Source organism: Ictidomys tridecemlineatus, chromosome 11 (genome assembly GCF_052094955.1).
Source record: "Ictidomys tridecemlineatus isolate mIctTri1 chromosome 11, mIctTri1.hap1, whole genome shotgun sequence".
NCBI classification, from domain to species: Eukaryota; Metazoa; Chordata; class Mammalia; order Rodentia; family Sciuridae; genus Ictidomys; species Ictidomys tridecemlineatus.
The window spans coordinates 41,462,627-41,532,313 of NC_135487.1; the positions used below are offsets into that span (position 1 = coordinate 41,462,627).

At 51.5% G+C, this 69,687-nt stretch overlaps 2 protein-coding genes and 2 long non-coding RNA genes across 6 annotated transcripts; 3 read left to right on the forward strand and 1 right to left on the reverse strand.

Annotated features, from left to right (window-relative positions):
• Positions 1-13,605: 13,605 nt before the first annotated feature.
• On the forward strand, positions 13,606-24,352 carry LOC144368061 (uncharacterized). Its single transcript, XR_013427801.1, has 2 exons — positions 13,606-14,337; positions 19,892-24,352. It is a non-coding gene; the product is annotated as an uncharacterized LOC144368061 (long non-coding RNA).
• Positions 24,353-35,312: 10,960 nt separating this feature from the next.
• On the forward strand, positions 35,313-45,094 carry Tmem61 (transmembrane protein 61). 2 transcript variants are annotated; one of them, XM_078026332.1, is made up of 3 exons: positions 35,313-35,474; positions 38,809-39,158; positions 44,635-45,094. In XM_078026332.1, the coding sequence occupies exons 1-3, from the start codon at positions 35,460-35,462 to the stop codon at positions 44,993-44,995; spliced, it is 726 nt and encodes a 241-aa protein (XP_077882458.1). In that variant the 5' UTR covers positions 35,313-35,459; the 3' UTR covers positions 44,996-45,094. The 2 variants fall into 2 exon arrangements, with proteins under 2 accessions (XP_077882458.1, XP_077882459.1); XM_078026333.1 differs by lacking the exon at positions 44,635-45,094 and adding an exon at positions 40,405-44,517.
• Positions 45,062-49,407, reverse strand: LOC144368062 (uncharacterized). Its single transcript, XR_013427802.1, has 2 exons — positions 49,185-49,407; positions 45,062-45,229 (listed from the first exon to the last, which is right to left on the reverse strand). It is a non-coding gene; the product is annotated as an uncharacterized LOC144368062 (long non-coding RNA).
• A 1,955-nt stretch (positions 49,408-51,362) lies between these two features.
• Positions 51,363-65,809, forward strand: Bsnd (barttin CLCNK type accessory subunit beta). 2 transcript variants are annotated; one of them, XM_078026331.1, is made up of 5 exons: positions 51,363-51,464; positions 51,613-51,895; positions 57,263-57,357; positions 58,531-58,791; positions 59,652-65,809. In XM_078026331.1, the coding sequence occupies exons 2-5, from the start codon at positions 51,719-51,721 to the stop codon at positions 60,073-60,075; spliced, it is 957 nt and encodes a 318-aa protein (XP_077882457.1). In that variant the 5' UTR covers positions 51,363-51,464; positions 51,613-51,718; the 3' UTR covers positions 60,076-65,809. The 2 variants fall into 2 exon arrangements, with proteins under 2 accessions (XP_077882457.1, XP_021582544.2); XM_021726869.3 differs by having other exon boundaries at positions 51,415-51,895.
• Positions 65,810-69,687: the final 3,878 nt, after the last annotated feature.

The following is a 69,687-nucleotide window of genomic DNA, read 5'->3' on the forward strand; positions in this document are numbered from 1 at the left end:
GTTCTCTCTCTTCCCAGTGTGGAAGCTGGACCGCTAGAGCCAGCCAGCCCCTGCTTTTCAGAATTACTTTCTGTGTAGTGTGGTTTTTTTCGCTGCCTCCTTTCCTTACCTTTATTTTGCAGCTAGTTCACTCCACACAGAGGGACTCTGACGCAACAGCCTGCGTGGGACATGGAGGAGGCTCAAGGAACACTTGGCTCAACTGGGGAACAGACAAGGTTCCAGACCCAATTAGGCATCACCCTGCATCTGCTTAACCTACTTGCTCCCTAGCCAGAGTGGCCTTGATGGTGAATTTGAACTGTCAACTTGATTGGATTAAGATATGTCAATGATTAACAGAGGCTTCTGGGTGTGTCGATGAGGGTGTGTTTAGGAATGATTGGCATGTGGGACAGCCAACTGACCTGGAGACCCTCCCTAAGCGTGGGCAGCACCATCCAATAGGATGATGGCTTGAATGGAATAAAAATTGGAAGAACAAGGAAGCAGCAGCAGCAGATGCCAGTTGGGATTCTTCTTGAATGGGTTCGTTCTTGATTGCTGCTGTGATCATCTGAGGATATCAGACTCTCGCTTCTTTACTCTTCCAAAGTGGACTCTGCCAGTGATTTTCAGAAGCCTTCAGTCTCAGACTAGGATTGCACCACTGATCCTTCTTGTTCTGGGGCTTCAGCCTCTTGGACTGTGCAGCTACTAGTTCTTCCAGCTCTCCAGCCTGCAGATGGCCATTGCGGACTATCCAGCTTCTGGTTGCTGTAAGCCAATCTAATAAGTACCCTGTTTATCATTATGCTTCCTGTGGATTCTGTTCCTCTAGAGCACCTTAATACAGTAGCCTTAAAGTCTAGCTGCTATTGTCACAGAGAATTCCCATGTGCTAGTTGACAAGGAAAGACAACTGATCCTGCTCACTGGTCGGACTGGATCAAATCTTCTGAGGTTCAGCTGCTCTGTGGTGCCAAGTAACACAAGCTAACAGTGCAGGCGAGTTAATGACCATGAGAGTCTTCTATAAGGGCACTGATCCCATGAGGTCCCTACCCTTCGGACCTACTTCCCCAATTGCCTTCCAAATATCCATCTCCAAATGCCATCTGTATTATCCAGACTTCCATTACTATAATAAATACCTGAGAGAAATCAAATTATAGAGAGAAAAGGTTTATTTTGACTCATAGTTTTAGAAGTTTTAGTCTATGGCCAATTGGCCCTTTGTTTGGGGTCTATGATGGCACATCATGGCAGGAGTGTGTAGTACAGCAACATGTTCACCTCAAGGAAAGGAATAAACAAGAAAGGAAGAGGAAAAGACCCAGAGTTTCACTCTCCTCTTCAAGAGCACACCTCTAAAGACCTAAAATCTCCCGCTAGGCCACACCTCTTAAAGTTCCCACCACCTCCCAACAGCTCCACCGTGGACACCCATCCTCAAACACACGAGCCTTTGGGGAATGTTTCAGATCTGAACCACAGCACCACGCTAATGGACATGAGGGCTTTGACCTGTGAATGGGGGAGGCTGTCACAGTCTAGGACACAGCAGAGTCTGTAGGACTTCTCTAACGTCTCATCTGGCTCCCTCTTCTTGCTCATCTCCCACTCCCCTCACTCTGCATCCACAGGATTGCACCTATAAAGCTCTTGCCTCCAGTCCCTTCTGTAGGGAAGCTGGGCTAAGATAGGCCCTTAGCCCAGCAGTGGCCTGGGAAAAAGCAGCGCTAGGCACAAGGCACACAAGGGACACAGCAAGGAAGGGGCTTCCTTGGGGGCCTGAGGAGGAGATGGACAAGGCAGGGCAAGCTTCACAAAGAAGGGGAGTTTTTTTTGGGGGGAGGGTACCATGGTTTGAACTCAGGGGCACTTGACTACTGAGCCACATCCCCAGCCCTATTTTGTATTTTATTTAGCTACAGAGTCTCACTGAGTTGCTTAGTGCCTCACAGTGGCTGAGGCTGGCTTTGAACTTGTGATCCTCCTGCCTTGCTGAGGGCCATTACCAAGTAGGAATGATGCATCGAAATTTCCTTGCCAAGCGTACCCCATGCTGCTTAGAGGACATTCGATGGGACATTGCATGCATGCTTTAATAAGGCGGATCCAGGTTTAGAGCTGATCAGGTTTGAGGAAGTAACCAGCTCCTTGAGTTTAAGGCGTTGCCAGTTTAAGATAATGGGTTTTAGGGAAGTTGGAAGTTGAAGATTATTGCTGGGATTAGGGTGTTCCTGCTGCTTGTTCCCGTTGAGTTCTCGTGAGATTAAAATGGGATTTGGAGATAGCCTCGTGGAGTAGGTGAATTGGGCGGGTAGACGGGAGAACGTGTTTGCCCCTGGACCTGTGTGGGGGTGGTGTGAGAGCGGGAATAAAGAATTGCTGTTTGAACCTACAAAGCTGTGAGTGCCTCGTGATTCTGGTGCCAAGCCGAGACATTGGCTTTGGCACTGCCTAAGCCTCCTGAGCCTCTGGGATTATAGGTGTGCATCACCAAGCCTGTTCTTGACAGTTCACTCATCCCAGATGCTCTGCTCATTGTGCCTCTCCTATCTGTCCTGTTACAGTCTGCATCTGGAATGTTCCCCAAAGGCTCATGTGTTGAAGGCTTGGTCCCCAGTAGAGCCATGTTCAGAGGTGGGGCTTTCAGGAAATGATTAGATCGAGGGTGGAAAATGTAGGAGGTGGGACCTAGTTGAAGAGAGCACACCCTTGGGTGCACAGCCTTGGGGACTATATAGGGTCCCTGGCCCTATCCCCTGCCTCCTGGCCTTCTTGAGGTGAGCAGCTTTGCTTCACTACATCTTTCCAGCATGTTCTGCCTCACCACAGGCCCAGAAACAATGGAATCAGCCAACCCTGGACTGGGACCTCTGTAACCAGGAGCCAAACTGAATCTTTCTGCCTTTTAAATATTCATTGTGAGAGTGACAGAAATACGTTTAACACATGTCCTATGCCCCAGGTCCAGCTGAGTTCCCTCCACCTTCCAGAAACTTACTCCAAGCTGAGGAGGAAGGCCAAAGGAGATGGCATCAAAAGAACTGGCAAAGTACTTCATTTCCCTGGTCTAGGCTTCCCCATCCAAAACACAGCAACAATAATCATGATATCAATAATATGAATGACTTCCTGGGCTGCTGAGGAGACTCAGTGCGCTGGCGCCTGTCGCTGTGCTCCCTCCAAGGTGCAGCAGGCATGTTGGACCCTCAGCGCCTGCCTCACATGCTCTGCTGCCTGCCGGGGTCCTCCTCAGGTTTTGCAGCACAGTAGAACAGCGTGGGCTTTGCTGCAGCAGGGGAGGGCTAGAACCTCTGGGCTGCTCCTGAAGCAGACCAGGAACCCCCACCCAAAAGAACATAAGTACGCTTCTCCAAAGACCCTTACCCTAATTATGCTTCTTGTCCCCAAGATTTTATAAAGAGTGTCAACTGAATGTCAGCCAGGTTTCTGCAGGTGGCACTATGGTTTGAAGCTGCTTCTTTCTCGTTAGTGCTAGGTTTGTAGACAAAAGTTGTGAAAGAGTCTGTCTCAAAGAGAGCTTGTTGCTGTGCAAAAGATAGTATCTCTGTTTTGCTGGTAAAAACTGTAAAGCCTCTGTCTGGCCTAAGAATATGGGACAAAGAGTAACTGTGATGTACCCACCCACTGACATATAACCACTCCACTGTGTGTCTAAAGTTTAAAGAATTTCCAGACTCGGGGTCCAGAGATTGTGGCCTAAAACTGTAGCCCCTCTGGACGGCTGCCGCTAAATAAACCTGCTTCCTGAAAATTCCTCAGGTGTGCAGCTTTATCGGTCCCACATCACTCTCACGGGCTGTGTGATCTTGGGCAAATCCCCTCGCTGCTCTGTGCCTCAATGTCCTCACCTATGAGCTGGGCGAGTTGTGAGAATCAGCAAGGTGATGTGCTCAGTAAATGATGAGGCTCACTAACTGCTTCAGGCACCTCCAAGGCAGGGAAAGAGCACGTTTTGCTGATGAACAAGGCTGGTTTTGCTGTTTCTGGAAACTAAAGTGACCTTTCCCCGTAGCCCACTGTGGGTCCTTTGGGGCTTTCCAGTTTCTCTGGCTGATGCCCCTCCCAGATTCCAGTCTCCCCACCTGTCAGGGCTCACAGACCCTCAGCTAGAGTCTAGCATCACCTGGGTTGTTCCCCCTGCAGGCGTTGCAAAGGCTCCAGCAGGCTCTACCCATGACTGAGGGACATCTGGAATCCTCTGAGCTGCCCTTGCAGGCAAGGGCAGCTATAGCGGTCCCCCTTACCCATGGGGAAATGTTCCAAGATCCCCAGTGACAGACTAAAACATGATAAATCTGCATCCCATATACTATATTTTTTTTCTAGACATGCATATGCATGATAAAGTTTAACTTATAAATTAGGTTCAGCATGAGATTAACAACAATAATAAAATAATTATAATAATATATTGTAATAAAATTTATGTAAAACTTACAAATTGATTATTTCTGGAATTTTCCATTTAGTATTTTTGGTCCAAGGTCAAGTCAGGGTGTATTAGTTAGGGTTCTCTACAGGAACAGAATCTACAGGAAGTGTAATTATTTAAAAAGGATTTTTTTAGGTTGACTTACAGCGACCAGAAGCTGGATAGTCCACAATGGCCTTCTGCAGGCTGGAGAGCTGGAAGAACTAGTAGCTGCACAGTCCAGGAGGCTGAAGCCCCAGAACAAGAGGGATCAACGGTGCTACCCCTCATCTGAGACTGAAGGCTTCTGGAGAATCACTGGCAGAGTCTGCTTTGGAAGAGTGAAGAAGCGAGAGTTTGATAGCCTCAGATGATCACAGCAGCAATCAAGAACCCATCCAAGAAGAATCCAGCTTGCATCTGCTGCTGCTTCCTTGTTCTTCCAATTTTTATTCCATCCAAGCCATCATCCTATTGGATGGTGCTGCCCACACTTAGGGAGGCTCTCCAGTTCAGTTGGCTGTCCCACATGCCAATCATTCCTAATCACACCCTCACTGAGACACCCAGAAGCCTCTTAATCCTTGGCATCTCTTAATGCAATCAAGTTGACAATTCAAATTCACCATTTCACAGGGTAACTGGAAGCCTGGAAGTCGAATGGCAGAGAAACATGGACTGCAGTACTTGTCCCCAACCTCTGCTTCAACCTTCTCAGCTCCTAGCAGAGTCAGGCCTCAGGTGGCTGTGTTGGTCTGAGGCGCAGTTAGATTCAATCTAACCTATTTTATGGATGCTCATCACACTCAGACACATCCTAATTCTAAGTACTGAGTCTACAGCAAGGGTCCCAGATGCTCACCTGTGACATGTCCTAAATCCAGGTCACTGGAACTCCATCTGGGCCAGAGGAGTCTGGTGCAGGGGAGACAACAGCAACCGGAGGCTTCTGTCTCTCTGTCCGGGTCCTGTTAGTCCTGTCACCACCCTCTGCCCAAGCCTGGGTTTTTAAGTCCTACTTCAGTTGTGCTTGCAGCTGATAACTGGGTGAGGTCTGGGGTGTATGCCTACGTGTAGTCTCTTACACCACTACCTTAAATCTAAGTTCTGCAGCTGATCTAAGTTTTGCAGTTCACATTACATCATGGGCACGTTGCTTATAGTCTTTTATCCAACACACACACTAATTAATATATCAACAGTCAATAACTCTATCATATTTCTGGTACTCATATCAGGCTGCTCTCTCACTAGGTGTGGGGAGTGCGTGGTCCCCAGAAGGCCTCCTCTCTGGGACTGAGATGACGGACCCTGAACAGCACCTCAGCTTCTCTCTCCAAAGTGCCCTCACCAGCTTCTCTTTTCATTCTTTCTGTATTAGTTCTCTAATGTGTGCTAACAAATCGCTACAAATGAAACAGCTCAAAGCCAGCGAATTTATTACCTCCCAGTTCTGCAGGGCGGAATCCAACATGGCTGACCCTTCTTGCATAGGGTCTCCCAGCCCAGGTCAAAGTGCCTGTGGGCCTGGAGGCTCTGGGGAAGAATCAGCTTCCAGGCTCCTTTGGGTTATTAGCAGAATTCAACCTTGGCCTGTGAGCCCCAAAATAGTCCCCTTCCCAGTTGAGCCTGGCAAGTTGAGTCCACTCTGCCAGTCTCCTTCTCCCCCTTTCTTCTCTCCATTCCCCCAGCCACTCTGATCTTTCAGCATCCCTAATGGAGCCGATTCCATGCACTGTACACACATATGTTGTTCTTGCTCTCTCTCTCTCTCTCTCTCTCTCTCTCTTTTAAGATTTTAGTTGTCAATGGACCTTTATTTTATTTATTTGTATGTGGTGCTGAGAATCGAACCCAGTGCCTCACACATGATAGACAAGCGCTCTACCACTGAGCCACATCCGCAGCCCAGGCTGTTCTCTTGACTCTTACTCATTTTTCAGAACTCAGCTCAAAAGTCATTTTCTCAAGGAAGAATTTCCTGTAATTCCTCCACTCTGGACTCCATTCCTTGGCTATGTGCTCTTAAGGCCCCAAGCACATTTAACTGTTCAAAATGATAGGTTCATAGGATTTTTGGATTAAGGTCTGTCAACCCACAGCTTGTAAGCTCCACCGGGTAAGGACCAGCTCTGGTTTGCTCTCAGTGGGTCCTCAGTCCACGTACAGTGCTGGCACAAAGTAGGCCTAGGTCAGACTGCTATTTAATCTTCTACACAGCCATATGTTGCCATAGGGCCCAGCAGGTTGGGGATCTGAGTGACTCTCATGAATCATACACCTGCATCAGGAATTGTGGATTTGGTTGGAATTTTAGCTTGGTGTGAGCATATACAGCCTATATCTGTATAGTATCTGCGGGTACTTAACCACTGAACCACATCCCCAGCCCTTTTTATTATTTTTATTATTTTGAGACAGGGTCTCCCGAATTATCTAGGGCCTCACTAAGTTGTTGAGGCTGGTTTGGAACTTGAGATCTTCCTGCCTCAGCCTCCAGAGCCACTGGAACTACAGGTGTACACCACTGCACCAGGCTTCACTTGAATATATCATATTAATGTAATAGGAAGATGAATTTACTAGGATTTCAGCCCATTGAAAATGGTTTTTACCCCAAATCTTTCAAGCCTTCAGCTCTTGGGGTGAAAAACGAAAACTGTCGCTGAAGGACCACTAGGTGGCAGCACAGTGCAGCAAATTGAAGAGGGACCAGGAGCCCAGCTTCACCTCGGGTCCCCGGAGAGCAGCAGAGGAACACGGGGGTCTGATGCAAAAGGAGGCCTTAAACTGGGAATTCCAAGACAGTCACCTAGCTGCCTGGTGCTCCCATTATCCACCCCTACAATTGGAGTTGTCCACTCCGCTCCCTATTCATTGGCCCACCCAAGTTTGAGCAAACACCCAGCGGGCACCAGAGGCCCGGGTGAAAATGACCAGCATTGGCCTCTGCCCAGCGCGGGAAGTGCTCTGAATGGCAACTGAAGAAAGACCGAGGCCTGTGTCCTCCGATTGCATAGATTGCATAGCTCTCCTCCAACACCCACCCGCTCCAGGGGCACCTTCCCAGAAGCACACCCACAGCCGTCCTGCCTACTGTGTGCCTCGCTCCTTCTTGGGAGAAGCCACCGTCCGAAGTTTGTGAGGGGTGGGGGAAGGAGGGCTGGAGGGGTGAGGGCTGGAGGGGGGGGCTAGAGGTGGGGAGGGCTGGAGGGAGGGATAGAGGTGGGTAGGGCTGGAGATGGGGAGGGCTAGAGGTGGGGAGGGTTGGAGGTGGGGAGGGCTGGAGGGGGCGGGCACCAGACTTTGGGGACCTTGGGTTAGGGCGCATGGACTGCTTCCCGTGGGAGATATGGAGACACTGAAGGATTCTGAGACTAAGAGGCTTCTTCTTGTGGAGGAGATGGCACCGGGTTGGGAGACCTGTAGGAGGGTGGCGAGATCTGACAGTCCTGGGCTATGTAGCTGGGCCCTGGAAGCAAAATGTTAAAAAGAGACTAAAGAGAGCCGGGTGCTGTAATCCCAGTGACTCTGGAGGTGGAGGCAGGAGCATGGCAAATTAGAGGTCAGCCTCAGCAATTAAGCGAGGTCCTGGGAACTCAGTGAGACCCTGTCTTAAAATGTTAAAAGCAGGGCTGGGGATGTGGCTCAAGCGGTAGAGAGCTCGCCTGGCATGTGTGCGGCCCGGGCTCGATCCTCAGCACCACATACAAAGATGTTGTGTCCACCGAAAACTGAAAATAAATAAATAAATAAATATTTTTAAAAAACCCAAAAAAACAAAACAAACAAACAAAAAAACCCGCTAAAAGCACCAGGGCTAAGGGTGTAATTCAGCATTACAACCCCTCTGGGTTCAATCCCCAGTACCAAAGATAAAGGGAGGGAGGAAAGGAGGGAAAGAGAGAGATGCTAGAACCTTAGAACCTTTGAGGGGCTCACTGCTGTAGAGGCTACCTGAGTAAGACCGAATGGTAATTGCTCACTAGCCCTGGTGGACTCCATTCTTCCCTCTTGAAGCCCTTGCCCCACCCTGGTGCTGCCCAGGACATAGCAGAGGACTTCCCTGCCTGTCCATCAGGGCTGCCCAGGCTGAATACCGGGGGCTGAGTGAGGTCCACAGACCTAAATCCCAGGAACACAGACAAGTGTACTTACTGTGATGGCAAAGAAGCCTCATCCTGGGGCCAGATCTGACCAATCCTAAGCACACCTCCAGCTACCTGGGAGACCTTCACCTCTCTGGACCTCAGTTTCCTCTTCTGTAAAACAGAAGAAGGTGTTTAGTTCATGCCATTGTGGAGGTTGGGGCTGTCTGAACCATCCTGCCCAGCGTAGACACTAAGATACGGGGAGATTCTGACCCCCTCCTTCTCCCCAGCTCCCACCTGCTCTAGCGATACTGGTGCTGATAGGAGCCAGGAGACAACCTGGGAGTCTGTAACTCCCCGGGGTGACCTTGAACAGGCCCACAGGCCACCTCACCTCCTCATGGGCTGTGATGGAGCTTCAGAGACTTGGAGTACCCATGGACTTGGGCTTCCGTGTGGCTGTGTCTGTGGCCCTCTCCACTCTCCACCCACAATCCTAAGAGCTACTGGGGATTTTTTTTTTTAAAAAAAGAGAGAGAGAGAGAAGAGAGAGAGAGAGAATATTTTTAATATTTATTTTTCAGTTTTTGGTGGATACGACATCTTTTTTTAAATTTTTATGTGGTGCTGAGGATCGAATCCAGAACCCTACACATGCCGGGCGAGCACGTTACCGCTTGAGCCACATCCCCAGCCCAATTGAGGATTTATTTTCAAAGGTGTCTCTTTGAAGAAGCCAAGGAAAACAGAAACAAACTTCCGAATCCCATGAGCAAGGCAGTTCAGGGAAAGGCACCTACAGACTTCCCAACAACCCTAAGAATAGGTCTGTTAAAGCCCAATTTAGAAGAGGAGTCTGAGGTTTAGAGAGATCAAGGAAGGATTGCCCACAGGTAAGTGGTGGAGTCAAGATTGAAATGCACATCTGTCCTTCTGGCCCCATGCTTTTGTTTGTTCGGTTGCCTCACTCTGCTTAGAGCTACAGAACAGAACCCATGGCCTGACTGCTCGGAACTAGGGACCACTGAGTGGAGTCCTTCCATCTTTGCCTGCCTGCATTTTACTGCATGGTTAAGCAAGGCCCAGAGAGGGCAAGTGGCCTGCAGGGTCACACAGCAAGCTAATGGGGGTAGAGGCTGTTCCAAAGCTGTACTCTTCTGTCCTGATCCATTCTACTACCACAGGCTTCCATTTCTGGATCTTAAAGATGGTTGTCATTGAGGACTTTATATACAATTAGCAGTGAAAAGAGTCCTTCTCCCCCAAATCCCAGCCACAGTAACAGAGGGAAAGAGCAGGAGGGTGAAGAAGGGGACTTAGTAGGGAGTGACCAGAGAGGACCAGGCCACCTTCCTGGTTTCTGGAAGGCAGAGCTGATGGTCCTTTTAATTCTTGCCTTCTTAGTGAGAAGCTGCAGCTGACTGGGTCATGCTGAGATTTCCCACCCACTCTTCAGCCCTGTGCACAGTGGCTGTCGGAGGGGCACAACTGTCCCCACTGAGTCTGGCTGTGTGTCCAGGTGGGGTTGTGTCACATCAGAGGGAGGCACAGAGATCAGCCTGCTAGTGGCATTGTCCTTGTCCTGGGTCCCTCCCTCAGTTCTTAACAGGGCATTCCTGTGGGTCAGCCCAAGGGCTGGGGGCAGGGCCACAGAGGTGACAGGGCAGGGTGCTGTCAAGGAGCTCACCCTCCAAACAGGTTAAAAGTGCAGATCCTGACCCAAGAGGTCGGGGTGGGGTGGAGACAGAGGCTGCAGCAGCCCCCCAGGCTGCGATGCTGCTGGTGGCGGAGGTGCTTTGAGGAGTGAGGATTCGGTAGCACTCGGAGCTGAAGGTCTCCTGGGCGCTGAGCACAGGGCGTTTGAAAAGCCAGCTTCTTCACACACTCACTCGGACCTCTCCTTTAGATATCCACCGCCCTCCATCGCCCCTGCAGGCTTCTCCAGGACCTCCTCTTTGCTCATGGTTCCCCTGTGGAAGGGTGTCTCTGGTCAGTGTGCAGAGCAGGCTCAGAGGTCAAGGGCGGAGGCAGGGAGGCCAGTGAGTGGGACTTTGTAGCCGTCTAAGGCAGACATGGGGGTGTCTTGGACTCGGACAATGACAGGAGGAGAAAGAATCAGAGGAAGCCCAAGTAATTAGGTGTGAGACTGGGAACCTTTGATTCCTGGTGGGAGGGTGGTGCCGCTGCTGGGCAGGTGGAACTGGGAGGGGGATGGGAAGAGGGAAAGAGATGTGGCTCTGGCAGTTGCATGGGCCGTGACTCTACCGAGGGTCAGGCTTGGGGACAGTCAGACAGCCCAGTACAGAGCCTGACGTGATTCTTTAGTGACCGTGTGTGATATGCACGGAGGCTGAAGTTTTGGGACCTAAGAGAGATGGCATAGCAGGGGCCACCTGATGGGTAACCCAACCTGTTGTATCCAAAAGTGCCTGGGTAGCACCCCATGTCTTGGCCCTGGGCCACTAATGACAGTTCGTGAGTCCTCTGAGCTATTTAGAGTGGGTGACTGAGAGCAACCTGGCAGGCTGGGCCCTGGCCCTGGGGATGCAGCTGTGCAGAGGTTACCGGAGCCCTTCCTCTCCTGAAGCTCATGTGGCCTGGGACCCACAGGGTAAGGAGTCCTCCTCTACTGTGGAAATGCCATAATTAGACATGTGATGGCCCAACTCACCACAAGGGGGCGCTCATTGGTTTTTCTGTGGTTTTAATTTCCATTCTCAAGGACAAATTTGGGATTCTTGCTTGTCACGGAACAAATAGAACCCTTCCTTCACAAATTGCCAGGCTGACTCCACATGCTGTGGGATTTTCTGTTCCACCATGTTGCTGCTACCCCGCCGTCGCCGAGCCTGGGAAAAGCAGACTAGGTCTGAAGCCAAGATCTCCATTCAACAGCCCAGTGTAGACCTCAGCCTCCAACAGCCTCAGCATTGCACACTGGCCAGCCGCGTGGCCCTGGGCAGGTCCTTTAACCCCCTGGAACATCAGTTTTCCTCAAATGGAAAACGAGGATGCTAATCTTTCCTCCCTCCTAGGATTCTTCCAGGGAAATAAGAGGAAATAGAAGCAGGGTTATACGTTCTTATCAGAGGCCCCCAGGCCTCAGCCCTGCACAACATCCTCATGGATTCTTCTCACCATCACTTACAGAGCTCCCACTTCCAACCAGGCCCTGTGCAGGAGGAGTCTCCTTCGAGGGAGCTGGGGGTCCAGGATGTGACTGACATTCTCTAGGTCTCTCAGCCAATGTGTGGCCCATTTAGGGCTGAATCCTGAGTATCCTAACTACCTGTCAAGGTGACAGGAACTCAGAGCAGTGACTTCAGCTCTCCAAGGCAGGAAAAGTCTCCTAATAATACCTGCCCAGTACCTGTTAACACCTTGGCATTAACTTGGATGGTCACAGAGAACAGAGGCATGCCAACATAGGAGTTTACAAGGAAGCAGGGTCAGATTGCTTGCAGAGATGACTCGGTTTCCTGCAGGTCTGGGCTTTGCAAAACCATAATAGGAGGCATTGTCCAGCTGGTGACTCAAGGCCACCGGGACAGGGGACCACGTGATGTACTTCTTGAATAAGGTTCCAGGAAGGGTTTGCCTCTGTGCACCAAGTTTGGGCTGCTTTCTCTTCTTAGGAAAGAGACATCAAGTGAGCTGGGCTTTAACCTCATCTGAACCCTCTCCTAACCCTCACCCTATCCCTACCCCTAATCCTAACTCTAACCCTAATCCTAACTCTAACTCTGACCTCCGCTCTGTGCCTGTTTAGCCAGAAAATGGCTGGAAGTCAGATTTGCCTGTGGCAGCTCTTCTCAGATGCCTGTACCCAGTGGCTCTTTCTGTCTGTTTTCCACTGGCTTTGCCCACTCCAAAGTATAGCCCTGTGGTTATCATCATGCTTCCACTCAGTCTGTGTGGGTTAAAATCCTGCATCTACTGCTTGCTGGCTGGCTGGCTGTGTAAGGTTGGTGAAGTGATTTAACTTAACTATGACTTAGTTCCTCCTGTGTAAAATAGGTCGTTGCGAGAACTGAATGTTTGTCTCCGAAGTGTTCATAGCGGTGCCTGCTGTGTAATAACGACCATGCAGGGGGAAGCTAGTCTGTATTTCCTCCATCTGCCTCAGTTTCCTTCCTAGTATGGTTTTGCAAAGCCCAGACCTGCATCGAAACCGAGTTATCTCTGGAAGCAATCTAACCCTGCTTCCTTGTAAACTCCTACGTTGGCATGCAAACTGGTGCCTCTGTTCTCTGCGACCATCCAAGTTAATGCCAAGGTGTTAACAGGTACTGGAAAGATGCAATAGAGTGTGAGGGACATGCATTTTTAGGCAACATTGTGTCTAAAGTACTTCACATACATCCTTTGTGCGCTTTAAATAGCTATGCATGATAGGAACCCCTCACCTCCATCCAACTGTGCAAGGTCACTTCTGCTGTGGAGAAGTCACCAAGTCCCCAGCCCCCAGGTGGGGCTTCTCTTCTGACCTTTGTGTCTTCTGGCCCCGCTGTCTCTCCGTCCACTCCTCACTCTGATGGGCTGGTCTAGGTGTCACGAGAGTCGTCGGGAGAGCGCAGTTATAATGCTGACCTTTGTCAATACTCTACTGGAGATGTCTCGCCCTCATTGCGGTTTAAGGAAGGTCAGGTATGGGGTGGGGGTTTCCGCTTCACTGTGTTTCAGCACAGTCACTCAGGGACCCAGGGTGCTTCCATTTGGTGATCCTGACACCCTCCTCCATGTTTGAGCATCCAATAGAGGAAGGAGAGCATGGAGGCTCGTTGGGGTGAGTTATGGGTGGAGATTTGTCTATTGTGTCTGAATCCTGCCTCTGCCCAGGATGCATGAAATGCATGTTTGCTGAATTGAGGGGCTCATTGCAGGGGAGCCTGGAGGACACCTAACTCTGCTGGGGGGAGTGGAGAGAAGCGTTCACCAAAAAGAGCACATTGAGTTGGGTTTTGAAGAGTGAAGAGGAGTTCTCTGGATAAGAAGAGGGGAAGGGCATTCTTGGAAGGAGGAGCACACATGCAAAGGCACATTTAAAAGATGCCCAGCATGGACAAGAAAGGTAAGGACCCACGGTGGTAGGACCATAAATCTATGAGATATGAGGTATGGGGCAAGATGGACAAGCTGTGGAGGAGAGGCTGGAGCCGTAACCAGGGCTGGAGGTGGAAGGTGTTTGCTCCTGGTGTTCCCTCTTTCAAGTGCCAGCCCCAGAGCTCTAAGATATGGGTATCCCTTGCTTCTGTCCTTGGAAGCACTGATGTTCAGTGCCAGGGACCAAAAGGGAGTTCTCCTTCAAAGAATAGCCTGACAGTGCCAGGGACCAAAAGGGAGTTCTCCTTCAAAGAATAGCCTGACAGTTACAAGAAACAGCCCCCTAGGAGACATCTCGCCTGGGAGACACCCTGCAGCCATCCATCTCCCTGAGACATCCTGCGGCCATCTGTCTCCCTGAGACATCCTGCGCTATCTCGCCTTGTGAAGACTTCTAGCAACTGCCGATAAGAGAGCTCCCCCCATCCCCAGCCCATAAATACCCCTGTGTGAACAATAAAAGTTTGCAGCTTGATCAGAACTTTTGTCTTGCTGTCACCCTTCGTGTCTCTTGTCCCTTCATTCCTCCCCATCTAGGTTCGCTGCCCACGTTGATGTGTCCTGCCGGTCGGGGCATTTGGCGCCCAGTGTGGGGCTCGAGCCTTTGACTGAGGGGGAACGCCGTCCTCCGGGAAGACTTGGCCAAGCGGGAGCGTGAGATCGCCTCGGAGACACGACCGAGAGACAGATCCGGGAGGAGAGCGAGGACGACGCGAGGTGAGTGGCACACCATGGGACAAGCAGTTTCGTCACATGAGTTGTTTTTGTCAGGCCTCAAGGAGGCCCTCAAGACACGGGGGGCGCGTGTTAAGAAAAAGGACTTAAAATTATTCTTTTCATACGTAGGAGAATTGTGTCCGTGGTTTCCCCTTGAAGGGACCATTGATGGTAAAAGATGGCTCAGAGTAGGAGACTGTTTAAAAGATTATTATGAATCCTTTGGCCCAGAAAAGGTGCCTATTCCCACCTTTTCTTACTGGAACTTAATTAATGAACTTCTTAAAAGTTCACCCTTTGACAACGGTACCTTAAAACTTGTCAGGATTGGGGAAGAGGCTATGCAAAAGACCTCTCGTCCCCCCTCGGCATGCCCTTCAGTTAATATAGACATAGACCCTTCTCAGTCTCCCCAGGACTCGGGGAACCTTCCTGGTCCCGCTCAAAACCCCGCCCTAATAAATAAGGCTCCAACGGTTACCAACCGCCTTTATCCAGTTTTAAATCCTGGAGACACATTGACCCCTGGGGAGGAGGCTACCTTGGAGAAGGAAGCAGTTCGCTACCATTCAGAAGACCCGCCACCTCTCGGGACCCTGCCACAGCCTATAGGACTTACACATCCCCCTCCCTCATATATCCCTCCTGCCTTTTGTGCTCCGGCCCTTCAGGGGCCAACTGCCCCCTCAGACATTTTTTCTCCACTTCCCCTGCCTGATCTGGCTCCCTTGCGAGAGTCCCTCCAACATAGACGGGAACAGATCCAACTTTTAAAAGAATTAAGATCCCTTGTCTCTGAGCTCAGCTCATTAGCCTTAGGCACAAAGTCAACCCGAGCTGGCCCAAGGCGATCCGATACAAAGGCTAAGCCGCGCCCTCGGCCTGTTCTCACCTTCCCAGTCACCCGCAGTCAGACAGATAAGCCCGCCCAGGCTGAGGACAAAGAGGAGAAAGCGGAGGAAACAGATCTAGAGGAAGAAGCCGAGGAAACGGATCAAGGGGATGAAGCGGGGGGAGGGCAAGAGGAAGATCAGGACTCAGAGGATGAGGAGTTCACCCCTAGGCAGGAAGGAACCCAGAGTGCTTACAAAAAACTAAGCCTGCGCTTTCTTGAAAAACTTAAAAAGGCTTGTGCTCACTATGGACCCACTGCGCCCTACACATTGGCTTTACTAGAGAGTCACGGCGCACAATGGCTTACTCCTAATGACTGGAAATTTTTAGCCCGAGCTACCCTCAGTGCCGGAGACTTCCTGTTATGGAATGCAGATTTCAAAGAGCACTGTCGGGAAACTGCTCAAAAAAATTTAACAAAGGCCTCCTCTAAATCCTGGACTTATGTTAAGCTAGTGGGCAATGCGCCCTTTGACACTAACCCTAAACAGGCGCGTTTCCCTGCTGGACTTTTGGCGCAGATTCAGACGGCTGGCTTACAGGCTTGGAGACGCCTCCCTCAAAAGGGCTCGGCTACCACTTCCCTGGCAAAAATCCGACAAGGGCCTGACGAGCCTTATAGCGACTTTGTTGCCCGGCTTAACCTAGCCGCGGAGCGCCTGCTTGGACCAAGCGAAAGCGAAAGCCCCTTTGTAAAACATCTTGCCTTTGAAAACGCCAACCCGGCATGTCAGGATGTTCTTCGACCACATAAGGACAAAGGGGAACTTTCTGACTTTATTAGACTCTGTGCCGGGGTGGGTGCAGCCCATGCCATGGGTCTGGCCATAGGTGCTGCCTTTAACAAGGCCTTTCGCAATCCTGGCTCACGTACTTGCTTTACTTGTAAACAGCCTGGCCATTTTGCACGCGAGTGTCCGACAGGCAAGCAAAGCCTAGGGATGGTGTCTCCTCAAACCGGGGCTAAACCGCCCCCAGCCACCCCTTGCCCTAGATGTGGTAAAGGTCGTCACTGGGCCAGTGAGTGTAGATCTAAGACAAATGCCCTTGGACAGCCTACTTCTTCCCGCTTCCCGGGAAACTCCCTGCGGGGCCGGCCCCTGGCCCCGACCTCCCCCAGGACAAACCTAGGGGCAATAAGGTTTGTTCCCTCCCAAACTCCCAACCTACCTCAAAATCCTTCTCCACGATTGCCTCCCTCCAACGAGCCACCCCAGGCAGCGCAGGATTGGACCTCTGTGCCACCACCGATACAATATTAGACTCCATGCAAGGGCCCCAGATAATACCCACTGGAATTATGGGTCCCCCTCCATCTCATACGTGTGCCCTTATTCTTGGAAGGGCCTCTACTACCTTACAAGGTGTTCAGGTCTTCCCTGGCATTATTGATAATGATTTCACTGGAGAAATAAAAATACTGGCCACAGCTATTAATGGAGTTGCAGCCATCCCAACAGGAACAAGACTCGCACAATTAATACTCCTTCCCTTAGATTCAGGAGGCACTTCCACCGCCCAAACCCTACCTCGGGGCACTGCCTCCCTGGGCTCCTCTGATGCGTATTGGGTTCAGCCCATTTCTCACGATAGACCCACCCTTACCCTACTTATTGAAGGAAAGGACTTCCAAGGAATCCTAGATACTGGGGCTGATGCCACAATTATCTCTCAAAAATACTGGCCATCAGGCTGGCCCCTCACCCCATCCTTGACTGACCTTAAAGGGATAGGACAGTCAAAAAATCCTCTGGTCAGCTCTAGGGCTCTTAGCTGGACTGATAAAGAGGGTAATAAGGGAACTGTCACTCCTTTTGTCATTCCTGACCTCCCCGTTAACCTATGGGGCAGAGATATTTTGAGTCAAATGGAAGTTATTCTTGCCAGTCCCAATTCCATAGTGACTCATCAAATGCTTCGTATGAATTTTGTTCCTGGTACAGGCCTTGGGAGACTGAGACAAGGACTGGTTGAGCCCATGCAACCCATACAAAAAACAGATACAAATGGACTTGGGTATTCGGATTTTTAGTGTCGGTCCCTGACCCTCCTGTACCCCATGCAGATAAGATTATTTGGGAGACTCAGACTCCTGTGTGGGTGGATCAGTGGCCCCTTACCCAAGAAAAATTGGAGGCTGCCTCCATGTTAGTGCAGGAACAGCTGGCAGCCGGCCATGTAGAGCCCTCAACCTCACCATGGAATACTCCTATTTTTGTTATCAAGAAAAAATCAGGCAAGTGGCGCCTTTTACAAGATTTACGTGCTGTTAATAAAGTTATGCGCCCAATGGGAGCACTACAGCCAGGCATTCCCACACCAGTGGCTATTCCCAAAAACTATTGTAAAATGGTTATTGACTTAAAAGATTGCTTTTTTACCATTCCTTTACATCCTGAGGATAGACCCTATTTTGCCTTTAGTCTCCCTCGCATTAATTTTCAGGGCCCTATGCAGAGGTTTCAATGGAAGGTTCTCCCCCAAGGTATGGCTAACAGCCCTAGTCTTTGCCAAAAATATGTGGCTCAAGCAGTAGACCCTGTAAGAGAGCGATGGCCACAAACTTATATTTTACATTATATGGATGATTTGTTAATTGCTGCACCTAATAACCATGACCTTAATAATTGTTACTTGGACCTTTACAAAGCCCTCACTACCTTGGGACTACAGATAGCTCCTGATAAGGTTCAAACACAAGACCCTTATACCTATTTGGGCCTTAAACTTCAAGATAATCAGATCCAAATTCCTAAAATACAACTACGTGTGGACCAACTTCACACCCTTAATGATTTTCAAAAATTACTGGGGGATATTCAATGGCTAAGACCATATTTAAAATTACCCACTTGTGTACTTCTGCCCCTTAATGATATTTTGAGAGGTGATTCCCACCCCTCCTCCCCTCGAAAGCTTACTCCTGAGGCACGACAGGCATTAAACCAAGTCACAGAAGCCATTGCCCAACAGTTTGTTACACAAATTTCCTATAACCTGCCTCTGGTTCTGGTTATTTTACATACTCCTCATACACCCACAGGAATATTTTGGCAGCGGAATCCACATTTTAAAAATAAAGGCTGCCCCTTGCTTTGGGTCCATTTACCCACCACATCCTCCAAGGTTATTACTGTTTATCCTGCTCAGGTAGCTTCTATTATTATCAAAGGTCGTTTGCTTTCTCGACAACATTTTGGCAAAGACCCTGATAATATTTTAATTCCATATACTAAGGACCAAACCCAATTTTTACTACAGACAGGGGATGAATGGGGTATTGCCCTATCAGGCTTTTTGGGAACAATTGATAACCACCTCCCCAATGACCCCCTTTTACATTTTGCCCAATTACATCCATTTATTTTTCCCAAAATTACTCAAAAGGCTCCCATTCCCCAAGCCCTTACTGTCTTTACAGACGGCTCCAGTAACGGCCGTGCGGTCTTTGTTGTCAATAATCAGCCTACCATCTTTGATACTGTCTATCAGTCAGCACAGCTTGTGGAATTGTTTGCCATAACACAAGTTTTTATAACATTTTTCGATAAGCCTGTTAATATTTATACAGACAGTGCCTACATTGCTCATTCTGTGCCCCTGCTGGAAATTTCACCTGCCATTAAGGCTTCTTCCAATGCGGCCTTTCTGTTTCACCAGCTTCAGCAGCTAATTCAGGCCAGACAACACCCATTTTTCTTAGGACACATCAGGGCACACTCTGATCTTCCCGGCCCTCTAACACAAGGCAATGCCCAGGCTGATGCAGCAACTCGTTCCATCTTTCCAATTTTTGTTGGCTCCGTTCAAAAGGCCACGGAGTTACACAATCTTCACCATTTAAATTCCCAGAGCCTTCGATTACTTTGTAAAATTACCAGGCAGCAGGCACGAGAAATAGTAAAAGCATGTCCTGCTTGCGCTGTCTCCCTCCCCATTCAACACTTGGGAGTTAATCCCCGAGGATTGCTACCTAATCAGGTTTGGCAAATGGATGTCACTCATTTTCCTGAATTTGGAAAAACCAAATATATACACGTTTCTATAGATACCTTCAGTGGCTTTATTTTCGCATCACCACATTCCGGAGAAGCTACCAAAGATGTCCTTTCCCATCTTGTTTCAGCCTTTTCCATAATGGGTAAACCAATTCATATTAAAACAGATAATGGTCCTGCATATACCAGTGCCAAGTTTAAACAGTTTTGTGCCACCTTGCAAATTTGTCATACTACTGGAATTCCATACAACCCTCAGGGCCAAGGCATTGTGGAACGTGCCCATCTTACCTTAAAGACTTGGCTAACCCGCCTTAAGGCTTCCGCCCTTATATTTACCACTCCCAGGGATCGCCTTAACCATGCATTATTTGCCCTTAATTTTCTTACCCTAGACAGTGAAGGCCATTCGGCCGCAGACAGACACTGGCATCCCTCGTCCAGTTCTGTTCGTCCCCCTGTTATGTGGCGCGATCCCCTTACAAACAAATGGAAAGGCCCAGATCCTGTCCTCATCTGGGGACGAGGCTCAGCTTGTGTTTTGGACCAAGAGCAAGCAGCCCCAAGATGGTTACCAGAACGCCTGGTTAAACAGGTTCATGACTTACCTCCACCCAGGGACGGAGACCCTCCCCCTGAGGACAAATTTTCCTCTTTTTCAGATGCAGCCAATAATCTGTGTGAGGATCCTGCTTAAGGCACTTCTGTTGAACAGGTTTGTACACGGAGGCCTTGGCCCTCCACCTTCCAACATCAGGAAGTACCTTTTTGGCCCCCCCTGTGAATGCAGGGGAGGATTTTGGACTCAGGCTCCCACTAGTTGGACCCAGACTGCTGACTGCATGACTAAGGTGGCTTACCTCCGTGCTGAGGTTGACCATAAACTCGGAGGATTTCATAAGCCTGAATGGGTATGTGTTAACAAGCCAAAGATTATTCCCCCCAGTACAAGTAAAGCTCTCCAAAATTGTTCTGCAACTTGTACGCATACCCAGGCGATGCATGTCTCTTGTTATGTGTCAGCCTCAATTTGTGTTAACAAGCAGGGAGAACAATTTTTTGAAGCCACCCTAACCAAAACTCATGCAGCAAGGGGGACCACTATTCATTATACTCCCGTTCTCTTTGACCGGGGAGGAGAAGGCATATACACCAAGTTACAGTCAGCTGGATGCCAAGGCACTGTTGGTAAACCCTCCTGCTGGCCCATTAAGGCCCCTACAGGGGTCTCTGATGGTGGAGGACCCACTGATGCTGTCAAGCATCTTCAGATAATCAAACTTTTGAAACCACAAATCCCTGAGCTCACATATCATCCCTTAGTGCTGCCTAAATCCCAGCTCCCAGATTTAGATACCAATACATTAGATATTTTGGGAACTACCTTCTCCTTGCTTAATAATTCCAACCCCACCCTTGCTGGTGATTGCTGGCTCTGCATGACAACAGGGGCAGTCATGCCTATGGCGGTTCCTATAAATTCTATCATAGACAATTATAATACATGCCAACCCGGATTTCCTTTTAAAGTACAGCCTATAGGCACATTTACATTATGTCTTTTAGGTGCGATGCAAAATAATACCTATGATATTGATGTTGGAGTTACTTCCTTTGGAAATTGCTCAACAGTAAAAAATTATTCCTCACCCACCCCATCTCTTTGTCCCCCCAATGGCACAGTTTTTATGTGTGGAGGAAACTCAGCCTTCCCCAGGCTTCCAGCGAATTGGACCGGTGGCTGTGTTCTTGCCTTATTACTCCCTGATATAACTATTGTCCCAGGAGATGAACCTCTACCCATTCCTAGCCTAGACACCTTAGTTAAAAGACATAGGAGGGCAATACAGGCCTTACCACTCCTTGCCACCCTTGGAATTACAGCTGCTGTGGGCACAGGTACAGCTGGCTTAGGCACAGCTATACACTCTTACCGTCGTCTATCTCAGCAACTTATAGATGATGTACAAACTCTATCAGGAACCATTAAAGATATACAGGACCAAATAGACTCCCTGGCAGAAGTTGTCCTTCAAAACAGACGAGGCTTAGATTTGCTGACAGCTAACCAGGGAGGTGTTTGCTTGGCCTTAGGGGAACGATGCTGCTTTTATGCCAATAAATCAGGCATAGTACGGACTAAAATTAAGCAGCTTCAAGAAGATCTAGAAAAGAGACGAAGGGAACTATTTGAAAATCCCCTCTGGACTGGGCTTAATGGATTTTTACCCTACCTTCTTCCACTATTAGGCCCTTTGTTGGGTTTACTTTTAATAATGTCCATAGGACCCTGCATTATAAACAGGCTGGTTCAATTTATTAAAGAACAGATTAATATTTTAGCCTCTAAGCCCATACAGGTTCACTATCATCGTCTGGAGATGGAAGACCGCGCTGCCAACATTTAAAAGGATGCTATACCCTTCTCACAGGTTTATTTCTTAAGTTTACATCCCCACAGATCCTCCTTTCTTAAAAGTGTCCTTTTACCTGAACACAAACAAGACCAAACCAAAAAGTAAATTGTATGATATTTACTAATTACTGGCCAGTCATTTTGACTCTTGTTTTTTCCTTAGATTCTGTATTTTTTGAGCTCATGGACAAGTTAATGCTTTCTGATCAGTTCTATTTTTGATGAACTGTGGAGTTTTTAAACATTGCAATGAAAAAAAAAAAAAAAAAAAAAAAACACTACAAGGCCTTGTGTATGTGTTACACTCATGTTATGTGTTGTATGTCCTATGTCTGTGTGTGTGTATGTCCATATATTATGCAGTTATATGACAATTGGCAGATATACAAAGAGCGCTCAGAAAAAAAAAAAAAAAAAGGGGATCCAAATATCTTTGATTCACGTGATTCAAATGGTTCAATTTAAACTGGGTAAACAGATAGAAGTAAAGATGTCTTTAAAATTAAGCTTATAAGTTTTTCTAGGTTTTCAATAATAAAATGTTGATGTCTATAAAATAATTGCTTAAATTCAGAAATTTACAAGTATTATTTCAAAATGTGGAAAAAAAAAAAAAAAAAGTCTATATGATTAAGTTAACAAAAGGGTTTAAGCAAGTGATGAAAAAGGTCTGTGTAAATTGGTTATATGTATAAGTTTTTAAAATTATACAACTATGGTTAAATAACAACTGTTATTTCTTCAATATTGTAATGTTATTTCTTTAAGAGCTAAACTTGGTCAATATAAAATCATCAATGTAATTATGGTGCTATTAATTCATATCTTCCAGGTATAGAAGTCTGTAAGGTAGAAGCTTCAAAAGAGCATTATATCAAGCTGGTGTTCTGAAGTTATATGGTAATTTTAGGCTTAACAAAAAAAAAAAAAAAAAAAAAAAAATCTTGGAGATTTATTTATATCATTTGTGTTCTCTAACTGGATTTGTTATCAATAAGATATGTAAAGTTCCATGTTACTTTACACTGAGATACAATTTAAATGTATTTTCTAGTTAATGGGAGCCTAATCTGTGTGAAGGTTTTATTGTACAACACAAAAGTACTTTGCTACTTAAAAAAAAAAAAAAAAAAAAAAATAGGGGGGGGTAGAAGTTTTCAGCCTTTAGTTCATGTTGTAGATGTGATGTGTTAGCTAATGTTCATGTAAACTTGAGCAACAATTTATGAAAGCTTTGTAAAATGATCAGCTTCAGAACTATAGTACTTAAGATTTATAAAGAGCCCTGCCTTGCCTGAGATAAGGCTGTATGTCCCGTCTCACTACATGTGAGAGTAACTATGAAAGAAGCAGACCAGATTTCAGTACATTTAAAAGTTGTGTCCAAAAGTTGGTTCTTGTCACGATTACCAGGATCTCAAACAGGGGATTATAATATATAACTCTGCCAGAATTCAAGGTAGCTATTACATAAACTAAATATGCTTTTACCCTAGTTAATTTTAGTTTGTAGTTTGCTTATAGGTGGTCTAAGGATTGCTTGTTGCTGTTCTACAGAGATACTGATTTAAGAACACACAACCTGGGCTAATTTAAGATAAGGAGTTATCACCTACAGGATAGAGAGACATTAAAGCCCAGTACTATTAATATAAGGCTGTTAAAACTTATTTGCTGGATGTTTAAGATTAAGTTCTAAAATTAAAGTTAAATTAAAAGGGCCAAGAAAACCAATATTTGGCTCTTGCCCTCAGAGTCAGTCTGAGTCAGGGAATAAGGGACTTCTCCAAAGGGCTCTGCAACCCTAGGCCACATAACCTCCTGAACAGGGAGATTAATGAGACCAGTGGAGGACAGAAAGCCAATCAGTGCATTTGCTGTGAAGAGGAGGGTTATCAGAAAAGGGAGACATCCCTGATGCTTCCAAGGGAAGCCACATGGTCAAGCAAGGCCTGGACCCATCCTAGCGCAAATGGCACTAGCAGAACTGAGAAGCTGCTGTGAAGTTCCCAAGGATTTCCAGAGTAACTCAGCTGACTTAACAATAGGTAGAAACAAAAATCAGTTTGACTTGCTTCATCTTAAACACTTAGCAAAGACAGTCAAAGCCTAAACACTGCTATTCCTGGGCATTTTAAATGATAATAATAGTTAAATGTAACTTCCAAAAATAAGTAAACTGGAAGCTGCAAAAGAGATTCTCAGACAGGAATACCTGATAACTATCAAAAGGGATTGCCAGAATAGTTTTTAGTTTAAGGCCTTTATTTCTAACCTACACAGGTAGGCTTAATGTTTGCTAGTATGGTTATCCAGCCTTAAGTAACAGAATTAAAGATTTCTCTATTAGACATAGGCCGGTAAGGTATGGTCATATATTTTATATAAGTAAGGGGGAGATGCCAGGGACCAAAAGGGAGTTCTCCTTCAAAGAATAGCCTGACAGTGCCAGGGACCAAAAGGGAGTTCTCCTTCAAAGAATAGCCTGACAGTTACAAGAAACAGCCCCCTAGGAGACATCTCGCCTGGGAGACACCCTGCAGCCATCCATCTCCCTGAGACATCCTGCGGCCATCTGTCTCCCTGAGACATCCTGCGCTATCTCGCCTTGTGAAGACTTCTAGCAACTGCCGATAAGAGAGCTCCCCCCATCCCCAGCCCATAAATACCCCTGTGTGAACAATAAAAGTTTGCAGCTTGATCAGAACTTTTGTCTTGCTGTCACCCTTCGTGTCTCTTGTCCCTTCATTCCTCCCCATCTAGGTTCGCTGCCCACGTTGATGTGTCCTGCCGGTCGGGGCAGTTCAGGTTATTTTAGCCCAGAATGATCCAGACTGACCTTCACAGCCACCCACTATTATTTTTATTATCTAATTGATTACTGCTGGTTTGTTTAATAAGTTGACTTTTGTTTATTATATTTGTATGTAATGAACTTGCTAAATTCACTTGTAGATTCTTCTGGATTTGTTAGGTAGATAATCATGTCATGTGTAAATTATGACAGTTTTATTTCTTTCTCTTTTGATTTCTTTTCCTTGTCTTATCTCACTGGCTAGGATCTCTAATAAAATGTAATAAATTCAATAATAGCAGACACCCTTGACTCTTTCCTAATCTTAGGGAGAAATGTGCAGCATTAACCATTTAGTTAAGGTTTACTTTTGATTCTTTTGTTTTTTGATATAAGGTATTGAACCCAGGGGTGCTTAACCACTGAGCCACATCCTCAGCCCTTTTTTATATTTTACTTAGATACAGGGTCTCAGCTAAGTTACTGAGGCTGGCTTTTAACTCTTGAACCTCCTACCTCAGCCTCCAAAGTCCCTGGGATTATAGGCATCTGCCACTGCACTTGACTAGATTGATTTTTTTATCAGATTGTTTCCTTTCATTATAGTTTGTAATTTTTTTAAATCATGAATTGGTGTTATTTTATCAACTGCTTTCTCCATATCTATCAAGATAATCTTATAAACTTTCCTACTTACTCTGTTAATGAGATAATTTTGTTAGTGGTTATCAATGGAGGATAATGTCCCAGAGACATTTGGCACTATCTGGGATATTTCTGATGAACTCACGTGTGTGCACTACTGGCATCTACCGGTTAGAAATCTGGGGTGTTGGTAACATTCTACAATGCCCATGACTGTACCCCACAGCAAAGAATCAGCTAAGAATCATCAAAAGTGCCGAGGTTGAGAAGTCCTGATTTTGTTTCTGAGTGTAAAATCAACTTTGCATTTGGGAAACAAAACCAACACGGTCGTGACCCGGGGAAGCACTTGAAGCTTAGGAATAGTCACTGAAGCCATGTACGTGAATGAGGTCATCTAGGACATGCAAAAGGGTGGACATCTGGTCACCAATGGGGGTGGGAGCAGACCTCCCCCAGGCCATGTGGAAGTGTACTGGGGCTAGACTCAGTGGTAGTGCCCTTCTTTGTGGGCAGAGGAGAAGGGGAAGCCGAATCCCACGGCCTGTGTATTCTCCCCCTACACCATTTCCATTTTAGGGCCAAGGTAGCAAAGTCCTGAGTAGGTGGTGATGACCTGTGCTCAGCTGGAGAGAATGGAGGCTTGTGAGGGATGTGGGGTTATCAGGGGTGAAGACATCAGCACCGTGGGAAGGGCAGGCAGGTAGAGGGGAGAAAGAGCCAGCACGCGTGGGGCCCTCCTGTGGGGTGCCAAGAACAGAGACTGACCGAACGTATGGCAGACTGTCTTTTCATTCAGGTTAATTCAGCCCTCTGAGTCACAGTTTCCCCACCTGTGAAGCAGGAGTAGCGACAGTTCTGGGAATTATAACTAACCAACAAAATTCAGGTGTCTCTTGATTCCTCATCTCGAAGGCTTACTATGATGACTTGTGAAATTGCCACCTAAGACTCGCTGAGCTGACGTGTGCGCCAGAGGTGACTTCTAAGTTATGGGGTGCCAGGTGAGTGTGCGGTGTGCACCGCAGCCCTTTTCTGCACAGAGCACACCTCTTTCTTACCCTGTTCACGAGCTGGGTACCGTTGCTAGCAGCTTCCTCACCTGAGGAGTGAAAATGTCTTCGAGGAAATTTGAAAACCAGTGAAGAAAGTAGGTGAGCCTAAGTGCACTAGAAATGCCCTCCATAAATAGATGACGCAGAAATGACATGAGCTCATAAATGGGGTCAGGTTGGCATGAGCAAGTGTCATCAGCTGTGCCTGTGTCAGGAAGTCAGACCAACTTTGATGACAAGTAAGAAAGGTCACGAGACACACAGATGCATAGAAGTGAAAATCCAATGGCCAAAGCTGGACGAGGCGTTACACACCTGTAATCCCAGGGGCCCGGGAGGCTGGGGCAGGAAGATCTTGAGTTCAAAGCCAGCCTCAGCAACTTAGGGAGGCCCTGAACAACTCAGTGAGACCCTGTCTCTAAGTAAAATATAAAAAGAGCTGGGGATGTGGCTTCATGGTAAGCAATCCTTGGTACAATAAAATAAAATGAAATAAAATCCAGAGTGTGGCCCCCAGAGGGATAGAACTGTGAACAACAACAACAACAAAAAAAAAATGGTGTCCACTTGGATTTTTTTAAAAATTCCATCAGCTCATCCATGGCTTCACCATAGACAATGGGTCACAGACATTCACTTCCTGAGTCCTAAATGTCCAGAAGAAAGGGTGTCCACCAGTCCTTTGGGTGTGGACATGGGGTCTTCATCCCACCTCTTCCAGCCACAGGCTCTTCCTGTCTCTGCTCCACCTCTCTTTGGCAGCTGCCCTGAGGATTTTCAAATTGGCTTATCTGTGTATCTTATTATGCTGAGTGGCACTTGTATCCAACACATATTTACCAATTCAGCATAATTTCCCTTATAGTGCATGTTTGTTGAAAGAAAAGACAACATGTGTCCCATACTGCACAGTGTCGGGCGGCCGTGTCTGTAGCACCCAGTGAGGGCAACGCTTCACGATGTATGGAGATTATATACTTCATATTATGTAGAAATTCTTGGTGGTGTGTTAAATAGATGATTAGGAATATTTTAGTATTACCAGAATATTTTAGTATTACCAGTTGGGCTTTTTCAATGGGCTATGAACACAATACTCATTTTTTTAAAATTTAAAACAATGGAATATAAGCTCCTGATGGCCAAGTTTTCTCCGGCTGCCTGGGGAGCCACAATGAGTGAGGGTCTTCAATTGTTCCAAAGGACAATCTGGAAGTTTTCAGAGTATTGAGAGGAGACAGACAAATCCGGGAGCTGTAAGCTGAATGAACTAAGGGACCTAGAGCCAGAGACCCAGCATGTCAGGTGCAGGAGCCTGGGGATCCTTGGAGAGCAGGGAGGACATTGTGGCCTCACCAGGGAAGAGCCAGGCCCAGGGCTGCCTTATGGACCCGTCATCAGATGAAGCCTGAGCTCCTGCCTCTCCTGCCGGGGCCTTCCCCCTCTTAGTCTACCTGGGCCAACCTTCTCAACTACTGGTGGGAAAACTGAGGCCGCAGAGGAACAACTTGGCCAGGGTCACTGCACCGGCAGAGATGGGAGTCAAATCAGAACATCCAGACCGGTCAGCAGCCTTAGACTCCAAGTCCAGCTCCTTGTCTCACAGCTGAGAACAGCCCGGGAGGTGCTGTTCTGCCAGATTCTGGCCTTGCTGGTGCTGTATCCCGGGTTGGGCAGGCGGAGGTGCCATGACTGAGCCTAGACTGAGGGGGCAGGGTGGTGTAGGGGCAGGGGGGCGGGGGAGGGGGAGGGGGAGGTTCCTGTGGGACACAAGCAGTTGCTTGAGTGGGCCTGGCCGTGGGCTGGGTTTGGCCCAGGGGCAAAAGTTGAAGGAAATGGGCTCTTGAGGCGATTCCAGAAGAGCCTCGGATACCTGCACAGAAATCTCTGACATTGAACAAAGGGCAGGATTCTTATTGATGGGGATGGGAACGTGTGGATTCTTAAGTCTAATTCCCAAGAGAAGGAGGGAGGAGAGGAAGAGAATGAAACTCCGAAGAGAGTCTCAGAGCTTGAGAGGACCCCCACATTTTTACAGACAGGGAACCTGCCACTGAGAGAGGGCAGAGACTTGGCCAGACCCACAATGTCAGACAGGACCCAGGCCAGACCCGGCTGTTTCCTGGCCCTTTCCATTTCAACATATTAAGAATAGTTCTCCACAGTGACTGCCGGGCTGGCTGTATCTTTCTAGAATCTCTGTAAACAGAGGGAGCAGCTGGCTCTTGCCCAGAATCTGAGGCCTTTCATGTGTCGTCAAGGCTGTCTCCAGCCCTCCTCCATCTGGGCTCCTAGATTTCCTCCTCCCACAGCATGTATTTCCCCAGCTCCGGGGCTGCTGGCCACATCTCACCCCTGGGCCTTTCCAGAACAGAGGCCCCAGAATAGCCTTAGTGGACTCACTTGAGCAGAAAATGTCTTCCAAGGAAGCTGGGCCTTGAAGTTTCTAATTCCTTTCTTACTCACGAGCTGCAGTTTCCTTTTTTAGAACATGAACTCAGAGGACGCCGCTTCTTGCCTCTCCATGAATAGACTGTCTCCCAGGCACAGAATTCCAGGAATTGACGGGGCCACCAAAGACGATCTGTCGTGGGACTTTCAAGATTGGCTCAAGGGAAGAGCATGCACATCCCTTTCAGTGTGGCCAGAGCCAACCCTGAGGGTCTAAAAAATTCATCCTGGTACCTAGTCTGATGCCACTGTGGACCCAACAGGAACCTCAAGATCCCCAGCTTCACATCTATCCACACTGGCTCACTCTCTCCTTCATTAACAATTGAATGAGTTTTTTAGGGAGGGGATGCTGAGGATTGAACCTGGGGTGCCTTTACCACTCAGCCCTAGCCCCAGCCCCTACTTAATTTTTTTTTCTTTAAATTTTGAGACAGACTGGCCTTGAACCTGTGATCCTCCTGCCTCAGCTGTTGCTGGGATGTCAGGCATGTACCCCTGCAGTGGGCCCTTTACCAAGTCTTTATTGAGCACCTGCTCTGCAGCAAGCCTTCTAAGCAGTAGCTTCTTTTTAGATAATGGTAGACAAATTAGACAAAATCCCTGCTCTTGAGAAATTAATATTTTTGAGAAATTAATATTTATGAGGGCAATGGTAGGTGGAGGGTGTGGAGGTGCACACCTGTAATCCCAGCAACACAAGAGGCTGAGGCAAGAGGATCACAAGTTCAAAGCCAGCCTCAGCAACTTAGCAAAGCCCTAAGCAACTTAGCGAGACCCTGTCTCAAAATGAAAAATAAAAAGGGCTGGGATGAGGGGAGGGGGGATAGTAGGGGATAGGAAAGGTAGCAGAATACAACAATTACTAATAGGGCATTATGTAAAATTGTGGATGTGTAACCGACATGATTCTGCAATCTGCATTTGGGGTAAAATTGGGAGTTCATAACCCACTTCAATCTAATGTATGAAATATGATATGTCAAGAGCTTTGTAATGTTGTGAACAACCAATTAAAAAAAAAAAAAGAAAAAAAAAGGGCTGGGATGTGGCTCAGTGGCTAAGTACCCCTGGTACTGGGTTCAATCCCCAGTATATAAAAAAAAAAAGGTTGAAAGAGAACTTTGTGCTATTTTATACATAGCCAGAGGCAGCAGAGGACAGAGCTTTGGCTTTGGATGGACCTGGGTTTAAAACCTACTCTCTTCTATGATCTTGAGTGGCTGAACTTCTTTGAGCCTTGTTTCCTCAATCTTAATGTGAGGATAAAAATGACTACCTTATTCTCAACATAGAGAGTTATCCTCATGATCCAGCAAGTGTGCTCCAGGGTTATAGATCCAAGAGAAATGAAAACACGTCTACACAAAAGCTGGAACAGAACGTCGGCAGCTGCAGTGTCCGAGAGCCCAAAGACCGAAATAACCCAAATGCCTAGCGCCTCGGTATATTCACACCGTAAAATAGTATTCAGCAATAAAAAAGAATGCAGTCCTAATACATACTAAAACATGGATGAACCTTGAAAACATGCAACATGAAAGAAATCAGACACGGAGGACCACATATCAGGGTTCCTCTTATGTGAAATATCCAGAGAGGCAAATCCACAGAGAGGAAAATAGATTAATGGTGGCCTGGGGCTGTCAGGGAAGGAGGAATTAGGGCGTGATGGTTAAGTGGCACAAGGTTTCTTTTTGGGGGGGGGCAATGAAAAAAATTCTGAAATTGATCACGGTGGCAGACGCACAATTCTGTGAGGATACTAAAAGTCGCTGACTTCTACACTTTAAATGGTGAGTTTTATGGTGCGTTGATTATGTCTCCATAAAGCTATAAAAAGAAAAAAAAATATCCTACTGCATAGGGCTCTCTGAGGACTAAATGAGTCAGGACTACAATGTCTGGGGCATAATGTCTGACACTGGTAGGTGTTCAAGAGTGGTAGGTGTTTAATCTGTTGATAATCCTGAAACCTTAAAGGGTTTATATAAAACCTTAAAAATATGTCCATTGTCAGTGTAAGAATGAGGTGACCTCTGGCATCCAGGACTTGTCTTGAGGAGGTGGCCCTCCTTGTCCCTAGGCCTTGCCCTTTGTTTTCCTGTCAAAGTCCTCCTGGTACCATGACCCAGTTCAAGTGCCACCTCTGCAAAGCCTCCTGTTAAATATCTGGGGCATTTTCTGTAGTGCACCCTACATTCAGAGGCAAGCTTTGTCCCCATCTGGCTTTGTGAACACACTGACCATGTGTGGTGCTGTCCACGTCCAGCTCCGCGGCTCCAGTGCGAGATCCCGCGGTGAGTTCTCCAAGCACACTCTCGATACTCCTTGGCAGGGCGGTTGAGAGACAGTTCTTGTGACCTCTGTCCTCTGGTGTGTTAACCCTGTGATTACAAGATGCTACATGGCCCGAGGGATTTGTTCAATGCAATTAAGGTTACTAAGCAGCTGAGGTGCTGGGGAGCTGGGAGAGGCTGACACAATCCCAGGAGACCTATGAAGGCAGTGTTTTTTTTTCTTTGCCTGAGAGCGGAAAAGGCAGTCAGGGAGAACCAAGCATCCGGCAGGTTTGACTCACGGTTTTCCTCTGTGAGATGGAGCGAAGGACCTCAGAGCAGCCACCAAGAGCTGCTGACAGCTATGACCCTATAGATGACACCCAGAAAGAAAGGGAACCCCCCCACCCTGCCCCATGCTACAAGCACAGGAACCTGACCTCTGCCAATACCTTGAAAGAACCTGGAAATGGGTTCGTCCTCAGAACATTCAGACAAGCCAAAATCTTGACGTGGCCTTGTGAGACCTGCAGAGAACCTGGTTGAACCCACTTGAACTTCCGACCTACAGGATTCGAGTTAATAAATAGGTGTGATTTTAAATGGCTGTAACTGGGATCATTTGTTATGCAACAATGGAAAACTAATGCAACACCCAGCTGCATAGAGGAGTTCTAGCCCTATTTTACAAGTGGAGAGGCCCTGGGGAGGTGAAGTCATTTGCTCAGGATGACACAGCACAAATAGTGACAGGACTGAGCTTCAGCCGGAGCCTGGGCAAGCAGTTGGCAAACATTTTCTGTAAAGGTTCAGATAGCAAATTTCTCAGACTCGAGAAGCCTGGCTTGAGCCACCCCTTTCACAAAACTGAACGTCAGGATCCCATTGCCATTTGATGTTAAGGAAGGTGTTTTCTTCCAACCTGGGGGACATGGGCTGTGTTCCTGGCAGGGGACACAGCAGCCCACCATTGCATAGCCCATGCTGTCTACAGCATACACACATGGTGGACCTACTGTGTGCTGCTTTGAGATGGCATGGGGTGGGGAGGACCTGAGATGTCCATACCCACCCTTCAGATGTGATGGGCAGTAGGGGAACCAGATATGTAAGTAAAGAATTAGAATGTTCATGATAAAATATGTTAAATGAAAAAACAGTGTGCAGTGTGTAGTCGGATTTTTGTAAAAGATAGACATCTGGAAAGTTATATCAAATGTTACAAAGGTTAGTTGTCTGGGTGGCTGTGAGTCCTAAGTCCTCTAAGGACAGGGACCTTCCCTGGAGGCAGGAAGTAGAAAGGAGGGAAGGAAAATCTCTCCCAGAGATATCCTGATTCTTTCCTTGCTTCTCTTCCACGTACAGACTAAAAAATAATAGCAGCCAAGATTACTGAGCACTTACTATGAGCCACTGTTGCTAATCATTACATAGTCACTCATTTAATCCTCAAAAAGGCCCCCAAAGAGGCCTGTCTGATTCTAGGGCTTTTTTATCAGTGCTTTTCCAAGTGTGGCTATATTTGGGAAATGTTTTTCTTCCTTTTTAGGATTGGAACTATTCTTTATCTCTGAAGGGGCATATTGTGGTTTCTTTTGATTTATTACTAGTTTCAAATTTTTCTGAAATGTCCAGCTATTTCCTTTCATTGGAAAAAATAGAAAGACAGCACGTGATTTTGTTTGTCTACGTGCTCAGGGCCATGATGGAAGGATCTGTAAAGTCTGGTGCAGTCGAGCCCGGAAGAGGTACCAGAGCATTCTGTTTTGAGGAGAAGTCACCCAGAGAAGGTGACCTGTGACCTGAGTTTCAGGGGCAGTGCATGAACTTACCAGGTGAAGCTGGTGAGAAGGACCTTTGTGGCCAAGGTGTGGCATTGTTACTTGGGACAGAAAGAACAGTGAATTCAGGAGTGACGTGGGGTGGAGAGTATAGGAAATGAGGCTGGGAAATGACCAGGGTCTTTGTCATAGGCACATGGATGCTTAGGAGCTGGGGTCATTATTCTAAGGCAATGGGGAGTCATTGAAAGGTGAAGGCAGGTGAGGGACTGATTGGGACACCAGTGAGGAAGCTCAAAGTGGGTGTATCATGAAGGGCAGGCAGCTTGGAGATAGAGAGCAGGTGAGGGGCAGTAGCAGCAGCCCAGGCTACAGCTGAGAGGGGAAGCAAATAGCGCATAGGTGTCTGGACGATTCTGATCACGTGGATTTCAGCACCTCCTGGCCCCACTCCCACTTAGTAGCTGTGAACCCCAGGGGAGGAATTCTCTTTGAATCTCCATGACTTAGCAGAGGCAGCAGTTAAAGGGCAAAGCACCTGACTGGTGATGTGCGATAAGTGGGTACAAGTACTGGCCCTCTTCCTTCCCCACTGATGCAAGAGCTGGTGACCACTTTTCTCCCCGGAGTCACCCAGCAGGTGCCAGAGAACCTGAGGCTCTTGTGCATAGAGGATGTGCACACAGATGTGAGCCCACGGTGCCCACCACCTTGCCTGCGCATCAGGCAGACCTGAGGGCTGGGCCAGTTTCTGAAAAGCAGAGACTAGGAAGATGGAGCCAGACCAGGTCCTTGGATTCCAATCAGCATCCAATCGCAGTCCCCTGGAGCCCTGCTATGCTGCCTGTCCAGGTCCTGAGCCAGGTCACACCTGCTCCCTAGCCTCAGGGAGGTCACCACAGACCAGGGGAGAGTCACAGAGAGAGCCTCTGTGCAATGAGCAGACCCAGGCCAGCTCCTCAGGGTTCAGGTCTTCTTCAACCCTAATAGCGCCCCTGGGAGGAGGTGTCCTTGTGTCCATGTCCAGAGCAGGACATGACCAGAGTCCTCTAGGCTGGGAGTAACTGAAGCAGGAGGGGAATTATGACTTGCCAACTCCTGGGTCTGAGTTTCCAGCATGGGCTGCAGGGTTAAGAAGACCTGGGCTTGGACCTCAACCTCACCAACCTCTGACTCACTTCAGGGACAATGGGCAGGGAGGGGACACCCATCCTTATCAATGAGGGTCCTATACCCTGCATGGACACCTGTCCCTGCAGAAACGAGGGGTGCTGAAAGCTCAAACTTCCCACTCACATTTCCCCTGAGCCCACAAGGGCTCCAAGGCATCTGCTGGTGGTCTTTGGTCTTCAGCGAGACGGTTCCCACCTCCAAACTTAGTAGAGAAAAGTCAAAGGAATTCTGTCCGGTCCCTTACCCAGTTCAGCCACTTCTGAGCTTCTTAGCCTTGCTCAGGCATTTGCCTCTCCCTGAGCCCCAGTTGCCTGATGTAAAGGGGGGTCATTTATACAAACCACACACATAAAGAAGATGAAAGGTTTAGGTAGGTGAGGGACCAGACGCTTGGTGTTCAGAAAACTCTAATGCTCTTGGATTGAATAGACTTCCCAGCCACCGACCTTGCTGTGTGATACAGAGACAGAGGCTTCCCCTCTCTGAGCCTTAGATGCTCCCTGGACAGGCTGCCCTGATCTTTAGTATCTCTGAGCTGTGAAGAGAGTTGATCACCACCAGCTTGTTGGGGGACCTGTGGCCACGGCTGAGAGCCATCTAGCCCCAAGTTTCCAGTCGGTTGCATGTTGCAGTATCAGGACCCACCAGAAGTCCCTCAAGATTTTTCCAGCCTGTGACTATCCAGGTTGCTGCTGTTGAGAGCTGGAGCTGGCTTCTAAAACTATTCAGGTATCCTTCCACAGAATCCACAGAACCCCGACTGCCACATGCAGGGGGCCCTCCTTCCAGGATCCCAAATCACCTGTTCACAAACGCTGCCGGTAAACTTACTCTGCTTCACTTAAATACCCACAGGCTTCTGATACAGGAGGACATCTCGGTGGACGAGTCACCTCCCCCACTCCAGCCCTGGCCTTTCAGGCAAGTGATCTCAGGTTAGGGAGAACATCAATGCTTGGCATCATTACTGAGAATTCCTGCTGGCCAGAATGTGTCAGGGAGGGTCCTGGGGAGCTTGCTCTCCGATTGACCCCTGTTGGACATAGAAAGCTGATTTGGTCCCCGGAGGACCTGGAAACACTTGGACAGTGGCTTTCCCTCCATGGGCCTCAGTTTCTCTTTCTGAAATGGGATTGAACAGTCCTAGGCAAAAGAGTCCTAGAGCTCTCCCAAGTGTGTCTCCATTCCCAAGCCCGCCTCTGTACATTTGTGGGGTGTGACAGCTCCAAGGGTGGACAGTTCCCAGACCTTCCCCGGGCGGTTCCGGCCCAGCGAAGCTCCGGGGCTCCCCACCGCGCGCTGAAACCCCCCGAATCCCGGCCGGCCCCGTCGCGCTGTCGCTTTAAGGTCGGGCGGGGCGGGCTGGGCGACGGCGCGGCACCTGGGGCCGCCCAAGCCGGGCCACCCGGGAGTCTCGGCGGGGCCAGCGGCGAGGGCGCGGACCGGAGGAGGCGAGGGGCGGGCAGCGGGTGCGGACGCGACGGACGCGGCTGGCGGCGCGCGGCGGGCGAGAGCCCGGGACCCGACGGGGAGAGGGACCGCGGGGCGCTCCAGCTGTCCTGCCTTCCCCCTGCCACCATGCCTTCAGGCCCGCCGGGCGCCCCGCGGGCAGACCGCGCCTGACGCCTGTCGCCAGATGGCCGCGTCCCAGGTGGGTGCGATCCCTTCTCTCCCTGCTTGGCGACCACCCCGCTAAGGCGGACCCCTCCTGGACCCCTCCCTCTAACCTTGATGGCTTGTGGCTGGACGCCCCAGTGCACGCCCGTGTTCTAACTTGCTGGGTGGCCTTAGGTGGTGACACTCAGGGCCTCAGTTTCCCCAGCAGTTAACATGGGAATGGATTGGCCCCCTTGTTCAGATGGTTTCTTCTTTACAGAAACTGGAACTTATCGTGCCCTTATTGGTGACATGGGGTGGCAGCGGTGGCACAGCGCATCCCTCCGTGTTGCCAGCCCCAGGGCAGGTACAGCATCTCCTCCCGGTTCTCCCGACAGGAACAGGGCTGTTTACCAGGGCTCATGGTCCCACTGTTGCCTTGCCAGGGCCAGAACCTAGACTCAGGCTGTCCTGCTCCTGGTGGGGCTGGAGGGAGGGCCTTCGGGTTCTAAGTGCTGCTGTGGAGATAAAAACCCTAACAGAAGGAGAAGGAGTAATTTTTGTGTATTTTAATTCTCTCGGTGCTCTCCTGTTTTGGTGCCCATTTTATAGAGTTTGAAGAAGCTTGCCCACTGTCGGAGCAGGGTTTTTCCTGCTCTGCCTCGCCAGCTTCATTTGTGGCCTGCATTCTCCTTGGCATCATGGGCTCCCCCCACGACCCCCAGAGGCCTGCACAAGGTCCAGAGCTAGCAGAGCCACCGCAGTGAGGGGGAGCCATCTGTGGGGAGGAGTGTCCAAATGCAGAGGCTCAGATCTCTGATCCCTCTGGCTGCAGGGAGGTGGGCAGAACTTCAGGGAGGGGGTGGTGTTGGGGCACCGTAGCCAGTGACATGGGGACAGATGTGGGAGCAGAGGACTCCCTAGGCAGAGGGAGGAGCAGGTCTAGCAGAGACCCCCAGGTGGCCAGAGTTTGAGTGAAGGTGGGGCAAGGGCAAGAGGAAGATGGGGGGCGGGCAGTAGGAGAAGCAGGTCAGGCTGGGAGGCCCCACTGAGTGGGGATTGGGGTGGGACTTCTTTGGAGGAGCTTCCTGCCTGCCCCCTAGGGTTTGGGGTTACACCCTCTGGGGCAGGGAGCCCTGTCCTCTGCCCCCACAGGGTACAGGCTCTGGAGGTGTACCAGTGTGAGGGGTGGGTAAACTGCCTGAGGACCACCTCTCTGAGATGGAGGTCTTGGGACAGGACACCTTGATGAGAATCAGTCAGAGCCCTGATTTATAATAATAGAAGAACCTTAGCACTGCTGAGCAAGCTGTCCTTCATCCAGCGGACACTGACACCCTCCAGCTTCCTAGATGGCAGGTTAGCAAGTGCCCTGCCTGCCATGGGGATCCACTGGGAGGGAGGGAGACCCACACAAGCGGATTGCCACACTCTATGTGAGAGCACACTTGGGGTGATTGCAGGCCTTTGAGGAGGTGAGCAGGAAGGAGGGCAGGGTGCCCCCATGTCCGAGGCTTACAAATACTTAATGGCATGGTTTCACCTGCCGCCATTTAGCAAATACATGGACATAGCTGTGTACTCACAAAGGGATTTGAATCAGATACTGGGCCCCAGTGTTCCTGGGACATAACACTGTTGAAGTCATTAAGTGAGGGGACACCCATAAAGTGCTTGGTGTGGTGCCCAGCTCACCTCTGCTGCCCCTGTCATTATGTACACAGGCCAGGAAACTGCAGGATAGAAAACCTCTGTACCAGACCATGCTCCTCTTGAGGGCAGGATTCATGCTAGTTTGCATTTTGCTTCCCTTCACATTGAGCAACTATTGTTTTCCTAGAAAGTAAAAAAGCATCAAAAGTGACCTCATGCAGGTGTGCTCAGGTGTGAGAACCAGGCTGCATCTGGCTGTATCAAGAAGGTCCTTCACCTTCTTGAGCTGAATCCGTTAATTTGTAAAGTGGGAATGTTTGCCTGTCCTGTCCACCTGCCTTGGTTGAGGGGAGTCATGTCACCAGACAGGGATTCTGGGGAGGACCCTCCAAACAGGAGAATGGAATCTCCACTCAGCCTGGGCAGGTTCTTGACTTAACCACTGAGAATTCAGACTCATCAAAAGCAAGGCACAAGCAAAGATTTATTTAAAGACAGCAAAGTGTCTATACCCAAAGACGGTGTGGGCGCCTTCGCCTCTCGGAGAAGAGGAGACAGGCGATGTGCCCGGGGCTGATCTCTGTGATTATGAATGTGATTTTCCTGGGAAGAAATATGCAGGTTCTCAGGCAAGCTTCTTTGAAAAGCAAGACCCATGATAATCATTCTATATTTGGGGTTCAGAGTGTTTCTCTTTGGTCAAGCAGTTTAACCATAAATCACTTGTGGGCACATTGTATAAGTCTTTGAATCTGGTGACACTTAAATTAATTATGTTTTTGTTCTAGTTGATCCATTACAGGCACACACTGGAGGTGTTTTCCATCTAAGGGGAGGGACAAGCATGGCTGGCCATGGACCCGGGTCTCCGTCTACTCAGGGTCTCTGTCCCTGTCTCCCTGAGTCCGTCTCCCTCAGGCAGATGAGGCGCTGGGGGAGAAGAGAACTGTCAATCACCATGACATGCAGGGAAGGAGTTCTGCTTTGCTTGTGGGGGTTCTCCACAGTGACATTGTTTTTCAGTGACATTGGAGAAGTAGGTGTTGTGAGTAGGTCCCTTCTGCTCACATGTGGCCAAGCTTGGCTTTTTAATAGGTTATTATTAATTATTGCATCTAGAGATTATACCATAGTTCACTGACCATATTGTTATAGTGGACATTTTAGGCTCTTTATGACCAGCATAAACAAGCCATGGTGAGTGTCCTTTTGTACAAAGTCTTGCTCCATATAGTGATTTTCAAACTTTTTTATGCTTGTCCTGGGTCTTCGTGTCATCCCCTGTCAAGTGGAGATAACAGTAGGACCTCACGGCCTTGTAACCAGATAAGATAAGGCAGAGCCTAACCAGCAAGTCCTAGTCCTGGCAGGCCAGGGGACCCAGCAGGTGCACACTCTCCACCCTCCCATTTGTCCACAAGGTCATCATGTTGGGGAGCCTTATGCCCACCAGGCCATGAAGCCCTTGAGAGGCACAGAGTGTGTGTGGCTCTCTTACTGGGCTCCTACTGTGTCCCAGGTACAGCTCTAGGAACCTGATAAACATTATCTGTGACCCTCAAAGTAGCCCTGCAAAGTCAGGGCAGCATCCCCATTTCACAGGTAAGGACACTGAGACCCGGAGGAGCCTGATGAGCTCTCCAAGGCTGCACAGTGACCTTCGGCAGAGGAGGACTAAAACCCAGGTCCCTGGTTGCCTCTCACACGCCCATTTCCTTTTCTGTCTTTCTGTCCAGACCTGTGATAGGGGCCGAGTGGCCTCCACCCTTCGCTATTGCATGACGATCGGCGGCATGGTGTTTCTGGTGGCCGGGACGCTCTGCTTCGCTTGGTGGAGTGAAGGGGATACAGGTGCCCAGCCTGACCAGCGGGTCCCACCTGCTGAGCATGCCGTGTCCCAGGCCCCTAGACCCCTGCTCAGGTCTGTCAGCTTCTTCTGCTGTGGAGCAGGTGGCCTGCTGCTGCTCTGCGGCCTGCTGTGGTCCTTCAAGGCCAGCAGGCGGGGGCCACCCCGGTGGGACCCATACCGCTTCTCCAGAGACCTGTACTACCTCACTGTGGAGACCTCAGAGGAGGAGAACTGCAGGTCAGTGGGGCGGGGTGGGCACCTTAAGCGACTGGTCATAGTCACACTATTCAGCATTTTCTCAGTAAGTTCTCCTGAGGCTCTTTCTCTGGACCAGGCCCTTCCCTGTGTCCCAGGTTGATCAGTGGGTCTGTACAGACCTGAAGGAGTTTAAAGCCCCTTCAGCAGAGGACAAGCCAGAGTAGTTAGAGCTGTGTGAGAGAGACAGACACGTCCACTGGGGACGTGGAGAAATCCAGGCAGGCTTCCAGGAAGAGGTGAGCTCAGTGGCATAGCAGAGGAGTTTAGAGCTCAGGCACAGGAAGGATTCAGGTCCACCGGGATCCTGTCCCAGTTCTATCACTAACTAGCTGAGGGACTTCAAGTCACTCACACCCTTGCTCCATAAGTCTCAGCTTCTTCATCTGAATTTATAGTAATGGCAACAACAATAATAGCACGTGCCTGCGTGGCACCTGCCATATGCCGCTATTCATGGTGACACCGTCAGTCCTCATGGTGGCCCTCTGAAGCAGCGACTGCTATTTTTATTTTTTTGGTATCGGGGAATTGAACCCAGGGGCACTTAACTACTGAGCCACATCCCCATCTCATTTTAATTTATTTTTTATTTTGAGACAGGGTCTTGCTAATTTGCTTAGGGCCTTGCTAAGTGGCTGAGACTAGCCTTGAATTTATGATCCTCCTGCCTCAGCCTCCCAAGCTGCTAGGATTACAGGAGCACACTTCTGCACCCAGTCAGCTACTGTGTTTTTTTTTTAATTTTTTTTAAATGTGTAGACCTTTATTTTATTATTTACTTATACGTGGTGCTGAGAATCAAACCCAGTGCCTCACACATGCTAGGCAAGTGCTTTACCACTGAGCCACAGCCTCAGCCCCCAGCTACTGGTTTTAACTGCATTCCATAGAAGAGGAAACCCAGGCACCAAGTCATTAAGTAACTTGCTCGGGAACATCCAGCTAGTGTGTCTCAGAACTGGGACTTGAACACAGGCAGCCTCCCCACACTCCTTGTGAAATGAAATGATGTGATGTCTACGTAGAGTGTAGCCCAGTGCCCGGCACACAGTAGGTGCACAGGAAATGTCAACTTTCCCTCAAGGGGACAGGTATGTGCAAGGGCCCAGGGCAGGGTGGAGACAGATGCCGCATGAATTTCTCCTCCGGTTGTGCCATGATTGCTGTCATTCTGGCCTTTTGGGACATTTTTTCCTTACTTCTCCATGAAATTTGACTCCCACAGACGTGAGGCCTCTCTGTGTGTATCCTGTGTCTACGTCTGTGCTCTCTTCCTAAAAGGAACATCACCCAGCCCCAGAACCAGTTTTGCCCTGGTGAGCCTGCCTGAGGGACGCATGCCCTTCTTAATGTCCTTATTTATTCAACAAACGACCGACCTGGTGTGCCACACCTCAGGGGCCTGGCTGCATCATCTGTCCTTTGGTCCTTCTGTCCATCTAGAGCGCCCAGGATAAGAATTACTGTTGCCATTTGCAAGGCACAACTTGAAAGTGGTGGGAGCCTGCTGGCTGCAAAGCTTGTCCCCCCTCCAAGCCATCCAGCAGCGCTGGACTTGGGCACAGCAGGGGCTCACCCAGATTCCTGTGAGCCTCCCCTCTTCCCTTTGTTAGAGGGCAGATGAATGTGCTTGTTCCTGCTCTGGCCAGACAGCACTCAGCACAGCCATTGAGCCCAGGAGTCAGCCCGTGGGTGGGGCCGACTGTTAGAGGGAGAGCTATGGCCTTGGGGACCACCCAGCCAAACCCTGTACTTCTCAGATGAGACTCAGAGGGACCTAGTGACTATGGGACGAGGAGCCAGGCCAGGCGATGGCACTCTGGACAGGCACAGGCAGGGAGCGGGTGTTTTCTGTACACACAGCTGTGTTGAGGCAACAGGGTCCAGGCCACGGCTGCACCTTTCAGGTGGGGCCACTCTGCCTTCATTCTGAGTAGACCGGACACCCACCAGGAGGCTGTGGAAGGCTCCTGGCCAGCAGGCTCTGACATCCGAGTGTCAGATCCTGAGGCTGGGCTGGCTGCGTGTCGAGGAGGCTCTCCTGCTAGTGTGTTCCTTTCCGTCCCTGCGGTGGCCAGCCCAGCTCTGCAGCCTGGGGAGCCAGCAGCTGGCTATCGGGTTGTGCCTGTCTCCAGGGACCTCGATCTCTGCCGGTGCCCGGCTGTGGGTACCTTTGGGTCAGAGACACAGGCCTCCTTGGTCTGGGCAGGTTCATTCCCCCGTGGTGCCTCAGTTTCCCCACTTCTCACTCACTTATTCTTTCCTGCATTTAACTAATGTGTATGGAGCACCTACTGTGTGCTGGGTCCTATTCTGAGGGCTGATGATGTAGCAGTGGACAAGACGGACAAAACCCCTGTCTTTAGGGGCTCACAGAGGACATGTAAGCCCCCTCCACAAGATGGTACATGGGGCCTTCCAGGGGCCCCATCTGCAGTGGGCACAGCAAAAGGCCCAGGGCTACTCGGAAGCCAAGTGTTTTAGTCCCTGCTCCTTCTTTTGTAAACTGCATGTCTATGAACATTAACCGATTTTCTGGGTTCTGTCTGATTCTTCATCTGTCAGCTAGGGGTGACAGACCTGGTCCCTAGACTGCCGTGAGACTCAGATGCACTGAGCTATGGGGAGGTGTACGCTGTAAGGCTCGTGTACACTCTGGCTTTCCCTGCTGTGACGTGCTTACAGCTGGCAGTGTCCTCTCGTGCCCACTCACTGACTGGAGCCTCAGCTGCCTCTGAGGTGTGTGTAGGGATTAGGCCCATTTTACAGAAGAGAGGGCTGAGGTGTGGAGAGATGGGTTGACTTGGGAGAGAAGGGTGACACTGTGGGGTTAGCTCCGGCTTTGCAGTCAGGCAAGGTGGGGACTTTACCACCTGGTTGATGTGTGAGTATGACTCACTTATGAAGGGGTGGATGCTGTCCCTCCCTCCAGTGGTCATGAATGTGAAATGAGATTGCAGAGCTCAAGTGTTAGGCAAATGGTATCCCACTTAGTGCTAAGCCCCAGGTCTCCTGCCCTGACCAGGCTTCAGGCAAGTCCCGGCCTCCATGGAGCCTTCTGCGCCTGGGGATTGTTGTGGCAGGGCTGCCCCAGCAAGTGCTGGGTCGCTGGATCCAGAATACACAGACCATGAATGGAGCCTGCCCCAGGGTGTGTGACTTGGCTGCCCTGTGCAGGGCCTGTGTTCCCCAAGTTCCTGGCAATTATGGACCATGACCTTGGAGATTAAGTGCTGGTGGGTCCAGCTGGCCACCGAGGTGACAGGAGGTGGTGTTTAGGGCCACTCCACATCTGCCCTGTAAGCAAACTTCCTGCTGTAGGCTGAGCTCACAGGGCCCCTGGGCCCTGCCCTGCCAGCTGTCCCCCTCAGGGCTTAACTAACCGGGAGAGGGCAGGCAATGACCAGAAGGTGAACAGGCCAGGAGATGTGGGGGCTCTGGAAACCCCACTACTTACATTTTTCTGAGGGCTGACAAAGCTTCTCCGCATTTTTCCTTCCCTGCATCTGTGCCGTGGGAATTATTATCCCATTTTATATGGAGGAGAAAAGGGTTCAGAGACTGTGTGTGCGGGGAGCAGGTCACATAGCAAGAGAACTCAGCTTGCCTGACACCAGGAGCACTATTCTCTGTCTTGCCCTCTCCTGCAAAGGCCTCTGGGTGCTCAGAGAGGGCGAGGGCCCTGCTAGCTTCCTCAGCAGGGCTCCTGGCTGATGTCCTGTGTTCTACTACCACCCCGGCTGCGTTCAAATCCAGGTTTCCATCAACCTGCTCCGTCACCCTGGTCTGTGATGCGGAGCAGTGAGCCTGCTTCCCTGGTGGCTTGAGCCAAGAAGACCCCATACCTGAGAAGGCTGTGTCCCCTGCAGGTGCTGGGTGCTTCCTGGAGGAGGCAGCAGCCAGTTCCCAGCACAGGTCCCTGGTGTGTAATCCCATCCCCCACCTCTTCTGTCCCCTTTGCTGGCCTCCTGCTACTGGCCCCTCCCTGGTCTCCACAGCAAGACCACTGGTGAGGGGGAAATTGATTCCCCAGCCAGCTCCATGCTGACCGAGGACAAGCTCCTTGGCCTTTCTGATGAGAGGTCCTGGCCCCACCGATCCTTGAAGCCCTTTGACATATGAATGGCCCCTATTGGTGCAGCATGTGCTACATGACTTCTTGCATCATCTGACTTCGTTTTCACACTATCTGACGAGGTAGATGCCTTTATTGTCCCCATTTGACAGATGGGAAAAATGAGGTCCTGAGTAATGGAGTTACTGAGCCAGGATCTCCCACCCAAACCATGGCAGAGCCGTGGATGAACCAGCCGGTGCTCAGAATCAGGACCAGCTGAGGGACTCGGTGTCAGGAGTGACTTTCAAGATCACCTAGTCAGTCCCGTATCTGTCAGTGTCCCCCAAAGCTGTAGCAGCCTGGCTACAGACCAGTGACCCTCCCACCCCGCAGGCCTGGGCAGGGAGGCACCTGACCCTTGGAGATGAGCTACCCACCAGGGTGCTGAGAGGCAAGAGCCAGTCTCAGTCCTGCCGGTGTTGGTGTGGCTTGTTCTTGGAACCTGGCCTGCAGAGCTTCAGAGGACCTGGTCTTTGTCTCAAGTCCCTGAGCGTCGTGGTTCAGTGGCTCCGAGTGGGGGTGGGGAACAGGCTCACAAAAGCTAAGCCTTACAGGGAAAGATGGTGGGCTCAGGAGGTGGCAGACTCCCACTCCTGGAGGTGGGCACATAGAAGTAATGTCCGGGCAGGCCTGCCATAGCTAGGCCCCAAGCACCCAGAAGTCCCACTCTGCCCTGAGCCTTGCAACTCTGATTTTGCAAAGGATATTTCGGTCAGCTGTCCGTGTCTTCCTGTTCATGGAGCATGGCTCAATGGTCCAATGACATCCCTGAACTCATGCCCTCTGCTCCCCTCTGCCCTGGGACAACTGGGCAGTGTCTGTGCAGTGACAGGGAAGAGCCCCATAAGGACAGAGCCAGGAGTGGGAGCTTGACCTGGGGAGGGACACATCAGAAAACATCATGAGGACCCTCAAAGGACAAGCGGGGACTGCGGAGCAGAGGAGAGCGCTGGGGAGAGCCTTTCTGGGCAGAAGGACCTGAGGAGGCCGGAGGGCAGGCTGCGCATGCCCAGTGTCAGCTGTGTTCACGGGCACGCAGGGGCTGCACGGATCTGGACTGTGAGCCAGGTGCAGTGGCACACGCCTGTCATCCCAGTGGCTCGAGAGGCTGAGGAAGGAGGACTGCAAGTTCAAAGCCAGCCTCAGCAATTTAGTGAGGCCCTGTCTCAAAACATAAAAGGGGGGGGAACCCCCCAAACAAAACAACAGGCAGGGGTTCAACCCCTGGTTTAAAAAAAAGGAACTGGACTGTGGCATGAAGCCCTCCCCACCTCCTGGCCCCAGCACACAGCAGGGTCTTGTCCTGGTCTGGGCTAACAGTCATTCTTCTTTCTGTAGGACCCCAAAGGTGGTTGCCATCCCTACTTATGAGGAGGCCACGCACTGTCCACTGGCTGAGGGGCCCCCAGCACCAACTGTGTGCCCCAAGGAAGAAGGCCAGAAGTGTGACGACGCAGGGGATGCCCTGCTGGGGACTCCGCCCCCCTTGGCTCCGCCCAGCTATGAGAGCATTTTCCTTGCTCTTGATGCCTGTTCTGGAGACACAACACCTGCTCCAGGTGCTGCATGCTCCTTCCCAGGCCTGGCTCAGACTGCAGGGCGGGATGGGGCGAGTTACAGGCTCCTCGCAGGCCCTGAAACTTGCCACAAAAGTGATGTGTCATTTCCAGGATCTCCTCCAGTGCCTGGTATGCAGTAAGCACCCAACCATATGCTGTTTTAAGTGTCTATTACTGTGTAACAAACCACCCTAAAATTCAGTGAGTTAAAATAAATTCTATTTTATTATGTCTCACAATTTTGTGCCTGGCTGGTTTCCGTGGTTCTTCTGCTCCATATACTATCTTAGAGGGTGCAGTCATCAGGGGCCCAACTGGGACAGAACATCCAAGTTGGCATGTTCACAGGCCTGGTGCCTGGTGCTGGCCGGCATCTAGAAGAAAACACAGGGCCCCAGAGGCAGAGGTGGAACTGGCCCAAGATCACACACCAAGTTTATGACCAAAAGAACATGGACTTTGAATCCAGACCACCTGTGTAGGGATCCCAGCACATTCCAACCTTGGTGATGTTGGACAGCAGCCTTCCCTCTCTCTGCCTTGGTTTCCTTGTCTGTAAAGCAGAGTTGAGAATCACAGTGGCACAAGCCCCACCTCGGACTGCTGAGTTGGGGATAGCAGCAGTGGATACAGAGAGCTTGCATGGAGCCTCAAGCTCAGTGCCAATGTGGTGCATAATAAATGCAGGTTTTCTAGGTATGTAAGCTTTATTAATAGAGGTAGTATCCCTTTACCAAGTGCAGATGCCCCTGCTGCACACCTCCTGCTTTCCAGATGTGCCAGAGGTATCTACTTCCTATCCAGCTACACTCTGCAACTCTAAGGCTCCATCCCACCCCACTTCCCATGAGAAATTCAACTCGATGAGGTTACTTGACCTTTTCAGCAAGCAGGGGTTCCAAGGCTGTGGGAGGCCATCCTCGCACATGATTTGAGTTACCTCCCTGGTTGGGTGAGAGGCGCTTAGACACAGCTGTGTCGGAGCTTTTCCCCATCCTTCTCCAGGTCCGAGGGCTTATCCGTGCAGAGTGCAGAGGTGTGTCTGGCCACTGCCCCGAAGACCCAATCGTCGCCCCTGACCTTGGGATGCTGCCCCCCTTAACCTTCATTGGATGGGATTTTCCCTGGAATTTTTTGTTCCCCAATAAAAGTCCACTCCCTGGCGTGTTCTCTCTCTCTCTCTCTCTCTCTCTCTCTCTCTCTCTCTCTCTCTCTCTCTCTCTCTCTCTCTCTCTCGTCTCTTCTGTAAACCTCACCACCGCATTAGGTGGCTGGAATCGGGAGCTAGGATAAGCCATCTCGGAGCTGGTATTAAAGGTAATTAGAGTCTTGTCTCTTTAATTTAGAACTCCCTAGTGTTTACTCATGAATCAAACCTTCTTTCATGAAGCCAGTGCTGCCGTGTGGCAGACAAGGCCTGGGACTCAGTCAGCAGGATAAGGGCAGTAGCCCCAAGAGCATGCCGTATGCCATTGTTTCCCACCTGCAAAACCACTCCTTACAGGTGGTGTGTTCCCATTTAACAGGTGAGAACATTGCATCAGAAAGGCAAAATCTCAGCCGAGTGCAGTAGTGCACGCCTGGTAATCCCAGAAATTGGGGAGGCTGAGGCAGGAGGATTGTGAGTTCAAAGCTAACCTCAGCAACTTAAGGAGGCACTAAGCAACTCAGCAATCCTGTTTCTAAATATAATATTAAAAAGGGCTGGGGATTTGGCTCAGTGGTTGAGTGCCCCTGGGTTCAATCCCTGGTAGACAAAAAAAAAAAAAAAAAAAAATCTCAGAGAATAAAGTTACAGCCAGTGTTTTCTTGAGGCCTGGGATCTCCCACCAGTGCCTAGACATTGCCATCACTGCCACCCAGACTCCTGCTTCTGCCTATCCTGGCTGCAGTCTCCTCAGCCCAGGGGCCAAGGTGAGGCTGATCAAATGCAGATCAGATCAGGCTCAGAACTGGTACCCACCTCACTCTGAATAACGAAAGCCCCTGCACTGGTCTGGGAACAGGTCTGGTCTCCATCCCAACCTCCCATCTCCTGCCTCCCTTCCTCCACATATCCTCACTCCCTGCACAGCCAGGCTCCTAAGCTCTGCACCCTCCCTCCTTCTAGAAGTTCTTCCTCACCCCCCTGTGAGCTTTTGAAAGGAACCCTCTCCCTCCCCAGCCCTGGAGTTGCAGTCCCAGATCCCCCCCAGTGCCTCCCTCCCTTCTTCTCCCCTGGTACCCCTTCCCCTTCCCCTTCCCAGGTACCCCCAGGGCAGTGTGGGAGTGGCCTCCCTTTCTGTGTGACCTTATCCGGACACACATATTCGGGGACCCTCTGCAGTTCCTAACAGGTGGGAGCTTCTGCCCCCAGAGTGCGGAATTTCCCCGGGGGCAGGTGAGTTAATGAGTTGCAGGTGCAAGCGGAAGGCCCCACTTCTCCTGGCAGGAGCAGAGGGGGCAGGGTGGGAGCGCTCGGCAGCCAGAAGGACATTTCCACTTTCTCTCACATCACTCATCTGTGCCTTAATCAAAAGCCCTCAGGAGGGACAGTGACACGCTCAAGGTCACCAGCTGCGTGGAGGCTCAGCCAAGGCCATGTCCAAGGTCTCCTGACTGAGGCATGTTGCTCTCCCCTTCTGAGCTGCAGTGGCCTCACTGAAAACTCAAGATCCTGTGTCCACTACAGGAAGCCCCATCAAGGAGACACATGGGGGCCAGGTCTGCCACTCGGCGGCCCCTGGTGGCACCAGTGGGCTTCCTGGCCTGGCTGTCCAGCACCTTCACCCCACACAGACACCATCTTGTGCTGGTTGCTGGAGACCCAGATGTCAGGGACCCTTGGAGCTCAGCCCCCTCCTGCACCTTCCCTGGGCTCCTCCCAGCTTCCGTTACCCAGGTAACGCCTTCCCTTGGAGGTTCCACCTGCAGTCGGCCCAGTACAGTCAGAAACCTCACCTGCTAACTATGCTCATTTGGATGGTTCTCTCCCTAAGTGAAAAATCAAGCGATTCTGTCTCTCCCCTGCACAACCCTGCAGCGGTTCCTTTGACCTTTTAAAGAACGTCATATATCTTCACATGACCCGGGAAGTTTCCTGCCTCTACTTCCCTCTGGCCTCCCTCTGCCCTGCTCCTTAGAGTCTATCCTTCTACTCACAAATGCCATCTAGAGTGACCCCTGGTCTAGCCCCATGGACACAGCAGTGAACAAAACAAGGCTGCCACCCTGCGGGAGCTTGGGTTCCCCTTGAGAGAGACAAGAGACAGATTAACTGATAATGGGTGTAGAGTGATAGATGGTATGAATACTATGGAGAAAAATGATCCGGGGAAGGAGGACAGGACACACTGGGGAGGGGCTTCTGTGATTTTAGGGTATGACCAGGAAGAGCTCACTGTAAAGGAGACATTTGGTGGAATACCTGGAGGGGGTCAGGGAAGGAGCCACATAGCTGTCTGGAGGAAGAGCTTTCTAGGCAGAAGGAAGGGCAGAGGGAAAGGCCCTGGGGTACCTGTGCATTCCCGGAACAGCAGGGAGCCGGGGAGGTCAGAGGAGTGAGTGTTGAGCTCCGAGGGGTGATGAGCAGGGTACTGGGCACATTATCCAGGGCTTTGGGTCATCCTGGATTTTTTTTTTTTTTAACTCTGAGAGCCAAAGAGCTATTCCAAGGTTTTGATCAGAAGAGTGACCTAGTCTTTGGGTTAGAAAGAGACTTCATGGGTCGAGGATGGAAGCAGAGATCAGTTAGGGGGAGAGAAATGACAGAAGCCCAGCCCAGGATGATGAGCAGTGAGTGGGTGAGAAGTGGCTGGCTTCTCATATCCTGAAGGTAGGGCCAGCAGGATATGGGGGTGAGAGAAGAAGTGAGGGTGGTGGCTGGATATCCAGGTGGGTGGTCTGGTAACTCACAGGAAGGATGGAGTTGGTGTGGGAAGGCAGGTCTGGGAGGAGTAGGCAAGGTGGACCAACTGTGCATAGCATGTGGCCTTCTCTCCAGCCATGGGTCAATGGGCATCTGTCTCTGGGCCACTGCACATATTGGCTCCTTTCCTGGATGCTCCGCCTGCCCTGCCACAGGGATCCCTTCTGTGAATTTGTCCCTGTATCTGCCCCCACTCTCGTCTTATCTGGCTCTTTGTTTTATGCATGTGCTGACCTCATGCTTTTTACAGTCTTTGTCATACTGTGCAGTAGTAAGAAAGTAGTAAGGATTAAGCACCCCCAATACTGATCAGAGTGCCTTACACCTCAGTGTCCCATACGTGGTAGGAGCCCAACCTGAGACTGAGGACCTGGTTTGAATTTAGCTGTGCTACCATGGGTGGCTCACCTTGCCTCCCTTACCTTGACTGCATGGGCCTCATTTCTGCGACTGTCGCCTGGGTGTGCTCTTTCTCTACCTGCCTCTAGTGGGATGGTTCTTCCCCAAGAAGGTGAGTAGTTGAATCCCTTTAGACAGGAAGCGGTTGTGAGCCCAGGTGTGGCTGGCGCGCCCCCTGCTGGAGGGTGACTGGCGGCTCAACAACTCCCCTGGCCCCGCCCGCCGCCCCTCCGCCTGGGTTCACGGGGGAAGGGAGAAGTCAGAGGCGAGGAGGGCTTGCGGGGAGCAGGAACCGCCCGGAACATTTTCCAAAACAGGTGCACACATTCTTCCATTTAGTTCTTATCACGACTCTTTGGAGAAGATTAGATTAGACCCATTTTTCTTTCCCTTCTTTCTTTTCTTTCTTTCTTTCTTTTTTTTTTTTTTTTTGAGAAGCGACTCAAATTAAAAAAAAAAAAAGGTAAAGAAGGCTGAATAAAGAGTTGCGAGAAAGTGTACGGGTGACCCAGGAAGGCCTCCCAGGAATGGCTAAAAGTCAGGTCCCTCTACACTGGGATTGGGGGTGCGTTGGTTCCGGTCACCGCTCAGCCTCCTGCTCAGTTTGGGAAGATATTGAGCAACCCCTACACTTCTAGGTCTCGGTTTCCTCATCCCTGCGCCCCCCACCCCACTCCTGGCTGTTGCCACCTCCTAGGGGGCTGCAGGACGGAGGCCGACCCCCCGCAGGATGTGACAGGAGGGTGTGAGCACCTGTTGTGGCGGCCATCAGGGGGCGCACGAGGCCCCGCTGGACCACAGGATCCAGTCCCTCTGCCAGATTCTAGGACCGGGTAGGCTGGATTTTGGTCTCTAGATTTTGGTCTCTTTTTCTGGGATCAACATCAGCTAGGTGACCCTGGTTTATTGCTTCCTATCTCTGAGCCTCTGTAAAACAAAGGTCCTGACTTGTGAATAGTCATAGATTACTTCCCCTCCCTTATGTCATTTCCAATTCACAGGTGACAAAACTCACGCCCACCTGCCTAAATTTACTCTGGAGCCAGATCTGGAGGTGATCCAATATCTTAGCCTTCAGTGATCTCTTGGGCAGGGTCCTCTGCACTCTGTGCCAGGGGACCCCCTCGACTATCTGTAACAGGCAGACTGAACCAGTGATGGAGAAGCCCCTCCTGGAAAAAGCGTCTGTGGGAGGAACGCCAGGCAGAGTGCATGTTGTGAGCCCAGGTGTGGCCTGAGGGAACAGCACAGGCTGCCAAGGAGGAGGGGGAAGGTGCTGACCACAATTTCCAAACCTTGAAAGTCGGTATCCAAATGACACCCCTCCACACTACATCAGCAGTTCAACCCTGCAAGAACTCCAGGCATGTTCTCCTAGAGACGCCCCTGGCCCTCATTCTGCAGTCCTGGGAGAGAATCTGACTTCTCCCATCCACTGTCCCAGAACTGACAATCCACCAGTAGAATGTTATTCTCTGGATCAAGGCACCTTCTCAGGCTGGGCTGTGAGGACTTTAGGAGGTTGTTCTGGGTCATTCACACCCTGCAGAGACATCAATTCACAACAACCTTTTGGGGTTAGGGGCAGCTCGTTATAAGAAGGTCTGGATGGTGCATAGTATATGAAGGAGATGGAGGAGGCTAGGCCTGGAGACAGCTCCAGTCCTGGGAGGGACTCTTATTATCCCTATCTTGTAGAGGAGGACACGGAGGCACAGGCAGCTAGTTTGATCAAGACCACACTATCCAAGATGGTGGAGCCAGAATCCAAACCCAGACCCTGGACCCCTTTCACCCCGTGCTGTGGTGCAGCGGTTTGCACCGTGGCCAGGGCATGGGCTCTGGGCTCCTGTTCCAGCTGCTCTGCTATTTCTACTTTGTGTGACGTTGGTCAGGTTACTCATCTGGGCCTCAATGTCCTCATCTATAAAGTGGGAATAGTGGTGACTCCTTGCTTTGTGAGACTCCACTTCAGTGCCGTGGCAGCTGTAATGTTTCTAGAAGTCACTGTTCAGTAGATATGGACTGTTCCTGCTGAACCCCAGATGAGCACAGGGCTCTACAATGTCAAGTTGCAGGATGCTGGCCTCCTCCAGCAGCATTCCAACCTGCAGGACGGTTCCTTGCTTCCCATGGCTGGCAGGTGTGGAGCCGCCTGGTCACACACTCAGCCCCACACTAGGCAAATGAGGTGATGTCAAAGCCTTGGCTGGGGCCCAGCCTCTGCAGCCTCCCTGTCCCTCCCTGCTCCTCCCTCCCTCAGATCTACACACACAGTCGGGGCGGCTGGGCCCAGAGGGAAGGTGAGAGGGCCAGGAGTGAAGGTGGACGGCTAGGCGTGCCTGTCCATTGGTGCATGCCACTTCCAGCCGGGCTGAGCTGTTGGACCTGGGATCGGGAACTGGCCCCCAAGGGATCCTGCTCTCTTTAACTTTAAGCCTCAATTTGCAGCAGTCCCAGAGCTTCGCCCCTCCCTGGCGTGCCTGTAGGGGTTAGCATGTGATTGTCCGCACTCCCTCTGCTGGGGGTGCACCGGCCGGGGCCTGGCCAGGTGGCCATGGCTGATGAGAAGACCTTCCGCATTGGCTTCATTGTGCTGGGGCTGTTCCTGCTGTCCCTCGGCACCTTCCTCATGAGCCACGACCGGCCCCAGGTCTACGGCACCTTCTACGCCATGGGCAGTGTCATGGTGATGGGAGGCGTTATCTGGAGCATGTGCCAGTGCTACCCCAAGGTAGGCAGTGCAGGGGCTGGGCGGGGGGAGGGGGGATGGGCCGGGGCCAAGGGTGCTGGCTGTGCCTCATTCCATGCTCCTGTCCCCATCCTTAGACCTCTCCATCCTTCCACTAGACTCCTGGGTTTCTTCTGCTCTCAGTACCTCCATTCACTCACCCGTCCATACTCACCCTGAGGGCTGATCAGAAGCCACTGGGCCCAGAGTCACGGGGGAGACAGTGACTGGTGCATGGTCCCAGAGGCTGACGAGTGCTCGCCGCACCAGGCTCTCCTGGTCTGTGGTGCTCATCTCCGTGGCTCCACGGCAGAGCAGAGAAGCCAAGGCTCGGAAAGGCGAGGTCCCAGAGCTGAGTAGCAGAGTCTGGGCTGGAGACTGTAAAGGGCGGTCCTCCACCTTGGGCCCTCCTGGGTCCCGGAGCCGCTGAGAGTCCTGGGGTGGGCCAGGCCTAACCCCCGTGCATGTGCTCTTTCAGTGTTTTATATATTCCTAGCCTGGTGAGCCCTCTAGTTTAGGCAAGAGCCCTGGTTCTGGAGTTCTGTGTTCTGGCTCCAGCTCTGTTCCAAACTCTGTGTGACCTTGTCTCTCTGAGCCTTAGTATCTTCATCAGCAAAATGGGGCCCCAAGTCTCTTCTGCAGCCTTGTGGGTTATTATGATCAGAACTGGGGTATGGGAATACTTGTGAGTTACAGAGTGTTATAATTAGATAAAGCACTGCGTTGTTACTGCTGTTTGCTGCCTTGTTCCTGTTTATCCTCCCAACAACCCTGTGGAATGGACGTGTCAGGATGTAAAACTTCCATACCCAGAGAGGTTGGGTAACTCTTCCAAGGTCACACAGCAGGTCAGAGACAGACTCGGAGAGACAAGGATCCTCCGTTTTCTCAATTATACAATTTGTGAGCAAAGAAGACAGGGTTTGGGGGGGATATCTGAGGCCCTGCTGAGCCTAACATGGAGAGCTCCAGGTCCAGGCACTCAGCCTCCCAGCCCCCAGCCCCTCCTCTCCTCCCACAAGAGTTCAGAGCAGGGAAGAGGCTTGGGCTGGTCCAATCTCTCCCAGTCCTGCCCTCTTTGTGGGCCAGCCCTGGGGTGTCAGTGTGTTGGCATCTGGGGCGGTCTGAGCTGGTTTGTGGTCATTTACCAAGCAGTTTACAGTCAACTCGCCTCTGTCCCTGCAATGCCCCGAGTAGAGGTCACTGGGAGAAGAGGGCCTTGGGGCCAGAGCCTCTACGTCAGAATCCTCCTCCCCCAGGGAGGAGCTAGACCTGGGGGGGGGGTCCATGGAACATGCAGGGTAGCATCCTTCCTGCTGCTGCCTTCCCCAGAGGTGGCCCGGGTGACCAGGATGGCAGTGGGTGGGACACTGCTGGGTTTTAATGAGCTCTTGTTGATGGGCTCACAAGCTCATGTGCCGTGGGGGCAGCATGGTGGGGGGGAACCCATGCCTTCCAGCTCCCACAGGCCCGGATGCAAACCCCTGCTTCTTCCGCCACCACTGTGGCCTTGGCAGAGGGGTCACCTCTGCCAGCGCCCTATGTGGCCAGGTGGGGGCATGCATGGGGGATGGGGCACCACCCTGGCAGAGCTGTTGCTCTGGACACAAGTGCTGGTGGCACTGGGTGGGTTGTGGGTGAGTCCAGGGAAGTGGGACAGTCCAGGTCTGTGTATGTGTGTGACTCAGGGACTCAGGTATTAGACCTGAAACAGGCAGGCTCCAAGAAGGGGAAGGAGAAAGGGTGTCATAAAAGAGGGGGACGCTGGGGAGTCCCACACGGTCCACTGGAGCCTGAGCCGCTGTAGCCGGTCCTCCCTGGAGCCCCTCCCCTGGCTCTCAGGGCCCATGGAAAGCTTCAGAGAAGGAATTTTCTGGATGGAATGAAATATAAATATAAGGAAATTGAATCAGCTAATAAAGATGAAGGTGAGGAGGAGCCATTACCCACGTGAATGAAGCTGTCTGTCTTTGAGGAGCTGGGGATCTAGTGGAGAGGCAGCTTTCTGCCTGAGGGGGAAGAAGCAGGCTTCGTGGAGAGGCTGAGCTGGGCTTTGTCGGTCACAGAGGAGTTGGTCAGGGAAGGCAGTCGAGGCAAGACCCCCAGACAGGAGAGCCACAGGGCCAAACACACATGGAGAACGAGGCATTTGGGCCAGTGTGGCTGGCGAAGGGCGAGGGGAGGAGGGTACAGGTGGGGAGGAGCGGGCTTGGCTCCTGGGGCCTGGATGCCCTGTGAGGCTTTTGGACCTTACGCTTTAGGTTGATGGGGCAAGGAAAGGCCACACGGTTAGCTTTGCAGTGTGACAAGGTTATCAGGCTGACCTCCATATGGAGGATAGTCTGGGGTGGCCAAATAGTGGGGGAGTGTCTCTGATCTACATGAGAGATGATGGTCGTCTGGACTGAGGCAGACAACCAAGGCTGTAGGATCGGAGAAGATATTTCCAGTCTCCCACGCAGGTGTGGAGTACCTACGGTGGCCGGGCCAGCTCCAGCACCTCACCTGGGTTATCTCGTGGAATTTCTAAAGCACTCCTGGTCAGATCTGGGCATGAATTGGGCCTCAGAACTGGGAGAGGGGCAAAGCTAGTTGGGGAGCCCTTGGACATGCTCAACCTAATAGCTCGGATGGTTCCAGGGAGCTGGAGAAGGGGAGGAGTGGCAGGGAGAGCCGAGCCTGGCCCCCAGGACCCCTTCCTCACTTGGCCTGGGGCCCTGTGGTCGAGGCACCTGAGCAGTCCATGGGCTTCCCTCTCTCTTCCTCCCTCCAGGGTCTCCTCTGTGTTCTGCCTACGCATGTCTACCTGGGTCCTCTCCCGGGAGCTCTCCAGAGCACCCACTGCGTCTAGATGAGGGCTGAGCTCCTTAGCCTGACATTCCCGGGTTTGGTCTCCACCGTCTGACCTCCCCCCAGCTCTGCCTGACCCCGTTCTTCCCCTCAGAACAGGAACTTGTGTTCTAAGATGTTGCCTCCTCCCCACCCCCTCCAGGCTTTCTTTAATGCTGCTCCTCCTGCTGCTGCTGATTGACAGTAATGGTGGCAGTGATGGTGGTATGACAATGACAATGATGGTGTGTGTGATAGGGATAGTGATGATGCTGATGGTGAGGATAATGAGGTGAAGATGGTGATATGATGGTGGTGGCAGTGATTGGCAGTGACAATGGTGTTGATGGTGATGGCGATGACTGACAGTGATAATGATGGTGGATGATAGTGAAGGTGGTGATGGTAAGGATAATGATGGTGAGGGTAAGAGTAAGGGTGGGGATGATGGTGGTTATGGTATTGAAGGTGATGGCGATGATTGACAGTGACAGTGGTGTTGATGGTGATGGTGATGATTGACAGTGACAGTGGTGTTGATGGTGATGGTGATGATTGACAGTGATGGTGATGATTGACAGTGATGATGGTGTTGATGGTGATGGTGATGATTGACAGTGATGGTGTTGGTGATGGGGATAGCGATGATTGACAGTGATGATGGTGTTGAAGGTGACAGCGATGATTGACAGTGACAGTGGTGTTGAAGGTGACAGTGAGGATTGACAGTGACAGTGGTGTTGAAGGTGACAGTGAGGATTGACAGTGACAGTGGTGTTGAAGGTGACAGTGAGGATTGACAGTGACAGTGGTGTTGATGGTGATGGCAATGATTGACAGTGACGATGATGGTGGATGATAGTGAAGGTGGTGATGGTGATGGTAAGGAGAGTGGTGGTGAGGGTGCGGGTAAGGGTGTGGATGATGGTGGTTATGGGATTGAAGGTGATGGTGATCATTGACAGTGATGGTGGTTGAGATGGTGATGGTGATGATTGACAGTGATGTTGGTGGTGACAGTGAAGCTGGCTGGCTATACAGCATCCTTGGTAGGGGTGGGAGATGCCCAGACCCTGCCTTATTTCTAAACATCTGGGGGAAGTTCACCCCTCACAGGGGCCTAGGAACCCCCCACCTATCATTCCCTTCTCCTCATCAGGACTGAGCTTCTCTGGCAGACGAGGGCCTTCTACTCACAGCACTCCATGGGAAGGGAGGAGGGGGCTGCTACTTCTGGGCCTGGTATAATACAGGAGGGTCTCAACAAATAGTTGTTTAAAAAATTTTCAAAAAATATTCCCTCTGAAGAGGAGCGCAGTCTGAGGTTTGCTGAGGGGTGGCTGTGCATGCGGCAGGCGCCGGGCCCAGAGGCTCCTCAAGAATGGCCTTCTGGAACCTTCTCCTGTGGGAGACAGGAAGAACCAGCACCATCTTTAACAACTGTGGTAAAATCACAAACATAAAATGAACAGTCTCAAACACCATCAGAACATAGTTCTGTGTTGTTCAGTCTGCTCAGGGTGGTATGGAATCCTCCAGAACTCTCCATTTTGCAAAAGTAAACTTTCCACCCACTAAACAGCACCTCCCATCACCCCTTTCCCTGTGTGACCCTGTGCTGTCACTCGTCCCAGTGCCTCAGCCACGTGGAATCTCCCTGGGGTTGTCTTCCCGTGTCTGGCTTATTCCACTCGGCCCGCCCTCGAGCTCCCCCCATGTTGTGGCATGGCAGAACTCCCTTGGTCTTCAAGGCTGATCAGGGCTCCATTGTGCATATTTACCAGGTTGGTTTACCTGCTCATCTGTCAGGGGACGCCTGGTGGCCGCCACCTTTTGATTTTTGTGCACAATGCTGCTCTGAGCACGGAGGCTACCCCACAATCCAGAACAGCACAGAGGAGCTCTGGGCGGAGTGTGACCTGCCCAGAGAAGGATCCTCACCCAGCGTCCCAGACCCCAAAGGCAGGGCTCCTCCACCACCCAGTGCCCCCACCTGGAGCTGGACTCATAGAACCCACTGGATCTCTGGAAATTCAGGGACAGAGATTGGAGGGTTTGACTGAAGCCACCCCTTTTTCTGTCCCTCTACTGCAACCTCTGAACCACTAAACACATGACCTGCTTTCCACTCATTCACCAGATATGGATGAAGTGCCTACTGTGTGCTGGGCATGTGCTGGGGGCACTGGATGAAGGCCCTGGGGATGGGCTGAGCTGTGAGCTCAGGGCAGGTTGTAATCACTCACTCATCTGCAACCACGATGCCCAGGAGAGTGCCTGCACACAGCAGGTGCTCAGTAAATGTTGGGGAAACGAAGAAGAGCCAGGATGAGAACAGGAGCCTGGATATCCATCTGCCCAAGGCTGCTGTGCCCTGAACAGCCTCCTCCCTTGTCCAACGGGGGGATCCTGCCTGGTCCAGCTTCTCTCCCAGGGTGTGTGGACAGGTTTGCACGACTCCAGGGAGAGAAGGAGGAGACAGAGGACTGCCCCACCTCACTGTAGTCACCTGCAGAAGGGCCATCTCCTTTTTGCCTGCAGATCGCCTTTGTACCTGCGGACTCCGACTTCCAAGGCATCCTGTCCCCGAAGCCCCTGGGCCTGTTGGAGAATGGGCTTGCCCCAGAGGTGAAGAGGTAGGTATGGGAGCAGTGGTCAGCCACCTAGACCAACCTCCCCCTGAGAAGCCAGTAGGGTGGTCTTTCCCTTCTCCTTGAGCAGGGCCCAGCCTTGCCTTCCCCCTTCCTAAGAACACACTGTCAGAAGTCATGGACTCTTTTGACTTTCAATTCTGTAGGTTAAGCATTATTACCCCCATTTTACAGAAGTGGAAATGGAGGCTCAGAGAAATCTCATGGGGAGTTGGAGGTGGGGCCTGAACTCTGGCCACTCTGGCCCCAACCTGCCTTCCCCCTGGAGGTGCCAAGCCCTGGCCCTTGCTCTGGGCACAGTTAAGAGCACTCTGGCCTCAGCTACCCAGGGTGTGACCTGGAACTCTGAAGGCCAGGCGTGGGCCCAGGTTGTCAGGCCTTAGAAGCTCGCTCTATTTGCTTGTAGATGGTGGTGACGATGGCATTTGCTGCTCCTGCAACAGAGTGAACACGTGTCCCAGTGAGAGTGCAGTGGTGGACCTGGGTGGGTGTGGGGACATCTCAAACTCTCTTGGGTCACAGGGCTAGTTATAGGAGTGAGTTGTTGTGACAGCTGGGGCTCAGGCCACCCTGGTCCTGGCCTGTTTCTTGTCATCCCCCAGTCATGGGACCTTGGGCAGGGGACTTTGTCTTCGAGTACTAGTGCCGCATCTCCACGGGCGCAAGCCAGCTTCAGTCCCCATGCCTGGGTTTCCCCATGGCACCTCCAGAGTCACGGGGCAATTAGAAGAGCTGAGCCCCAGCTGGCCCTCTAGCAGCCCTCAGAGCCGTGGGTTCTTATGGCCGACACACTCCCATCTCTAAAATGGAATGGTAATTTCTGCCTCCAGATGTTGTTCAAAATAACAGGATGATGCGGTTGGGCACCCACAAACTCTCCAAGTAACTGGCCTTATTTGCCATCACACCCTTTGGAGACACCAAGTGCAAGTCAGAGGTGGGGTCAGGCCTGGATCCTGCACTTAATTTACTCACCTTCCTGGCCTCTGCCTCCTCATCCATGAAGTGGGTCCAGGGATGCCCCCTGAAGCTTCTTGTGAGGTTCAGGGCGATCACGTACCAGAGCAAGCAGGACAGGAGAGGACAGATGCCGAGGCCAGCTGCGTGCCTCATTGCCCACCTGCCTCTTCTCTCTCCTGCTCTGTCTGCTCCCTGCAGCCCCCAGGCCCCCTACGTCAGGCTGTGGGAGGAGGCGGCCTACGACCAGAGCCTGCCTGACTTCAGCCATATCCAGATGAAGGTCCTGGGCCATAGCGAGGATCCTCGCCCACTGCTGGCCCCTGAGACACAGCCAAGAACCAGCGATGGAGAAGCAGGTGGCCCGCAGGATGCCCAGGCCTGGGTGGAGGCCGCTGTGGTCGTCCACAGGGGCTTGGATGAGAATGAGGAGGAAAGACACCGAACTCAGAACAGGCCTGGGTGAGCGCAGAGCTGAGGAGCAGAGGCTGCCCAGCTCCAGGGCAGAGGAGGGCGGGGGTGTGGGACCCCAGAGTGGGGAACAGGACACTCGGGACAGAGGGGAGGGCAGTGGGGGGTGCAGGTCACTCAGAGCAGCAGGCAGAGTGGTGACGAGGAGTCGGGCCTGGGTGGGAATCCCAGCTCCCTTCTGTGTCTCCATGGCAAGTTTCCTGCTCTCCTGGGCCTCAGTTTCCCCAATGGGAAGTCACTCCTACCACACAGGGCTGTTGTAGAATAGGGACACAGTAAGCCCTTGCTTTCTCTGAATGTTGTCGTGGGTAGCAGCGATCCTGAAGCCAGAGGACCCAGGATCAAATCCTGACCCTGCCGCTGGCTTGCCCTGTGACCTGCAGCAACTGGGCTCTTAGATTCACCCATTTATTTGCTTATTGCATTATCAATTCTGGGCACCAACTCTCTGCCAGGCCTTCACTGGCCTCCTCTGCAGCCTTCAAGAACTCCCACTCCAGCTGGGGAGGCAGACAAAGGAACAAAGGGACCCCTGGTGTGTCAGGGGCTGTGAGGGACCAAGGGAGAACCCTGGATGATTGGGGAAGTGTAGGAATGGCCTGGTTTGGATAATACCATAAGAGCCCTGTTTCTTGAGCACTTATTATGTGGTAGAAATCATGCAAAGTGCTTTGTATGTATTTTCTGCCATAAACTCAGAAACAACCACAGGAGGGAACACGTATTTCTCCTGCTTTATAGGAGAGGAAGCTGAGCCCCAGAGAGGTGAGCTGGCCTCCCCCAGGCCTTGCAGCTGGGGGTTGGCTCTGGACCCAGTCAATCTGACTCAGAGCTACTCTCTGCCTCTGCAGCTCCCCAGCCTGTCCCCAGGGCCCTGCGCCCTTGGCCTCCTTCCAAGATGACCTGGACTTGGGCTCCAGTGAAGGTAGCAGCCCCAACCCATCTCCACCTGCTGGGAAGGAACCTCACCCCCTAGCACAGAAGCACCGGGCCTGCAGGGGCACACGGGACCACTTCTATGACTTTGCCTTAATTGATGATGCTTCTGTGTCAGAGGATGGGCCCCGAGAGGGGCAGCTGTGGGAGACAGCTCTGCCCAGCAACAGCTGGCAGCAGTACCCAAGGACAAAGGAGGTGGAGGAGGAGAAGGCTGTAGACGCAGGTGTGGAGGAGCCCGAGGAGGAAGAGGAAGACTTGTACTACGGACTGCCAGACAGCCCCGGGGACCCCCTCCCCGACAAAGAACTGGGCTTTGAGCCAGACACCCAGGGCTAAGGTGGAACTGCGCTCAAGTTTCTAGACTGACCTCTCAGGGCTTCAGTTTCCCTATCTGCGAAATGGGATCATAGGGAGGATCAACGGAGACAGTGGACCGAAGAGCATTCTGAGAACTCTGGAGGAACACCAGGGAGGAGAGGGGCTCTTCCAGTAGTTAGCTCTCAATGGAAAGCTCTTTTTTTGAGGCAGGGGAGGGTCCTGGGGATTGAACTCAGGGGCACTCAACACTGAGCCCCATCCCCAGCCCTACTTTGCATTCTATTTAGAGACAGGGTCTCACTGAGTTGCTTAGCGCCTAGCCATTGCTGAGGCTGTCTTTGAACTTGCAATCTTCCTGCCTCAGCCTCCTAAGGCGCTGGGATTACAGGCGTGCGCCACCATGCCCAGCTTTTGGCAAGCTCTGGAAGGTCAAATGGGATTTGTTGTGAAGATCCACAGCAGCTGGGCTCTCAAAAGCTTTTTCTGCTTCCCCAAAGCCAGCCTCTGACAGGGCGCCTGTGTGGTGCTACCCAAGGGCCCTCGGGCTCCCCTTGCCCACTGAGTTCTGGTCCACAGGAAGGTGATGTGGTCCGACTCAAACTGACTGGGTCTCCCCCTGGCCCAGTCCCTCCTGCAGTTCCCACTGTTGCTTCGCCAGGATCCAAACCTTCCGTGACTGACCCCTCCCGGCCACCCAGCTGCAGCCCTGGGCAGTACCACCTCCTTCTCTGCTTCTCCAGTCCCCATCCTGCAGCTCACAGACTTGTCCAAGCTCCTCTCCACCAAGAAGCCCTGGTTCCCGCCAATTCAAGCTCAGTCTGCAAACCCCTGCGGAGACGGTCTCCTCTGACGTTGCTGCCTTGGGAATGGGTGGTCCTCACTCCTCGGTGCTCCCTCTGGGGCTCATACATGTATCACTGTGGCATCAGACCTGCCTCCTGCTCCAGGGTGGCATCTTGGTGGGTTTGGTGGCCTGGAGCCTGGGTCACTGAGGGTGTGCAGGACTCACGAAGGGCCAGGAACCTGTTGCAGATAATGTCACCCTCTTCCACTTCCCCAACTTTTGGACACATGGCCTCTTGACTCCCTGGCATTAAAACTTCCAGATGGCTAAGCCTGGCATAGAGCTCCCAGGATGGTACCCACCATTGGCCCACAGAGCTTGGTTGCTTTGGCTGAGAGTGGGTGGAATTAAGCATCCTGAATTAAGTCCGTTAGACTCGAGTGGTATTTCCTGAGCATTTACTATGTCCCTGAGGCTCAGCTGGGATCATCAGGAGGGAAGAAGCATGAATAACTGATATGGTTCTTGACCCAAAAGGGCTCACCATCCAGCGAGCCAACTTTCTTGTAAGTTTGAGACAAGAGCACAGAGCTAAGGTGAGAGCAGAGACATCAACGATGACACCAGAGGCAGCACAGTGACAACGGAACAATCATCTGGGCCCATCAAGGGCAGCAGCAAAGAGCCTCGGCAGCCCTGAAGGCCTGGCTGTGTTGTGGCGTCACAGGGCAACGCCTGCCTCCTGTGGATCTCTGCCAAGTCCCTCTGTGCCCCAGCCTGGGACAGTGGCAGCTCGCTGTGGAGAAAAGGGCAGTGGTGCCACCTCAGACCAGGTCCCTCACCCAGGGCTTGTTCCCTGGACCACCTGGGAGTGGGAGGCCTCACCGGGCTGGGCCTCTGGGTGGAGGTTGGGGGTCTTGGCTGAGGGAAGGGGAAACCCCTCTGCTGGGTCCTTTCTGGACCATTTCTACCTCTGCAGTGAAGGGTGCCACCTTCACCCTCTCTGCTGATGGGACACAAGAACAGATGTCCCTGCTCATGCCCTAGTCATGGCTGAGCAGCGTGAGGTGCAGCGTGCCCTGCGCTCTGGTGGTCAAGGTAGGAACTCCCGTGACCCACATCAGAAAGAGCACCAGCGCCAAGGCTGAAATAAAAAAGCTGTCAACAGTGAAGGACACCTTTATTCATCTGAAAATTCCTTTCTGCCCTTGGGGCAGGATGAATGAGCCAACACGGGGCTGTGTGGGCGCCTGAGAGTGAGCGTCAGACCTCCCTGTGCCTACCGCTGGGGGAAGCAGCTCCAGGGCCCTAAGACACAACTGCAGGGCCCTGGACCCCATCCCCAGAGAACCCCTGGTGGCCAGCCCTGCCAGCAGAGACTGCCCTGGGGGCCTGGAAAGAGGTTTCCTGTCCCACCGTCCAGTGAGGAGACCACAAGCCTGATCTGCCTGGGATGGTCCGCGTTTGCACTGTCTCTGCCCTCAAAGCTACCCGCTCTGGATGACAAGTTACAGATTCACCCTCCCTGCCCTGTGACCTGGGGCCAGTCAGGGGACCTCACTTAGCTCCCTTGTGCATGAACAGGAGATGACGCACCCACAGCTCTGAGTCTTGCAGGGTCGTGTGGTGGGGGACTTGGGGGCCTCCATCTGTCGGGGCCCTGCGGTCAGAGACCCCCAGGAGCGCAGCCTCGGTTAACCAGGCAGGTTCTCTCCTCTCGTGGTGGGGATCCGGCACCCTGGGAACCAGGGACTTGCCCTTCCGGGGGGCTGCGCTGGGCGCTCCCAGACCTGGTGCCCTCGGGAAGCAGGTGAGTCCCTGGCCAGGCGTCCTCATCCATCCTGCCCGGAAGGCAGAGCCCAGACGGAAGCCAAAGCTGCCACTGGGCAAAGAGGAGGCTGCAGTCACCCTAGAGCCCAGAGGCCGACTGTCCTTCCTGTGGCTTGGGCACCGTTTCTGGTGGTCCCCTCCATGGTGACCGCCGTGTGCTCCTGCCTTCCTGCTCCAGGAACCCCACTCTGGGGCCTGATGGCGGCTGGGGAGGGCCTGCTGGGGGCAGGGAGGGTTCTGAGCTTGGCATTTGAGAGCAGGGGCAGTTGCTCACTTGCCACCTTGTCTGAACCCACCACGGGCTTCACCCCATGGCCATGCCAACATCTAGTCCCCTCTAGGAATGCCGGCACCCCTGGATGTCCCTGGAGGTGGTCAAGTGACCTGGAGGTCCCAGGGGTGGGCAGGGGTGCCAGAAATGACCAGAGGAACCACCTTGGGATGGCAAAGGCGGTCTGTGTGCCAGGGCCTGCTCACCCTCCTGTCAGCTCAGACATCTCCACTCTCTGGGCACAAGGAGCTTGGGCTCTGCCCACTGCTGGCTGAGACCTTGGGCTTCACATCATCACCCCTCCCTCTCTCTGTGTGATTAGGAAAAAGGATCAAGATTCCACTTCCACGCCCAGCCCTTGGGTGCTGTGTGCCGGGCACATTCTCACACATACTTCTTCATCTGGTCCTCAAAATAGCCCCGGGGTGACAGATCTACTGACCCTCATGTTTCTTCTAAATCTCAGACTTGGGCATGAAAGGCCTGGGTTTGTGCTCAGCCTGGGCCCATTCCCTGCTGTGTGAACAAGTCACTGACCCTCCCTGATTCTCAGTGCCCACTCAGATGCAGTGGGAAGGATAATACCTACCCCTTGGGCTGCCATGAAAACTTGCCAGGCGACCCTCCAGAGAGCTGGGGGCTTCCAGGTACCAGCTCACTGAATTTGACCCTGGGAGAAGGGCATGGCGGGCGGGCTGGGACTCCAGCATAGGACCCCTGAGCCTGGGCTGGCGCCCTGTGCACCGCTCCACACTGATTTCATTCACCTCATTCACACAGGCAAGGTCGGCGTATGGCCCCCACTTTGCAAGAAACCGAGGCTCAGGCTAAATAATTTGCCCATCGTTCCAGAGAAGGATTAAATGGAGGAGAGGACATCTAGCTGCAAGGGGTTCCCTTCCCAGTAGGAATTTTCCAGTAGCCCCAGGCTATTCTGACTCTAGTGCCAACAGGAGAGAGACCCACACCAACCGATCAGGTGGCTGGTCCCTCTGAGCACCTACTGCCCCTTGCCCTCTGCTTGTGCTGAGGGAGACACACCCTTGCTCCCACATCTTCTATGACTCCCTATTTCCTCCCACGCAAAGGTCAGAGACTTTAGCCTCTTGCCCTCAAATTCCTTACCCATAAAATGGAGATAATACTGTCCACTTAGGAGACCCGTGTGAGGCCTGGATATGATCCCGCATATTGAGCACGCAGCCTGGCACCTGCAGAGCCCTCGGTGAACGGTGGTTATCACTGTGCTCATCGTTTGCCAAGATGAGGGGCCTGCACACAGCACGGACATCGGGAGCCAGCACAGGCTTGAGGTTGGCATCCAAGTACTGTGTCATCAGCACTTCCCCAATGCAGGTCAGTGTCACCAGGGGAATCAGACTCTTCAGGAAGCTCTAGAATCCTAGAACCCTCCTAAGAGAAGTCTGGATGGTCTGAGTTTGGAATAAGAAAGTCTGTTGATTCTAAAGCACGACAGGGCTTCGGCTTTTGCTTTTTTCTAACGGGATGATTAAGGATCCCAATAACCAGGAGGTTGCAAGCCAGGATTTAAACAGGCAGAGGGAAGGGACGAGGGCATCCCAGGCAGAGAGTGTGACATGGGCAAGCCCTGAAGGAGGGACGGGGGAAGAGGTGGCTCCCAAAACCTGGAGGAGGCTGGTCTGGCGGGAGTGGTAGAGGTCAAGGTTGGAGTGGTAGAGGTCAAGGTCAGAGGGGGGCTCCTTGATTCAGTCTGATGAGCCATGGGGATCCACCAACAGTTCTTGAGCAGAGGAGTGATAGGTGCCAAAGGAACCGACAGGTGGGTGTGGTCAGCGCAGAGGGGAAGGACGCAGGCAGGGATCTGTCCTCTCCTAGGAAGTGAGCCCCAGCTTCTCCAAGAGGCCACTCATTCCTGGCCACTCTGAAGGGTCCACGGGGGAGGAGGAACTACTGGTGGGAAGGTCAGGAGCTCTGGCTCACCCACCACACTCAAGGACTGGCCTAGGGTAGACAGGGACGCCGGGGAGCGAGGGGGTGGGGGGCAGCTCAGGACAGGTGTGGAGGGGGTGGAGAGGACACGGGGACCGAACCTGGATGGGCTGTGGGCGTTGTCCTGGAGTACACAGGAAGGCCCGGAGGTGGGGGACTGGAGTGACAAGGACATAAGTTTAGATTCTACAGAAGGAAGAGGACTTATAACTCTCAGACCTGCCCGCCCAGCTGCCTGAAGGTTGCCTTGGTTGGAAAGATCAGTGATCTCACAAGAGAAACAAATGGAAACATGATCAACCTCAGGAATGGCCGGAAGAATGCAAATTAAAACAACAGGCAACCCTGTTTCACCCCCACACGGTGACATTCTGCCGACAAGAACAACCATGAGGATAGGTGGTGTGGGCAGACCAAGGGGGAACGGCGCCCTCTCTCACATGGCCAGTGGGAATCGAGATGACAGAAGTTTTGGGTTTGGCAATGCGGCAATACCCGAACCTGGCCCCACTAGAATCAGCCATTCCACATCCAGGAACTGCTCATGGAGCCAATGCAAATAACTGGAGAAGTGTGCCAAGATGTGCTTCTTGTGGTATTGATAAGGATAGTTCAGATGTGGCAAGAATCCCAGTACCCACAAATAGATGAGCTCAGTAGCTACACTACAGCTATGCAAGGGGGTGCCTTCAGCCATTCAGAACCAAATCCGCTTGAGCTCTCATTGTAGCACAAATGAGAATTGCAATTACTCGTTTCTTTGATGAATTTCTGTATGCCTTATTAGATGCGAGGCTCCTTGAAGACAAAGACTAACGATGTTCACCATTATGTCCTCAGTGTCTACTTAAGTGCCTGGATTGCAGGATGCTGTCAATAAATAATTGTTAAATGATGCCACGGAGTCTATATTTCTCCCCCCACCCCCACCCCAGGGTCCTGAGGATTGACCCAGGGGAGCTTTACCACTGAGCTACATCCCCAGCACTTTTTGACTTTTCACTTTATTACGAGACAGGGTCTCACCAAGTAGCTGGGATTACAGGTGTGTGCCACCGCACCTGGCCCCTGAGTCTGTATTTCTTGATGTGAAAAATTGTTAGGATCATGATGTGGATATCAGGTGTCTCCCCAAAGCTCCTATTAATGCAGGAATATTCAGAGGTGAAATGATTGCCTTATGAGGGCTGTAACCTCCCAGTTTGAATGGACTGCACGGCTGGAGCAGGTGGCCACAGAGAGCATGCCCTGGCAGGGTGCATCTTCCCTGTGACCTCTTCTCTCTCTCCCTCTCCTTCCTTGCTGCCTTGAGGGGAGCAGCTTCCCTTCTCTCTCCCCTTCCTCCATGATGTGCCGCTGTGCCTTTGGCCCATAATAAGGGAGCAATCCATCTAAGGACTGAGAGCTCCGAAATTAAGCCCCAGATAAACGTATTCCTTTGCTAAGTGGTTCTTGTCGGGCATTTTGGTTACAAAAACAAAGCTGACTAACACACGGTTAATTCCCTCTTTTATTGATTTTGTTTTGGGGGGACCACATGCCTACTCTCATTTGACAAATTATGTTTGATTCAAAGTCAATCATTACAATCCTATTTTTTGCTGCTAAGAGCAGCCATGAGATTCAGTTCTGGCCAATGAGACTTACAGAGAAATTTGTTGGGAGTCACTTCTGAAAAAGTTTTTGTTTTCCTCATTAAAAAAAAACAAAAACAAAACAAAACAAAACAAAAAACCATGACTGCCTTTGCTGGCCTTGAATACATATATAGAGGCTGGAGCTGCAGCAGCCATACTGCAACCATAGGAAAATTCCAAGAGACTCAACAGAGGTGCTGGAGCTAACATTTTTGCACCAGTGAACCACAGCCGGCGACCTTAGGTGCTCTATTTATGTGAGGAAAAATTAACCTCTGTTTGTTAAAGCAGCCGAATACACTTCCAATAGATTTGATACTGAATTGCTTAGTTTGGATGTTGAGTGTCCCCAAAGGTCCACACATTAAAGGCTTGGTCCTCAGGGTGGTGCTGTCAGAAAGTGCAATGGACTGCTAGGGAGCAAGGGCCTGTGGAAGGTTCTTGGGTCATTGGGGCATGCCCTTGAAGGGGGTTGGGGACCCAGCCCACTCCTCTTTCTCTCTTTTTCTCCCTGGGTATAAGGTGAGCGGTTTGCTTCACTACATGCCCTCTGCCGCCCAGCACCCTCCCAAGGGGCCCAAAGCAATAGGTCTGCTGGGTCTTGGACTGGGAACTCCAAAAACTATGAGTCGAAGAAACATTTTTCTTTATAAATGAATTGTCTCAGGCATTACATTATAATGATGGGAATCTGACCTTTCTCTCTCTACACACATCAATATGTTCAATAATGAAGAGAAAAAAGTTTAAGTGACTATGTCTGGGTAGAAGGATTCTCCTTCATACTTTTTATCTTATGATTTTTTTTCACAAGCAGGTAAATAAATAATGATCAGAAAAAGAAGATTTTTCATTTCAAAAGTAAACAATTTTACTAATTATATTATCATATAATTATACTAATGTATAACCCAATACTAATTATAGATATTTTTGGAACAAGCAAAGTGCTGGTCTCCTGAGGATTCAGACACCAAGCAGGAGGCTGGACTTGACCTCCAAGCTTCCCTTGGAGCAGAGTGTGATTGTAACCTTAGGAGGGCAGAGGGGCCAGGGAGACAGGGGAGAGCCCGAGGCTAGGGAGGGGCGCTGGTGCCCTTCAGCTCCTGCAAGGACTTGTCCATCTGACCGTCCTGGTCTGCTAGGAGGCCCTGCCTTCCCCACAGCCAGCCTGTCTGGCGGGTTCTCGTGCCAGGTGGATGTGTGGGTGGAAGGGGGAGCCGACCCCAGCTGTCCCAGCCCAGGAATGGGGCAGCTGGGGGTCTGCAGGGTGGACAGGCAGCACCTGTATTGGCCGTAAACAGGCTGACGGGAAGGGCACGGCCACTCTTCCCACACCAACCTGGATCATCTGTGAAAGTGACCCTGAGGAGAAGCAGAGGGAGGAGAGATGCCTCCAAGGACAGAAGGGCAGTGTGTTGGGAGGGAGGACGCTATTGATTCTCTCTCAGCAAACACCCTCAGGGCCGTGGCCGTGCTGTGGGACCAGCCTGATGTGACTACTGCCAGCCTGTTGCAGTGACAGCCGTGGCTCCAGGTGCCCGTGGTGTGTCCTGAGCCCCGGTGCCCCATGCTAGCTGCCTGTTCTCTGCCTCGCTGGGGGGGCATCCCTGTGGGGCATGGGGGAGACTGGCCGCAGGTGGCCCCTGATGAGCCCAGACTAATCCCACCTTAAGATTGGGAGCCATCACGTCACAAAGTCGTGAGAAGTTCATTTCTGTTTTACTGTAAAATACTGTGATTTCTCTTTGGCCTGACCATAATCTGATGTTTTAAAGACTGGCTTGGGATTCCTGCCCGTGCTTTGACCTTGCCCGGGCCTGGCTGTCCTTGACCAGATACCAACCCTCCCTGAAACCCCGGCTGCTCCTCCTTAAGGTTGATGCTGGAATCCGAGTTTGCTCCCTACCTTGGGATGTAACCAAGTGGTAGATCCTAAGCCTGCTCTCTGCCCTGGTATCACGCTCGCCAGAGCCCTGTTAGCTGTACGTCCCCAAGACACCCCCCTGTTTGTCACTTTTTGTGCTATAAAAACTTCCCTGTAATCAGATCAGCTGTGTCCTCCCTCTGGCCCTGTTTTTCCGGGTGAGACAGCCGCTGGCCAGCTCTCTCTCTGGTGGACAGTATAAGCTTGCTGTAATGTGGTTTCAAGTGGAGTCAGTGGTCTTTTCTTGGAGTCGTGGTCCAACACCCCTTGGGAGAGGACGTGGCAGTGACACCCTCCTCCCACTTCTGCTTTTTCTTTAAAGTGGGGTAGCCCGGTGTCCCTCCGTGACCCCAGTCTCCTCTCTATTCCTTCCCTCCCCATTCCCCTCTGAACCCCAAGCTCTAGTCACCTGCCTGAGCCTCTGGTTTCTCATCGGCCTCACAGGGTGCCTGCCGATGCTTCCCTACCCCTTTCCAGGGGCGATTTTGACCTGACTTTTCCTGCCTGGGTGGGGGCCCCTTCCTCCCGTGGGACCTCCCTGGCCTCGGTCCCCTCACTCCTGTAGTGGACAGCAGCCCTGCCTGCCTGCCTGCCTCACAGGGCCATGCCTCAGGCCACTCCTGTGCTGGACCTTACGGTGCTGACCCTCCCGGGCCCAGGTGGCTGACTTCCCTGCATCATTAACGCCCTGTCCAGGAAGCAGTGGAGACATTTTGGCCTGGGGGTGAGGCCTGGCACCCCTGGAGCTCTCGCGGCACATTCCTCCTGGTCCCCACCCCACTTGCCCAGGGCCCTGCGCTGTTGGGGTTCTTGCCTTTCACCCCAGACCTGGAGCACGAACTTCACACTTCAAGGCACTTGATGCGAATCGGGTGTGTGCCCTTGGGGTCCTTTGGATCCAAATCGCCACCTGCGTGACTCAGTCGGGGTTTGTGCAGGGGAGGAGCGGCCATCTGACCAGGTCCAGAGTGCCCCTCCACGGTGTCCAGGCTCACGAGGTCCCTGCTGTACTGAGCACTTCCAGATCTGTCATCTCATTTGGCTTTGCCTGTCATTGGTGAGGCTAGAGCGATTGTCACCTTTCTACTGATGGATGAACCAAGGCTCAGAGAGGGCTGGTTGCCGCCCAGGGTCACGCTGGGTTTACTAGTAGAACTGGGACTGGTGTTCTGGATCCCCACTGGGGTCCTGCCCCACCTGCTGTGAAGGG

What these genes read in the sequence shown, in the direction of transcription:
- Tmem61 (XM_078026332.1), top strand. An exon ending in TCAGAGGAGGAGAACTGCAG is followed by an intron (nt 39,159 to 44,634) that starts GTCAGTGGGGCG and finishes TTCTTTCTGTAG; the next exon opens with GACCCCAAAGGTGGTTGCCA.
- Bsnd (XM_078026331.1), top strand. Translation starts at nt 51,719, where the DNA reads ATGGCTGATGAGAAGACCTTCCGCATTGGCTTCATTGTGCTGGGGCTG. An exon ending in TGTGCCAGTGCTACCCCAAG is followed by an intron (nt 51,896 to 57,262) that starts GTAGGCAGTGCA and finishes TTTTGCCTGCAG; the next exon opens with ATCGCCTTTGTACCTGCGGA. An exon ending in CGAACTCAGAACAGGCCTGG is followed by an intron (nt 58,792 to 59,651) that starts GTGAGCGCAGAG and finishes CTGCCTCTGCAG; the next exon opens with CTCCCCAGCCTGTCCCCAGG.